At 35.3% G+C, this 72,089-nt stretch overlaps 1 protein-coding gene across 5 annotated transcripts; it reads left to right on the top strand.

The window, feature by feature from the left end:
- Window positions 1-35,980: 35,980 nt before the first annotated feature.
- On the top strand, window positions 35,981-69,681 carry AZIN1 (antizyme inhibitor 1). Of its 5 annotated transcripts, none has more exons than XM_012541734.3 (13): window positions 35,981-36,823; window positions 43,414-43,551; window positions 51,029-51,174; window positions 55,285-55,483; window positions 56,537-56,710; window positions 57,314-57,486; window positions 59,521-59,655; window positions 61,430-61,511; window positions 62,217-62,291; window positions 63,867-64,023; window positions 64,885-65,000; window positions 65,251-65,465; window positions 67,094-69,681. In XM_012541734.3, the coding sequence occupies exons 4-13, from the start codon at window positions 55,382-55,384 to the stop codon at window positions 67,206-67,208; spliced, it is 1,344 nt and encodes a 447-aa protein (XP_012397188.1). In that variant the 5' UTR covers window positions 35,981-36,823; window positions 43,414-43,551; window positions 51,029-51,174; window positions 55,285-55,381; the 3' UTR covers window positions 67,209-69,681. The 5 variants fall into 5 exon arrangements, with proteins under 5 accessions (XP_012397188.1, XP_023352180.1, XP_012397190.1 ...); XM_023496412.2 differs by having other exon boundaries at window positions 51,029-51,186; XM_012541736.3 differs by lacking the exon at window positions 51,029-51,174 and having other exon boundaries at window positions 64,888-65,000.
- The last annotated feature ends 2,408 nt before the right edge of the window (window positions 69,682-72,089 follow it).

Here is a 72,089-nt window from a genome sequence, read left to right as displayed (position 1 = left end):
TGGAAAATCCTCCGTGAACTCAAGCAAAGTGAAATGTACTACTACATACAAAGTAATAGCAATGTTCTGGGATGATCAATTGTAAAGGACTTTGCTATTCTTGGGAGTACAATGATCCAAACTACTCTGAAGGACTTATGATGAGCCCTAACCCTATCCATACCCAGAGAAGGAAGTGATTATATCTGAATACAAATTGAAGAATTCTCTCTCTTTCTCTCTCTCCCTTGCTCCTTCATACTTTTTTTTTGAGGATTTTTTTTTAAGGTAGGAGATTTATGTTTTCTTTCACAACATGACTTTTATGGAAATGTTTTACATAACTTCATATGTGGTTTCTTAATGGGGATTGGAGGCGAGGCTAAAAGAAAAAATCTAAAACTCAAAAGTTTTCTTTTTAAATGTAAAAAAAAACTTATAAATGTAACTGGGGGAAAATATTAAATAAAGAAAAAAAAAAGAGAATCACAAAGAGATCACCACTATCAGTCCCAATCCAACCAGTTAAGCATATAATAATCCCCTCTATGGCATTCCTTAAAAGGTCACTTTCCAATTTATTTGAAAATTTCTAGGGATAAAAAACTCACTATTTCACAAAACAGAGCCAGAGGGGATGAGGAAAGGATGCATAAGACAAACTACTATTCCACAATTTCTCCCATTCTGTTTTGACTTCTTTTAAATTCTTAGAATGTTCTTCTTTATGGTGGCTCAAAATCTGCCTGCTTTTAACTTCTATTCATTGGTCATGGTCCTGCCCTCTTAGGTCAAGAACAAAAAAATCTTCTTCCACGTATTTGGAAATGACTCTCTTGCCTCCTACTTTATCCCAGGTCCTTTCTTTACTCTGGTTACCGTCTGGACACACTTCTTTATCTTATCTTGTCTTTCCAACTTGACAGAGTTTTTGTGAGAATCAAAGTTGTAAGGCCTTCATTGAAAAATGCTTTGCAAGACATAGGATGAAAAGAGAGCATCAATATTAACTATTGTTATTATATCCCAGATTTCTGTGGAGAGAATAGTATTTTCCTCACCACAATCTTTTCAGAGAAAGAGTACAGGAAGTCCTGTGATATCCAGCTTAGAATGGTGGATAACTGGTTGGCCAGCTTTAGTATCACCAAAGACAAGTGGCACCAGTATCAATTCCTTTCACCCCTATTCTTCAGAGACTTCTCCTCAGTTCATTTTCTTTATAGGCATCTCTAGCTGTGTCTAGCAATAGTCACGATTCACATATTCTCTCTCTGTCTCTGTCTCTCTCTTTCATTGGCTCTGTACCTCCCCTCTAACTTGGCTTCCACTGGTGAGGAGTGGGTGTGTTAAAGTCTTCTGTCTCTTTAACAGAAAAAGCCTCTCTGTCACTTTCTTCCAGTCTTGTCTCTTGAAACAGATAATCAAATTGGCTAGTACTGATGACTACCAGTTTTTCTCTCAAATAACTGAGACAGAATAGAAATGAAAGAGTTATCAGGGAAATATATGTTGAATTGTTACATTTTAAATGTTATTTATTATTTTTATTGAAGCTTTTTATTTTCAAAACATATGCAAGGATAATTTTTCAATATTGACCTTTGAAAAACCTTATGTTCCAATTTCCCCCTTTTCCCTTCACCCCCTCCCCTAGATGGCAAGTAATATATGTTAAACATGGTAAAAATATATATTAAAGTGGCTACTTTTTTGACTAGCAGCCACAGGGGACAGAAGGATAGAAATAAATAGTGAGGCAGATAAATAAGAAAACAGGCATTTTCTGATTAAGTTGGGGCAATTGTTCTAATAAGTCTTACTCAATATGCCTTCTGTTTATCAATTTCTGGCAATGTGACTAACAACCCCTTCAATTTACAATCCTACTAGTCTATCCTAGTTGCCTACAAAGAGTCCCAATATAAGACATTGGGGTATACAGCCCTAAGCCTTGTCAATCCTGCTCTCTGTGGATAGACAAGAAGATAAATTCCAGAGCCTTGTATTTCTCTCAGTATATCTTCCCATGTCTAGTTCAGCATCATGGCTTCTTTGGGAAATCTGGAAAGGGAAGTGTATGTTTATTCAAAAATATATCTTTTCTACATCTGATGACCTCGAGGTAATACCACAAGAATTTAGAAGTGGAGAGTTGGAGTGGGGTAGATATAAAAAAGAGGGAACAGAAAGAATGGAATTAGATGAGCTCCCAGTCCCTTTTAGCTCTGCAATTCTACATCCTACATCCAAGTCTATGGAACATAACTAAGGTAAATAGTGATCCAATACTTAAGTTGTGGTCACAAAATGCCCATCAGTTTTAGAAGCTCCAGATCTGAAGTTGTCTTCAGGGACCTTTATCCAGTGATCCAGATAGAAATTTTAGAACTTTTGAGTATTAAAATAATTTTTATTAAAGCTTTTTATTTTCAAAACATAAGCATAGATAATTTTCAACATTTATCCTTGTAAAACCTGAGTATTAAAATAACTGATAGTTTTCAGTTTTCTAATTGGATTTAAAGACCTTTCTGCCATAACCAGAACACTCTGAGGATGTCTATAAATGATCTAATAAAATAGTTTTGGGGCTTTTTTTTTTTAAACAGAATCATAGAATTTTAGATCTGGGAAGTACCTTAGAAGTCATCACTTTGCATTTCATTTATTTAAAGTAAGAGAGGGAAAAATCCAGAGCTCTTCTCCTCTTAATCATACAGTTCCAAAACTTTTACCTAAAAAGAGATCTTAAGTATTTTCTTAAAATAGGATTGGCTGAATAAAGTAAATTTATCTTCTACTGTCTCTATTTTTCTTTAATTCTAATAAGATTTTATCCTGTATTTTAAGTTATTACAATTACATTTTAAAGTCTGACAGAACGTTAGATATTCTCTGTCTTTACATCTCTCCCTCAGGGTTGTAGGGATAGATTCCTGAGGAGTTGGGGTTCTTCAATTACTATTGGCTAAAGCCGCCATTCTGATGTGTTCTCCCCAGCATTAATCACCTTTACAATTAGTATATTTCCCTTATATTATAGATTGATTTAATGATTAACACCTCCATATCATTTTTACCAATTGACATCAGTGAGCATTTACAAAAGGAATGTTTTATTGGGAAAATATAACAAGAACAGAAGAATAAATACATTCTTCTAGACCAGGGGGATACATTGTCCCCCTATAGTACCTTAATCCCTGAGGGTAGATAGTACCTTAATCCCTAAGGGTAGAAGGCACAAACTTAAAGCAGTTGCTCCAAAGTTTTCACCCCGCTAAGTTAACTTCTGAATGTAAAGCTGATGGATGGAATCAATGTTACTTGCAGAAAATGGTGTCACATGTGCCTCTCTTCAACAATGAGATGATTCAAATCAGTTCCAAATGTTCTGTGATGAAGAGAGCTATCTACACCCAGAGAAAGGACTGTGGGAACTGAGTGTGGCTCACAACATAGCATTTTCACTTTTTTTGTTGTTGTTTGCTTGTGTTTTATTTTGCTTCACTTATTCTCTTGGGCGGCATTATAAATTGTATAAAAATTCATATATTGGATTTAACATATATTTCTACCATGTTTAATATATATTGGATTACTTGCCATCTAGGGGAGGGCATGGGAGAAAGGGGGGATTAGAACCCAGAGTTTTGCAAGAACTAATGCTAAAGAATTGTCCACGCATGTGTTTTGAGAAATAAAAGCTTTAATTAAAAAAAGAAAGAAAGAAAATGGTGTCACATCCCCTTACTCTTTTCCAAAGTTTCAATGGGTGTGCAACATTGCCCATAATGTTAGATTGGTTTGATGTGTTGATAGGTTTTGCTGATTTTTAGAACTTCCTTTTTTTCTTTTAAAAATTATTTTATTATAATGGAGTTATATCATTCACTAGAAAGGGAGAGGGAGGAGGGATACAAGGGAAATTTAAATAATATAAAAATGAAAGATATTTTTAAAATAATGAAATAAAAAGAAACTGATGTCTTGGCTGCCACTGCTAGACTGGATCGTACAGATCATGCCTCACTGGGCTTGGTTACTGGCAAACTCTGGACTTTAGCTCCTGGACCTTCTGAGATCTCAAAAGATTGCAGCCTAATTCAGTCCATCTCCAACATAAGTAAAAAAACAAATGTAAAGAAACAGGACAGCACACTTACATGCTAATTATACAGAGCAATTACTTATTGGCAGCTAGCATCAAGAGCCCACACCACTGCTATCTCTCCCTACCCATACTCTTAAGGCAATCCTTGTCTCCCACCACCAAGAAAGAGAGAGTAATCAGGCCAGTTGGTGCCTTTTCTACGTGTACTCAGTTCCAACTCAGCAGCCAACTAAAAAAGATAGCAAATAGTCATAAAATATCTGTACATGCTCTCAAGTGGAAAGTGGTTTCCCTCTATTCCTTGTCATCACATACTATTGGAATTAGGTTCATTGAACCTCCACTTTTGCATATGTCCTTGTTACATTTCAGTGAGGAAACCAAGAGGTTAACTTGTACAAGGTCACAGAGCAAGTTAGGGTTCACACAAAAACTAGGTTCTAAGTCACCTTACTCCTTAAACTTTAATCCTTCACCATATTGCCTCTTCGGTTATCTCACTTTGAGTAAAATATACCTGTGAGTAAAAGTCAGAAAACAGATACACCCAAATGGAGTATCACTCCTCTCAAAAAACAAAAACAAAACTGAAAGACAACCATTAGTCCTCTTAACGAAATTCCTCTCCTCCCCCCAAAAAAACTTTGTAGAGTAAAAAGGAGTAAAGTCACAAAGATCATTGTCTTCTTTACTTTCAAAATAATTAACTTCCCTATTTAATTGATCTGGAGCTGCAAATCTTGCAGATCTAAAGTATTTAACCCTTACCTAGTTTTATGGACTAAGATACAAAAGTTGGAAAATTTGGGGGAAAGTTTCTTCTCTGTATAACAGAAACCCACTAATAAGTTTTGCTTAAAATTTCCAAGTTTGGATAGGGACCAAGTATGGAAAATTTTGCCTCTAAAGAACTGCTGAAGACTTTTTAAAGTTACAGTTTGAAATCTACACTTTACCTTCATAAACAAAAATAAATGTGTAAAGGAAGTAAATGAATTTTGGTTGAGTCACTGGGGATAGAGGTGATACAGTGGCCAAAACACTGGATTTGGGGTTAGAATGATTAGATCATTTCAGCTCTACTATGTATTCCCTACGTGACCTTAAGAGAAGTCAGTCACTTAAAGCTTAGATGACATGATTTCTAATCATTTTTAGTTCCAAGTACTACAATCCTGTTTCTTTCTGGGTCTCAATTTCCCCATATGTAAAATTTTGAGATTAGGCTAAATCTCTAAGGTCTTTTCAAATTTTAAGTCTAATGAGATCATATCTATTTTTAATCTTATAAAGTACCTGAAGAGCTTTATTTAAAGTCAATGAATTTGTTCCATGATGATGTTTTATTTGTCTCCTTTCCCTGTATAGCACTATTTCAGATCTCTAATATGGTTAGCGTATAGACTATCTAGTTCTTAACCTAAGATCTATGAACTTTACAATATATACTGATAAATGAATTTCAGTATAGTTTCCTTTAATACTATGTAATTTTATGCATAAAAATTCTTCTGCGAAAAGATCCATAGGTTTCATCAGACCACCAAAGGAATGCATAGCATCCCAAAGATTAAGAAAGAGCCTTAGTATAGAAGGACAAAATAAATTTTTGGACAAAATAAATTAAATTGAAATTTGTTTTTCATTTTATAGATAAGAAGACTAGGGCTAGTTACCAAGGTCACAGAATTATAAATTAGCATAAAGGGACAACTGCTGGAAGTATAGAACCTGGGATATTTTTCTTCCTTGTTCTATATCCAAAGCAGTGTTCTGTACCTGATACATGATTAGATGCTTCTCATTAGGGAAATTAGGCTCCACAGTCTCCTATTCACAGGCTTATTAAACACTAACCCCAGCACTCTGTGGACAATGATAATTATAATTTGAGTTATGGTCCCTTTTGGGCTTCTTCCCCCAAATGAAGGAAGCAACAAAAGTATTTAAGATACAAACATAAGTCAAGTATGGCACAAATCTTTTTTTTCCTACACAAAGAAATGCTAAGCATAAGAGAACTTCAAGGTACATTAAGAGAATGATGCTACTTTAGCAGAATTTGGCAACTTAATTTATAACTATGGTTACAATAGATTAGAAGCTAAAATTTTAAAACTCATCAGAACATATAGCAGATATGCTAATTAGACATTACACATTTATTTCCCTTTGGCATTGGGCATCATCTAAACAACTAAGCTTGATTTTTTTTTGGGTAGACTTGCTCCCCAGTGCAGACCCTTCCCTTGTTGTCAGCCACTCTCATTCCAGGGCACACCGCTGCCTCCAATGGTTACCTCCAAACACCAACGGCACCCCTAAAATACACTCGTGTAGTTGAGTCCACATTCCATCTGGAAAGGGAAGGCAGAGGAGCTATGATAACATAGTAGAGGGTCGTCTTCTACCCATCACTGGAATGATATCTTGGTACCTGGAAACCAGCCACCAAGTGGCCCCAGAAAGAAACACTCTCCTTATTAACATGATCCTTGAGTCATCAGATTTTCCAGCTCAGCAGTCCCTCAGCAATGAGTCATAAATGGCCAGAAGCTGACCCCCAGAGTTCCCAAATAGTTTACAGGAAGTAGACATAGAATTTCTGAACATCCTCTGCAAAAACCCACATTATAATGGTATTACACAATATGATGTATGTTTATTAAGCACCTACTGTGTACATTGTATTTGGCCTTGGAGATGTACAAAGTTCAGCCAGAATATTATCCCACTGTCCTAAAATTGTAGGTTAGTAAAACCATAAGATGCAAACACTGATAACTATAAAACACAGTATTAACTAAGTATATTATTTGGAATGTTCTTGACAAAGAAACTGGAGTGGTTTGACATTTTATCCTCCAGTTCATTTTACAGATGAGGAAACCAAGGCAAGCAGGGTGAAGTGACTTGCCCAACTAGTAAGTCTTTGAGGCTGGATTTGAACTCATAAAGATGAGTCATCCTGATGCCAAGCCCAGTGCTCTATCCACTGTGCCATCAAACTGTCCTTAACCTACCATATACTTCCTAAAATGTGGTCCCTAACTCTAGGTACAATACATCCAATGTATTCTGACCAGGGCAGAGAACAGTGTCTCTATCACTTGAACAGTATGCTTTTCAACTCAACTCCAGATCATGATAGTGCTTTTGACTGCCATGTATTTTTATTTAAAAAAGAAACAGTGTAGGCTTATATCCCAAAGAGATCATAAAGAAGGGAAAGGGACCTGTATGTGCACGAATGTTTGTGGCAGCCCTTTTTGTAGTGGCCAGAAACTGGAAACTGAATGGATGTCCATCAGTTGGAGAATGGCTGAATAAATTGTGGTATATAAATGTTATGGAATATTACTGTTCTGTAAGAAATGACCAACAGGATGATTTCAGAAAGGCCTGGAGAGACTTACACGAACTGATGCTGAGTGAAATGAGCAGGACCAGGAGCTCATTATTTACTTCAACAACAATACTATATGATGACCAGTTCTGATGGACTTGGCCATCTTCAGCAATGAGCTGAACCCAAATCAGTTCTAATGGAGCAGTAATGAACTGAGCCAGCTACGCCCAGAAAAAGAACTCTGGGAGATGACTAAGAACCATTACATCAAATTCCCAATCCCTATATTTTTGCTTGCCTGCATTTTTTATTTCCTTCATAGGCTAACTGTACAATATTTCAGAGTCCGATTCTTTTTGTACAGCAAAATAATGGTTTGGACATGTATACTTATTTTGTATTTAACTTATACTCTAATATATTTAACATGTATTGGTCATCCTGCCATCTAGGGGAGGGGGTGGGGGGTAGGAGGGGAAAAATTGGAACAAAAGGTTTGGCAATTGTCAATGAAGTAAAATTACCCATGCATATAACTTGTAAATAAAAGGTTATTAATAATAATAATAATAAAAAGAAACAGTGTAATACAATTTATAGATTATTGGTGTCAGGAAACCCTGGGTTCAAATCTTGTCTCTGAGGCTGATTAACAGTGTGACCACAGACAAGCCCTTTAGCCTCTCTGAGTTTCAGTTTTCTATGTGTAAAATAAGGCTGGGTTAGATAATTTTATGTAGCTATAACTATACCTTGCTTATGACATATACTGAATGGGAGAAAGTCTAAGAATTACTTCAACTGTCTTTCACTATCCAGGATATTCCACAAATCTTTAAAAGTTCTTAATATGAGAAAGACATGAATAACTTGGACAGAGTTCAAGGGGAAATAATGTGAAAATGATTGAAGAGTTAGGAAATGGATAACATAAGAAAAATTAAAGATGTTAAATTAATTTAGTTGAAGAAGTTTTTTTAAAAATACCAGAAACATTAAATAGATGAGCTCTTATCTGCCATGTCACATTGAAAATTCATAGACCACTAAAACCCCCAGATGTTTTTCAGAAAAAATTTTTTTTTCTAATCATGACAGTTTTATTAAAAAAAAAAACAAACATTAATGACAACTTTTGGAGTCCAGCTATTAAACCAGAAACTCTTCTAGTCAAGAATTTTCAAGGTTGCCTTCTTGGATCCAGGAAAAAAATCTCATACCTCTTAGCTTAACATTGCAAGCCCCTGAAAGTCTAATTCTAGCCTGTCTTTCAGGATATAGTTCCTACTCCTCTTTAAGCACTGCTCTCTATTCCAGGCAAACAAACTACCCTTCTTTCCATTTCTGAATTCATGATTCTATCTCCTACTTCCAAGGCTGAAAATATATCATCACCTTCTTTTCAGGTATGGGCAACTACAGTATACAATGAATACAGTATTGGGCCTGGAGTAGGGAAAACCCGAGTTCAAATCCAGCCTCAGAAAATAGTGCAATTGAGGTCCCCACTTCTGTGGCCCAGTCTTACTCAGTCCCTCCCCCACCCCCACTTATGAGCTGTATGACCCTGAGCAAGTCACTTTCACAAACAGAGTAAAATGAGCTAGAAAAGGAAATGGCAAAACATTACTGTATCTTTTCCCAAGAAAATGCCATAGGGTCATAAAAACACACATCAACAGCACCAAGGATCATCTCAGACCCTACCTCCAATAGTTTTACCTTTTCCTCCTCTCCTCAAATCATATTGTATTTACTTATCTTCCCAATTATATTTCCATTCCTTCAACAGAATCGAAACTCTTGGGAGTTGTTTTCTTGTTTTCGTAACCTGAATATTTAGCACCCTGCCTTTCACAGATTTTCTTGGTTAATATTTGGCAATCAAATAATTTGAAAGATGCATATTAAAACATCTTGAGAATTCAAATCTGTAAGATCTGCAAAAATAATTAAAAACAACAAAACACTGTTTAGTGAAGTTGTAGAGAAGTAGCTACACTTGTGCATCATTGATCAAATTACACACCTATAGAATTTTTTTGGAGATCAATGTGGCAATATACAGTAAAGTAAGAAAAAATCCAAAGCTTTTGACCCAGTAATACTATTTTAGATAGCCATAAACCCTTATGTTATCAAAAAGCAATATAAAGGAGATATATATTCAGAAATTTTTACAGGAACATCATAAGTAATTGCATTAAAAAACTCAAAAAACTGGAAGCAATCTAAATGTCCAAAAGTAGGATATATAAATATTCAATGTCATTAATGGCAACAATTATAATAAATATTTTAAACACCTGAAAAGGTCTTTATGAATGATTTAAGGTAAAAACAGCAAAATCAAAATTGAATGAACACTAAATATGACTAGATAATTCAAAAAGTCAAAAAGATTTGGAAAAATATGATGGGGACTTGGAGAAGCTAAAATGCTATGAATAAAGAAATTCAAGTAATAAAATAAACAATTTAAATGGTTACTGAGCAAGTTTAGTTGGCCATATTGACATTTTTAATTAAACTAATATTAAAGCTATCCCTTGCCTAGTCACATTTTTGAGAAGTTAACACAGGTCTTTGGAATCCTTTCCCTTAGAGGTTTCATCCAATTTTATTGCAATGTGCCCCATTTCCTTTTGGAAGAGGTGAGGCAAGAAAATTGGCAGGAAAAAAGTTCAGGGTAATAAGCAAGTTCTTGAAGGAACAAGGCAAAAGATGACAAGGGGCGGAGAGAGTAATAAGGGAGGAACAGGGTCATTATTTTACCAGCTGTAGCAAGCTGCAGGTAATGTCAATAATGTCCAGCCTTGAAGCAGAAGGAGTGAAGGGAAGTTTCTAGACTGGACAGCTATGTTTGCCCCGGCTTCCACCTAGTGGACTTCTCCCTTCGAATTTGGAACTAGGGAATTTCAACTACTCATGCATAATGTTTGTATTCAGGTGGTTTAGGGACTTTAGGGCCCTACTATGTGGCAGGGTTAATCTGGTTAGGGCATCCAACAATTGCCGTTTAGGCTCAGGCCTCCCAAGACCTGCTCCTTTCAGATGTTTACACAAGCTTACCATCACCTGAATGTCTATTCTGCCTTGGGCCCAAGTTCCCTCAGCGCCCTCTGAGCAAAACTGGGCTGCAGAGGTGTGGCCCTCGACTGTACTACCACCGGATTGGGGTGAGACCTCCAATATGGCCACAACTTGGGAGCAGGCTCACAACTGAGGTAATGACACAAATCGAGATGGCTGTAGACTGTTAGCAGTCATCCTGAGCCTCTGGCCCTTCCTGACTGGTAGCTTGAGAGTTGCAGTTGCCTCATAGCTCTAATAGCCAAAAGAAATTCCTTATTAAGGCCCAAGGGGGAAGCTATTAATTATTGGTGGGGGCTGGGTCTCTTTCCCCTCATGCATAGCTTGCCTGCCCTTTGATTCAGAAGTTGGCAAAATAGGTAATGTATGAACAGAATGAAGAACAAGGAATTCTTATTTTATTCTAAGGCAAAAGAGAATAAAAAGAGCTTTTATTCTAAGAGCAAAAGAACCAGAAGGTTCTATGAGACTGAGAGTGATGGATGAAATCTATGATTAAATTAGGAAAATTAATTTAGTAGTGGTATCAAGGTTGAATGGGAAAGGAAGAAGATTGGAAGTTCTACAAGCCACAATAAGAAGAAATGATATCTCACCTAAGTTATTGGTTCATCTTTAATGTATTAACACCTAACTTGTCTAATTTTTTAAATGTTATGGTTGATATTGTAATATATGTACAAATAATTTTTTTAGTCACTTTTTTATTTAAAAAAAAAGTGTCTCAATCTAAAAGAGTGAGTTTATAATTAATTTGCAGATTTTTCTTATATATTTAACCTAATTATTTAAGGTTGATTTGAAATTTTTTTAGGGATGAAGAAATATTTCAATATATAGAAAGACATTATTCATCTTCATAAAGAATATCAAACCTTTCTCAATTGGTAAATGAACAAAGAATATGAACAGATAGAATATTTTCAGATAAAAAAATCAAAGTTGTCTATAATCAGATGAAAAAAAGTTCTATATAACTATTAGTTAGAGAAATAAAAATTAAAACAACTCTGATGTACCATCTCACACATATCAGGGGGTTGGCTAATATTATCAGAAAAAGAAAATACTAAATGTTGGAGGAAATGTGGAAAAATTGAGATACTAATGCATATTTGGTGGAGTTGTATACTAATCCAACCATTCTGGAAAGCATACCTTTTAACCCAGCAATACCACTACAAGATCTGGAAAAGGAAAAAGACCTATTTGTATATATATATCAGCTTGTTGTGGTAGCAAAGAATTGGAAATTGAGAGAATGTCCGTTAATAAGGAAATGGCTGAACAAATTGTGTTATATGATTATGACAGAATACTATTGTACTAATGGGCAGCTAGATGATAAAGTGGATAAAGTGCCAAAAATGCAGCTTTCTGACCTTAAGACACTAGCAACACTAATCTGAGCAAGTCATTTTATCCTATTTGCTTCAGTTTCCTCATCTGTAAAAATGAGCTGGAGAAGGAAATAACAAACCACTTCGGTATCTTTGCTAAGAAAACCCCAACTGTTATGGAAAATGACTGAATAACACTATCGTGCTATAAAAATGAAAAGCAGGATACTTTGGAGAAAAAACTGAAAAGACTAACGTGAACTGATAAGAAAGGAAATAAGCAGAAAGAATAACACTGTTCACAGTAACAGTAATATTGTACAATGATCAACTGGGAATTACTGATTTATTCTCAGCAATATAATAATCCAAGACAATTCCAAAAAAAACTCATGATGAAAAATACTATTCACCTCTAGGAAAAGAACTAATGGAATCTAAATGCAGATTAAGGCATACTATTTTTACTTGCTTGATCTTTTTCTTGTCCCCCCCCCCCTTTTGGTTTGCTTTGTTTTGTTTTTTTTTACAATATGATTAGTATGGAATTTTTCCGTATCAGCTTTACATGATTGCACATGTATAACCTATATTACTTACTAGTTGCATGATCCAGAACAAATCATTTAAATCCTGTTTACCTCAGTTTCCTCATCTGTAAAATGAACTGAAAAATGGAAATGGCCCCCCCAAAAAATCCCAACTAAATGGAGTCACAAAGTATAAAACATGACTGAAAATGATTGAACAACCTATATCAAATTGCTTGCTGTCTCAAGGAGGGTGAGGGGACAGAAGGAGGGAGAGAACTTAAATTTTTTAAAATTGCATGTTAAAAACTGTTTTTACATACAGTTGGGAAAAAATAATCCTAGAAGCATGGTAAACGTGAAGAAACAGGAGAATTATAGGATTTTTATCTTCAAATATATCTTTGTGAATCATAGTTGCAAGTAGAACAGATATTTTTACCATCTTTTAACTATTGAACAGCTGGCTATTGGAAGTGAACAGCTGGCTAAAAATTTTGATGATATTAAAGGAAAGGACTCACTTTTAGGATCATGATTTAAGATACTGTGGGCTCTTGGCCAAGGATAGAGTGAGTACATCTCACAAGAATTAACAAAAACAAGTTTTCCCTGAATTGCAGATCCAAAGGACTAGATGGAAATGGGAAAATCATAGGAACATGAGATCATGGATTTTAGAACTGGAAATGACTTTTAAAACCACCTTTAAAAAGTTTTTACATATGGGAAAGTTGGGTCTACCATGAATAAATGACTTGTTTAACATCACATACATTTGTAGATAGTAAAACCAGGATTTAAGCTGGGTCTCCTGACTACAAATCTGGTGTTCTTCCTATCATACTATGTTGAGAAAAAAATATCTAAATAAAATTATTAAATTAGACACTAGGGAATGTTAGTGGGTGTGGCAAAATATGGTAGTCTATAATTTACCAAGGAATAAAATCTATAGCTTCATATGTATCTATATTATAATATACAGAATATGGCTAATGAACAATGTAAGCTTGATATTTTAATGCAGAGAGATAACCCTGTCTTTATAGATATGACCAGAATTTCTTTTTTTTTCTTTTTTTTTTTTAATAGCCTTTTATTTACAGGTATATATATGCATGGGTAACTTTACGGAATTAATAATTGCCAAACCTCTTGTTCCAATTTTTCACCTCTTACCCCCCACCCCCTCCCCTAGATGGCAGGATGACCAGTAGATGTTAAATACATTAAAATATAAATTAGATACACAATAAGTATACATGACCAAACCGTTATTTTGCTGTACAAAAAGAATCAGACTCTGAAATATTGTACAATTAGCTTGTGAAGGAAATCAAAAATGCAGGTGGGCATAAATATAGGGATTGGGAATTATGACCAGAATTTAATAGGATAAGATACATAGCTAGAATTTGGAATATAAGGGTATAACTTGTTCAAAGGAAACATCTAATAGGAATCATGGTAGAGTAGCACTATTTGCCCAGAAAGATATTTAAATGGGTGTAAATCCGTAACTATAATGGTAGAAGTGTATTAAAGAGCATTTTGTTAAGTTTAAGTTGTCAGATAAATAGGAAAGATTTTAGTGTGGGAGTATAATATAGACAGTTGAACTGAATGAAAGGGGAAGAGAGACTGACATTTAGATATATGACTTTGTATGGCCATGGGCCATGGGTCACTTAATCTCTCTGAGTCTCACAGAATTTTTATAAGAAAAGTGGCTTATAATCATAAAGTAGACATATAAGTTATTAATATTATAGTTTTGTTTGTAATTTAAAAAGGGAAGTAATAATTACTAGGAGCTATATTAGGTAAATGAATTAAGGAATTTAAAAACATTTATAATGTCTTTATTATGTGCAAAGCACAGTGCTAAGAGCTAGAGATACAAATAGAAAAGTAAGAGTCTTTGCTCTTAAGGAACTCACACTCTTATAAAGGAGAACTCATAAAGAAAAGGTACAGCTACATGACAGATGGAAAAAACAAATTATATCAGATTAACCTTATTTCCTTTACTAGCAAAACAGTAAAAAAAGACTGGTAGACCAGAGAAATACTTTAGACATAATCCAGCAAAATCCAATTGAACATTTATCAGGCACCTATTTTTTTTTCCCCCTGTGGGCAATTGGGATTAAGTGACTTGCCTACAACTAGGAAGCATTGTATCTGAGGCCACATTTGAACTCAGGTCCTCTTGACTCTTGGGCTGGTACTCTATCCATTATACCACCTAGCTCCAGCACCTATTATTTCTGAATTTATTTAGATTTCAGCAAGGTATTTAACAGTCTTTCATCACATCCTTGCATGGACAAGATAAAGAAAATAAAATTGATTAATAGTCTGGCTAGGTGTATTCATAACTGATTGTACTATTAATTATTATTAGATCAATGACAACCTGGGAGAAGTCTCCAGTAACATATCATAAAACTCAAGCTTCAGCCTCTTTTTGTCAACATTTTTGTCAATAATGTTGATACAGACACTAAAGGCATGTTTATCAAGTTTTGTAGGTGACATAAAGCTGGAAGGACTATCCAAAAAGCCAAATAACAAAATCAGGATACAAATAAATCTTATCAAGGCTAAAAGACTGAAACTAATGACATGATATTTAATAAATGTGAAATCTTTCACCTTAAATTAAAAATGTTAAATGCATAAATACAGAATAGTAGTGTGCTGGTAAATTTTTAATAGCTAGTTCTCAAAAAAATGTTTAGGACACATTTTTAAATTTCATCTATATTGTGAACATTTTCTCTATCACTTTCCTAAGTCTAGGCAGTTAAGAAAACAATAAGTAAATCTTGATTTGAGTATTTGCCAATTTCCAAGGTACAATTTGCTCATACTGAAAATGTAATACGGGGCATACCATACCCATAGGATTCCTGATATAACAGCATATTGTATGAAAAAGAATGAAAGATTTTACCTATTAAAATATCAATATGAGTCAATAGGGGCTTATGATTGCCAAAATGTATATGTATATAATAATAATAAAGATTTACATTGTGTTTTTAGATTTGCAAAATGCTTTATATAAACATTTGCATAGAGATCTATCATCCCTCTATCCATCCATTTTTCTCTTCACCTATGTAGGTGTCTTGGCTGCCTGCTCAATTAAAGCAGTGTGTTTCTGAATTCCAATTCTTCCCTGGATTAAGCAGCTGTGGCTACCAACAGACTCTACTACTAACTGCATTGCTAGACTTCTAATGGTTAATCTGATCTTTTGAAGATCACAAGGTTATCCATTCCATCTCCACTTATTCATTCTTATGATCACAAAAGAAACAGAAGAGCCATGGGTTCATGAACACATGGTGGCCTGGTAGAGAGAGAAGGGAGAAGGCAGCTGCTGCCCCTGCCACTGCTCTTACACAACAGAAGCTCACAACCATTACTGCTCTGCTTGCTCTGAGGAAGGAATAGCTCAAAAACAGACCAAGAGAAGGGCATATCAATTATTCTGTATGAAAACACGGTTCTGTCTCTGTCATTAGGCTATTGGCTCTGAAACCAATTAGGCAACTCCCTGTCATCACACTGCACAAATGACTTAGCCATTCATGGCTGGAGCGAGCCTCATCAGGCCTCCCTGAATAAAACTGAAACCAGCAGTGAATTTGATGAATGCTCAGTTCCATCTACCAGGAAGAGTATATTAATGAATGCTCTAAGGACAAGGCCTCTTATCTGTCAGGTCCCTAGAATGCAGTCATAGAGATCTGATAAATGTCTAGGTAAATTTATTCCCAGATAGTTGATGCACTTTTTTTTTTTTTGTTATTTTGAGAGGTGCTTTTTAAAATTAATATTTCTTCCTGGTGTTAGCATTAGATAAAAAAAATTAATGAATTATGTAACTTTATTTACCCATGAAAGGAAGTACAGTGGTGGAAAGAAAGCTTGCCTTGGAGCCAGGAAGATCTGGGATCAATTGTGACCTCTGACACATATTGGCTATGTTACCCTAGGCAAGCACTTAACCTTTCAGTGTCCTAGGCAATTCCCTAAATCTTTTGCTGCAGAACAGGTACCTACCTACATTGGTGGAAGGTATCTTCTCATCTGGAAGTTCCATATGACAATGAACTCATCAGTCTAATTCCCAACCTTATTTTGTAATCTAGAAATGTGCTGTACTTTTCATAGCTGTAGTGGGTGAAGAAGTGTCTACCATAAAATTTAAAAGTAAAATCAATGAAGACAATTAGAAAAGGGGAAATATTTGTATCAAGTCTCACAGATAAAATATACAGAGAACTGACACAAACATACACCATGAGTCACTGATTACTAGCTAACTAATCAGAGGTTTTGTATAGTTTTCAAAAGAAGAATTGTAAATAAGTGACCACACACAAACCTGCTATGCAAAGTGGCCAAGATGACAAAAGATGAGACATAGTTGTTGGGGGAATCATGGGAAAACAGGCACACTATTGGTAACTCTTAAAAAAATGCCTCAATCATTCTGGAAGTCAATTTGGAATTAATCAAGAAAATGAATAAAATGGTCATACCCTTCGATGCAACAATTCCATTCCTAGGAAAATACCCCAAGGAGGGTAAAGATGGAACAAAAGGCACAATATATTCTAAAATATTGATATCATCATGGTTTGTGGTAGCAAAGAGCTAGAAACAAAATGGCTGCCCTTTGATTGAGGAAAAAATTATAGTATTTAAAGGTAATGGAATATTATTGGGCAATAAGAAATTACTTAGAGGCAAAATTTGAACCCAGTTCTTCCTGACTCCAGATATATCTCTCTAGCCACCATGGTCAGAATGCTTCTTTCTCAAAGAGTTGTTCTGAGAACCAAATTAGATAATGTTTATAAAATATCATTTTTGATCATCATACACAAAAAGCAGTGTAGGATAATGGATAGAGCTCTAGTCTTAAAAATTAAAAAAAAAAACAAAAACACCTGAGTTTGAGTATGGTCTCCTGACTCACATAGTCTGTATAATGTTAGACCAATCAATTCCCTTCTCAATACCCCCAGGCAACTCTTTAAAACTAGTTAACAGAACTAGAATTCTTAATACCAATAAAATCAAAAGTTCAGCCAAAGAAAAGAAGAAAATACTGAACTTTTTATTTTAAATAACTACTTATATTCATTTAAATAATTATTTTCTAGAAGGAACCTTAGAGTTCACTTAATCCAATTCCTCATTTTATAGGTTTGAAAACAGGAGAAATTTGTCCAAGGTCACTCAGTGACAGAAGTATGTCTTGAATCTAGGTGTCCTGGCTCTCAGACCAGTCCAGGGCTATTCCCACCACAGTGAAATATTATTATTTTTTCCCCTAGATGTGATGTTCCATTTACACCTCTCCACATAGGATATTTCAAGCATAACAGTGTAGGTCTACCTATTGTAACTTGCTTTTAACTATTTTTTATGTCGAGAATTTTTTTTTTCCTAATTTGGTCATAAGATTTCAAGTCTTTTAAGAGCACCTAATGTGGAAGCCTGCTCTACTAATAAAAATCAGCAACACTTGTGCAATTTATAGTTTTGATATTTTCCTTACCTAAAAATCTATGTTTATAAGCTTTTATGTCTAAGGAAGACATTTTAAATCAGGTGATATATAGATATTGTTTCTGACTTGTGATTTATATAATGGTTCTAAAAAAAAAAAGCACATTGGGAAAGAGTATAATGTAAATCTCCTTTAAATCTCCTTGAAATCTAGAATACTTTCAATTTTGCCTTTATCTCCAGCATCTAGAACAGGGCCCTACCAGGGGCCTCAAACTTTTTAAATAGGGGGTCAGTTCACTGTCCCTCAGATTGTTGGAGGGCCGGACTATAATAAAAACAAAAACTTTGTTTTGTGGGCCTTTAAATAAAGAAACTTCATAGCCCTGGGTGAGGGAGATAAACATCCTCAGCTGCTGCATCTGGCTCTCGGGCAGTAGTTTGAGGACCTCTGCAATGTGTAGAAAACCCTTAACACATAATTGTTCACTTGTTTTATTATTTAATGAACTAGAACATATAAGAGCTTCCATCAAACTCTGTGATTCTTTGTGATACTATATGAAACTATCTCATAGGAAAAGACTAGCTGATGAGTGAGTATAGACTCAACTGTATTTGTAATTTTGCCTAGTCAGGTTACTCATACTCAAATATACATACTGAATGCCAAAAAAAGGCAGTGTGTTTCAATAGAAGAGTACTGAGATAACATAATATTATGCTAATTAACTTTAGGTCACTTCTTTAAATCTTGAATCAAAACCTATGGGGAAATACTACCTGAGACCACCCTATCTCTTCATAACAATCTATCATCTGTCCTATCATGAGATCTTTCCTTTTTCATTCTCTTCTTTCTTTTTGACATTGATTATCAGCTGAGAGATAAACATTGTAGAAATATGACAAGATCTTTGTTCTCAAAGAATTAACCATTTCAATGTTGTGTAATTTAAAACATTTTTCACTGGTGTTGCTGAGTACTGCCATGTAGACAATGTGTTATTTATATCTGGAGACCTTATCATCTCCTTGTCATAAGATTCCTAACAAGCAGTTTAATAAATATAGGAGAAAGATTAATAAGGTGTATCCTAATTGCTCTAATAGAAATAAGGTACAGATGGAGCAGACAGGTAGCTCAGTGGGCAGAATGCTGACCTGCAATCAGGAGAAAAAGAAAAGAAAAGAAAAGAAAAGAAAAGAAAAGAAAAGAAAAGAAAAGAAAAGAAAAGAAAAGAAAAGAAAAGAAAGAAGGGAGAGAAAGAGAGAAAGAAAGGAAAGAGAGAAAGAAAGAGAGAGAAAGAAAGAGAGAGAGAAAGAGTGAAAGAGAGAGAGAAAGAGTGAAAGAGAGAGAGAAAGAGCGAAAGAGAGAGAGAAAGAGAAAGAGAGAGAAAGAGAGAAGGAGAGAGAGAGAGAAGGAGAGAGAGAGAGGAGAGAGAGAGAGAAGGAGAGAGAGAAAGAGAGAAAGAGAGAGAAAGAGAAAGAAAGAAAAAGAAAAGAAAGAGAAAGAAAAAGAGAGAGAAAGAAAAGAAAGAGAAGAAAGAAAGAAAGAGACTATTGAGAATATGAAACTGGTAGCTAAAAAAAAAATAGCATTAATATGTATTAAATTCCTGAAGAATGGGGTAGAGGACTGGCCTTGAAATCAGGTTCAATTCTGCCTCATATGTTGACTTTGTGACCCTGGGCAAGTCACTTTATTACTCAATGTCTCAGGGAAATAAATATACATATAATCATGTATATATTAAATATAAATTACAATGGTCAAGAGCAAGTTTCTATACTGGGTGCTCTTAAAAGACTTGAAATCATTTGACTGAATTAGGAGATAAAAAATCCTCAACATAAAAATAGTCAACAGCAAGCTCTTGTTTCTCTTTTTTTTTCTCTTCCATAAATGGTTTACCCAATCCCTCCATTTATTCATTACTTTGTTCTTATCTCATAGAAATTGAGTATATGAGCAAAAAAGGAATGACTATCTGACCAAGTTTTGTGGAGTATTTTTGTATGTATGTGTGTGTGTGTGTGTGTGTGGTTTTTTTTATTTTATTTGTTTGTTTTTTGGTGGAGGGAAGTAGTGTGGAATGGAGAGGGAGTTGTCTCTCTTTCCCAATTTTGGTGGATTATTCATTGGCATTTTAATTTTGGATTCTGTGAGATAAGATTGCAAGAGGAATGGGAGAGGAAACAAAGACCTAAACTGAAAAAGGAGAGAAATTGTAATGGTGATTTTGAAGGTTTTGAATTTGGGACAAATTCATTTGGGGCAAATTTGGTTTAAAAAGCGGCTTGAAATAAACTGAAAAAGAACAATTTAAATTTAAGAAGGAAATGAGCTCAATCTGACAGAAATTAAGGGTTAAAGAATAGAGACCTTGGGGCAGCTAGGTAGTACAATGGATAGAGAACTGGTTCTGGAGTCAGGAAGACTCATCTTTCTGAGTTTAAATCAAGCCTTAGCAGCCCTTTTTGTAGTGGCTAGAAACTGGAAACTGAATGGATGTCCATCAGTTGGAGAATGGCTGAATAAATTGTGGTATATGAATATTATGGAATATTATTGTTCTGTAAGAAATGACCAACAGGATGAGTTCAGAAAGGCCTGGAGAGACTTACACGAACTGATGCTGAGTGAAATGAGCAGGGCCAGGAGATCATTATATACTTCAACAACAATACTATAAGATGACCAGTTCTGATGGACCTGGCCATCCTCAGTAATGAGATCAACCAAATCATTTCCAATGGAGCAGTAATGAACTGAACCAGCTACGCCCAGAGAAAGAACTCTGGGAGATGACTAAAAACCATTACATTGAATTCCCAATCCCTATATCTATGCACACCTGCATTTTTGATTTCCTTCACAAGCTAATTGTACAATATTTCAAAGTCTGATTCTTTTTGTACAGCAAAATAACGTTTTGGTCAAGTATACTTACTGTGTATCTAATTTATATTTTAATGTATTTGACATCTACTGGTCATTCTGCCATCTAGGGGAGGGGGTGGAGGGGTAAGAGGTGAAAAATTGGAACAAGAGGTTTGGCAATTGTTAATGCTATAAAGTTACCCATGCATATAACCTGTAAATAAAAGGCTATTAAATAAAAATAAATAAATAAATAAAGCAAGCCTTAGACACTTACTAACTGTATGTGACTCTGAACAAATCACTTAATCCTAATTGACTCAAAAAAGAAAAGAATAGAGACCGTAAGCACTGAAAAACAAGGAAAAGATGCAGCTGGTTAGAGATGGTAAGTTAGAAAAGGTAAATGAATTAAATAGAAATTAATAAGGAAGAGAAATGGAAATAAAGAATAACTATAAAGTTCTTGATAAGACCAAGAAAAGTAAATTGGGTGTGGTTAAAACTTCACTAGGTGAAGAAAGGTGATGATGGGTCTTATGGGTGAGCTAAATATAAGTGTAAATTGTAAAAAAATATGTTGAGGATGACATAAGTGTAATTTGTAAAAAAAAAAAATTGATGTTGAGGGTTTTAATCAGTATGGAGATCAAAATAATTTTGCAAGGACTTGAATTATGTGCAATATTTATAATTCTTTCACAGCCAAATAACTTCTATTCATGTTTTAAATAGACTACTCTCCCTCTTAGGGGGAAGATGGAAGCCAAGAACACATGTCCACACCCAGTTTATCAAAATCAATAAGAGAAACTAAAACAAATACAAGCAAAAAATAAAAATAATAATAAAAAACCAATCGGACTAAAATGGGGGGGGGGGGGAATAAACTGAAATAGCAAAGAGGAAAGGTGATTCTTGTCAGGAAGTTAAGAGGGGAGAAATGTCTCTCAGAAAAGGAAGGTAAGGAAAATAATGACTGTATTTCTTGGAACTAAAACACACATGCATACAAACATACACATTTGAACATATTCCTAAAGAAGAGGGCTCTGAATGCTCTGGGGGGAAGCAGCTGCCTATCCTCTAAGAAATGATAAAGTAGAGCTTTATCAGGTGAAAGACCATTCAGTAAGGGTCATGAACAGGAAAGGTGATTGATTAGTAATACCGAGGTAGCTATTAGTAGACTTGATAATAACAACAAAGAGGTCTGCAATCTTCCGAGGGCATGTATCCAAAGAAAAACAAAAACCTCCCAAGATTAGTCAAAACAGATGATTACTAGTAACTTCTGGTTATTCACATGAGCACTAATGATACTACTATACTATATACTACTATAAGGTACCTTGCCAAAAAAAAAAAAAAAAAAAGAATCTTGGGCAAAAACCTGAAGGGAATTAAGAGATAAAATCATGCTTTCCCCACTGTGTCCTACTGAAAACAAGGGATATAGAAAAGCATAATTGGTTTGGAAAGTAAACAGCTGGCTGGATTTCAGGAAAAGTGATTTGTATAAAGTACTCCAGACTTTAAAATGTAAGCAATACAGACTCTTGGTAAAGGAAGAATACCCTACAAAGTCTAGGAAGAATATATCTGCCTGCCATCTAATCATAAAAGATTTAAAAGTAAAAGGATAGGCAAAGGGAAAATGTTCCTTATATATATTTACCAAAATAAAAACTAGAAAAGAGTAGTTTCAGTGTAGGGAAAATAGCATTGAGTTACTCAGAAGTTCACATGTATCAAATTCCAAGAAAGATGTTAATAGTAAAACTGATGACCTCAAATATCAACTCATATATGTCCCAAGTTTACATAAAAACCAAGAAGGCATATTTGTCTTTATAGATATGATTCAGACTTGGTAGGATAAAACTAAGGACTAGAATATGACACTGAAGGGTTAATTTTTTTAAAAATTTATTTATTTATTTTTGCTGAAGCAATTGGGATTAAGTGATTTGCCCAGGGTCCCACAGCTAGGAAGTGTTAAGTGTCTGAGGTCAAATTTGAACTCAGGTGGACCTGAGTTCAGTGTTGGTGCTCCATCCACTGAGCCACCTAGCTGCCCCTGAATGGTTAATTCTTATAAAAAAGAAAGTGACAGAAAACATTTGAGTAAAGATTTTAAAAAAAGAAAATTAAACAGTTCTGAAGAGAGGATACAGATGAGAATTTGGGAAAAAGATCCCAAATCTGACACAGAGACACGATAAAGTAGTGAATAGAAACTTCCATTATTCATATATCATGAGCTCTCTCTTCAAAAAAAACAGAATAAACCAATGAATTTCATCCTTCAAAAGGTAGAAGAACCAAGAACCAAGATATCTTACTCTGTATATAACTATCAATAAAGAGATACTGGCTTGTGGAATATAAATGATTAGAACCTTAGTGGGGTGTGATAGAGACTAAATGAACAAACATTTATTAACCCAAGTAAGGGTTACATAATCATGTACCAGATACGATGTTATATACTGGGGATACAGATGGGGGGAAAAAATATATTGTTCCTACCTTCAAGTAACATATATTTTTATAAGGAAAGATAACATATTAAAAGGAATAGTAACCAGGGAAGAAAGTCTTGGTGTGTAGGGTCAGATTAATGGTGAAGGGAGGCTTAGGGCAATTAATTGGCAGATTCTTTCTAAAAGTAATTGTACCATTGATTTGATTACTATGCTTAGAGGTAGAAAATTAGATGGGAAGGTGATAGATGACAGCATGAAAAAGGCAAAATGGCCTGAGTCAATGGATGTATAAGAGGTGAAGGTAAATCATTGTCTGGATCCAGATAGATATAGTGGGTTAAAATGGCTTATTTGGGAAAGAAAATCATGGTTAGAGTGCACTCTAGATTTGGGGAAAGTTGATTTCAAAGTATAATTGTCTACAAAAAGAATAGGTATGATACCATAATCCAAAATTCTTTAGGAGAAATCAACCCAGGAGGGATGGAAAACTTTAAAGAATAAAATTCCAAAGACAGAGAGGGAAACATAGTAGTTGTTAGAGACTCAATTGTTAAAATCACTCAATTGAGTCAAATCTTTAAAAGATATTTGTAATAGATAAAAGCAAGGACAAGTAATGAAGGACAAACACAAGAGCTGGCACAATCAGAATTCTAATTCCTTAGAATTCTAATTCTTAGAAAGACTTAGATAGGTAGCACAAGAAATGGAGCTCTACATCCAGATTCAGAAAGACTGAGTTCAAATCCAGCCTTAGACACTTGTCAGTTGTACTATCTCTGTTTCAGTTTTCTTAACCGTAAAGTGGGGATATATCTCTCTGGATTGTTGTGAACATAAAATGAGATATTTTCAAAGCACTTTGAAAATCTTAAATCATTATATAAATACTAGCTACTAATTCTTCAACTTCTGTTTTTATTACCAATATAAATGACCATTATATTGAAAACAACAGAACAAAATTGGCTAATAAGAATGAATATCCCAAATAAGAATACTTAGCTGTCTTTGATAAATTCAAATCACCTGATCTAGGTGATTAACTAAATTAACTATACCCTTGGGTTCTGTAAGAACTTGTAAGGATCATTGCTGTGCCTCTATCAGTGATATTTGAAAGATTCTGGACAACAGAAGAGATACTACAGGGCTAAAGAAGACCACGTTTTGTCCCAATTTTTTAAAAACATAGGATATAGTCAGTGAGCTTGACTTCAGTTAGTGAGAAAAATCCTAGAACAGGACATTAAAGGGAAGGTTGGCAAATATCTAGAAAAGGAAGCAGTAATCACTAAGAGCCCACAAGTCTTCATTAAGACCTGGTTATGCCAAATTAATTTTACTTCCTTTTTCAAAGAGTTACTAAATTGGTATGTGAAGGCAACATTATAAAAATACTTTGCCTAGGTTTTAACTAAACATTTGATGAAAAAAAAATCTTACATTATACTTGTAGAGAAGATGAAGAAATGCAAACTAAATAATACATTTAGTTTTTTTCATAATTCAATTTTATTTTCAATTCTGGGATATTTTCAGTATCCCTCCTTCCTCCCCTTCCATTCCCATGAGAACACAAGAAAAACCAGGACCCATTACTATTATGCGTAGTCAAGACAGGCAAATTTCTAAATCAATCATGTTAAAGGGAAGAAAAAGAAAAGAAAGGAGGAAAGAAAGAAGGAAAGGAAAAAGGAAAGAAAGAAAGAGAGGGAGGGAGGGAAAGAGGAAGGAAGGAAAGCGAAGAGAAGAAGGAAAGAAGGAAGAGAGGGAGGGAGGAAAGAGAAAGAGAGAGATGAAGGAAGGAAGGGAAGGAAGGAAAGGAGGGAGAGAAGAAGGAAATAAGGAAGAGAAGGAAGGAGGGAGGGAAGAAAGAATATGTTTCAGTCTGAATCTGAGTTCCTAAACTCTCCAGCTGGAGGTGAATAGCATGTTTTTTCATCTTTGGAACTGTGTTTAGTCTTATGTCAGATTCCTCAGGCTTTCATGGTTGTTTATCTTTATCATATTGCTGTTATTAAATAACTGCTCCCCTGGTTCTGCTCAGCTTTGTATCAGCTTTTATACGTCTTCTCAGGTTTCATTCTGAAACCATCCCCTTCATCATTTCCAACTGCACAGTAGTATTCCATCATATTCACATACCATTACTTGTTCAGCCATGCTCCAATTGAATCATATCTCCTTAGTTTCCAATTCTTTTCCACTATGAATATTTTTGTAGATATGAGTTTTTTTTCTGTTTTTTTTTTCCCTCTATTTAGGATATTAGTAGGGATAATAGTATCACAAGGCTCTTGGACATAGTTCAAAATTGCTTTCCAGGATGACTAGAAAAGTTCAGTGTATTACCAACAGTGAATTAAAGTACCTATTTTTCTATAGCTCCTCTAACATTCATCTTCTTTTTTTTTTTTTTAATCAATCTTGCCAACCTAATATTTGTGAAATGGTACTTTAGAGTTTTAATTTATATCTCTACCATTATTAGTAATTTAGAGCATTTTTTTTCTCATGACTATTGATAGCTTGAATTTCTTCCTCGGAAAACTGCCTATTCATATAAATTGGAGACTGCCTCTTATTCCTATAAATTTGATATAGTTCCCTATACACATCTGAGAAATGAGATCTTAGAGAAATTTGCTATGTTTTCCCTAATTTGCTCAGTTATCAATTGGGAATGGCTCTCATTCTTATAAATTTGATATAGTTCCAATATATCTTAGAAATGAAACTTTTATCAGAGAAATTTACTAAATATTTCCTCCAATTTCCTCTTCTAATTCTATCTGCACTGGTTTTGTTTGTGCAAAAACTTTTAAAATTTTATATACTCACATATATTGTATTTAACATATACTTTAACATATTTAACATGTATTGGTCTACCTGCCATCTGGACGAGGGGGTGGGGGGAAAGAGGGGAAAAATTGGAACAAAAGGTTTTGCAATTGTCAATGCTGAAAAATTACCCATGCATATATCTTGTAAATAAAAAGCTATAATAATAATAATAAAAAAGACTATGCTGGAACAAAAGAAAAAAGAATTTATATACCCAAGATTACCCTTTTTATCTCCTTTGAAATTTATCTTTTGTTTAGTCATGAACTCTTCCACTACTAATAGCTCTGAGAGGTAATTTTTTTACTGAAATTTTTTTATTTTCAAAACATGTAAGGATTTTTCAACCTTGACTCTTGAAAAACCTTGGGTTCAAATTTTCCTCCCTTTCCCCACACCCCCTCACTCAGATGGCACATAATCCAATCTATGTTAAAACTTGGTAAAATATGTTAAATCCAATATATGTGTACATATTTATAAAATTATCCTGCTGCACAAGAAAAATCAGATCTAAAAGGGAAAAGATGAGAAAAAGTAAAAACTCAAGCTAAATACAACAAAAAAAGTAAAAATGCTATGTTGTGATCCACCCTTAGTTTCCACAGTTCTTTCTCTGGGTGACTATAGCTTTCATCATCACAAGACCATTGGAACTAGCCTGAATCATCTCATTGTTGAAAAGAAACACATCATCAGAACTGATCATTGTATAATCTTGCTGTTGCCTTGTAAATGATCTCCTGGTTCTGTTCATTTCACTTAGCATCATTTCATATAAGTCTCTCCAGACCTCTCTGAAATCATCCTGCTGGTCATTTCTTATAGAATAATAATATTCCATAATATTCATATACCATTAACTTATTCAGCCATTCTTCAACTGATGAGCATCCACTCAGTTTCCGGTTTCTTGATAGGTAATTTCTTTTATTTTCCTCTAATTTGCTTATGATGTCACTCTTTATGTCTATATCATCTGATAGCATGGGGTATATGGGGTGTTTAGGGAAGACTAGTACTTCTGATGTGAGCCCTTTTCAGGGATGCTCATCTATTTTTGGTGTTCACCCAGCTCTTACCTATGGTTCCAAGAAGTTGTAGCATGCACAGCAGCCACACCCCAATAATCCTCTCAGCAGATGGCCCAATCCAGGTTGAGGGTAACCTACATGTCTCAAAGCTATCAGTGAGTTAGGGGAGTAACTACCCAACAAAGCATGTGAAGACTTTCCTTAGCAGAGTGGGTGGACAAGAACAATTTGTTCCAATGGTCATGAAGGTGCCTGAAGCAGGTATCAAAGATACCACAGTCATTCACTGCATGCTGGGTCCTTGCCAGTCATCTTGACTTTTGTCTTGCTACTGGACTTTGATGATTCAGGAAGAGAGAATAAAGCTGAGGACTTTGTGAAACTCTGACTCACTTCAATCCAATTCACTCAAGTCAAGACGTCACCCTGTGATGTCATTGGTCCTTTTCAAAATGAAGAATGAACACCACAATGTGTGATAATATAGTTTGATTGATTCAGAACTGATAAGCGAGACTCAAAATGGAAAATGTCTTGATGTCAACCTGGCAGATATCCAGCAAAGTGCCATCTATGCTTTATCCTGTATTGTTGAATGTTTTCATCAGTGAATTGGATAAAGGGATACATGACAGAATTAGAATCCAAAAAGATATTGATAGGTTAGAACATTGGGCTGAATCCAATATAATGAAATTCAATCAGAATAATTGGATTCAACCAATTTCACAAGTATGAGGTGGGGGAGGCATAGTTAAATAGCAATTTACATTTAAAAAGAGGGAGGATTCTAGCGGGCAAAATGAGTTAGGAGTATTATGAGGCCACCAAAACAAAACAAAACACTAATTTAATCTTATGGTACATTAAGAGAAAGCTTCCAGGAAGAAGGAAATGATCATCTCTCTCTATATACTCTGTTCTCATAAAATCACAAGGAGAGTATTGTATTCAGATCTGAGCTCTGTTGTTTAAGATTTTAAGAAGGCAGCCAGGATGGTGAATGGTTTTGAGCTCATGTCCTATGAAGATGGTTGAAAAAACAGAGTATTTATATTGGAAAAAGGAAGAAGGGAGATAATAACATCTGTCTTCAGTTTTTGAAGGGCTTTCACATGGAAAGAACGTCAGACTTAGATTGACCTGAGAGAGCAGATATTGGGAAGAAGTTACAAAAAGCAAAATTTAGACTTGATAAGAAAAATTTCCTATTCAGAGCTAATCAGAATGGGAAACTTAGAGATGATGTAGATTCTCCCTGACCCGGAAGCATATAGCAAGCAATAAGGCCTCTGGTGTACTATAAATCAGTGAGTATGTCAGTCAATAAACATTTATTAAGTGCCTATTAAGTGCTATCATCTCCCATATGCCTGATCTCCTGGACTTTACTATTATCTCTTGTAACTCATTTTCTAGCCAGATTGCATCAACTCTGAAACTCAAGCCTCCTTAGCACCCCTTGTCCCTGGGACTCCTCCAGCTCTCTGATTGGAATGGAAAGGGAATGGACATTGAAGAGCTTTCTGATCAGATCCTCCACTGAAGGAAACCAGTCCTGCCATCTCATCATCTCCCACTCAGCTGCTGGTCTTCATTTTGCCCTTTTCATCTTTTGGGGTGTTGTCTTACTTTATTGGTTGTGAGCTCCTTATGAGCAGGAACTGTTTTTTTTTTTTTTTCCTTTTTTTGTATCCTCAAATACACAGTAAATAGTAAGTGCTTAAAATATGTTTACTGACTGACTGCCAGGCACTATGCTAAGTGCTGGAGATACAAATAAGAGCAAAGTATAGTCTTTGTTTCCCTAAGAGCACAAAGAAACACAAAATGCAAGCAATTATGTACAAACAAGACTTATACAGAATAAAGAGGACATATGCAACCCAGGGAACTAGAAATGTATCTCTTTATCTACCTTTAATTTTAAAAAATGGAGAAAGTAGTTTCTAGAAGACATTTATATATTACTATTTCTGTATATATTACTATATTCATTACCCAATCCCTAAATTTAAGTCATGTACCTTCTAAAAAAAATTTGTGGAATTTTTTCTTTTTACATGTTTACTATAGAGTGTAAATAGAAATTTCTTGGACCATAAAGAATTCTAACCAGTAAAAAGCATTTTGCCTACTTGGACTTCTATAAATTGGAATGCTTATATGTGAATAAATTCTCTTTATCTCTTACTTTCCCTAAAAGACAAGACAGTTTTTCTTTCACACTCACTGGAGGTCTTCATGTAAAAGGGTAGATAATCACTTGTTATCTTGAGGATTCTTTTTCAGGTATAGTCAGTACTAGGTTGCTGCCAAGTTCCCTTTCTAGTTCGGAGACTGTGCTAAGCACTAGGAATACAAATACCAATAAAATAAATAAATAAATAACTGAAAAATAAAAAGCCTCTGCCCTCAAGAAGGGAGCTGAGAGGAAGGATTAGAGTGGGGAAGATCAGAAGAGGAGCAAATGAGTAAATATGGCTGGCTTAGACACTTCCTCTAAATAAAAATGGAGGAGGAGGACACCACGGGGATTGAAAATTTAGAATGAGAAAACTGCAGGGAGGTAGGCATTTTCTAAGATATGAAGACTGCTGGGTGTGACTAATATTTAAAGGAGTTAATAAATGATTTGAGGATGGAATAGGTCATCTTGGAGCTTAAAAAAAAGGAAGGAGGAAAGAAGGGAAGGAACGAGGGAGGGAGAAAAATAAGGAAGGAAAAGCAAGGAAAGGAAAAAGGAAAGAAGGAAAAGAAAGAAAGAGGAAGTTATATAATAAACTTTAAGAGTTTGGGAGTCTGAAAGAGTTTGACTCACATGTTTGGAAGTTCATGAGTAGGTGTGGAGTAGAAAGGGTGAGTCTGTGTATTGGAGAACAAGGAGGAGGGAGGGAATTGAGACAGTGAATACTAAGACTAAGGGCTAGAATCTGAATCCCCTACATAATATATATAAAATTAGCAATATATACAATCAGCTTTGGTCACATACCATGTATTTAAATTGAATACTTTCTCCTCTGCCTACAAACATAATCATATTTCTTTTATTTAAGATAATGCAAGGTAAAAATTGAAAACATGTTGTACTTTACTCATAATAATTCATTTAAATGTAAATCATTATGTAACTATGATTATGTTTAATTTTGTTTCTATTAAAAGCATTTAATTAAAAATGACCTCCTGATCTTTTTTCTTTCTAGTCTTACAAATCTTTTAGCCTCTCTCAAAAAATACTGATCATCACCTCTTTTATACTGTTTCTTTTCATAATGCTGTACTTTCCTGGTTTTCCTCTCAACTTTTCTGACTTAGCTCCTCCTCTTTTCTCTTCTCAAGATATTACCCCAAACCCTCCTCAGTCCTCTTATTTTCTCTCTTGTTGAGCAATGTCATCCATCTTCTCTGCTTCAAGTGTCAATTCTATTCTGATGAATTGAATTTCTTTCTCAAAACCTCATGGGGTCTTTCCAGAACTCCAACAGACTTAAGGGCATGCAATATCCATTCATATGTCTGCCCCAGTCTTACTGCTTGGAATTGGGAAGGAGATTTACACCAGGAAACAGTGATATGAGGGGGGATGCAGTTGCTATAAGAGGCAAAGTCAAAACTGGAGAAAGAGGGACACAAAGACGATTACAATATTGGTGGAAGGTTTCTTTTTGGCAAGACTCCCTCTTCAATCTAGCTACTAAATGCCAAGATAGCTGCAGCCAGAAGAAACTGGAAGGCCATGCTAGCAACAAAATAGCCGGGCCTGAGTTCCATACCCAGAGCTGAGATGACTATGCTGAATCCATCTGGATCTTAAATTCATCTCACAGGCTGCTGCTCATAGATTAAGAGTTTCTACCACAGATTCTCATGACTTCTTTAATGGAAGCATGTACTAGACATCACATGACACTTCTTTGATTGTTCTTAGGGAAGCAGAAATGGGGAACAAAAATTTAAATTGCATTTCTTAGAACTCCTAGGTTAGGTTAATTCTCTGATTAGGAACTTCTAGAGTCTAAGAGAGCACAGGCTTGTAAGCACTTAGTAAAATGCTTGATTTTGATGAAATTTTGTTACTGTACATTGCTCATTGTTTTGAAACAAGGATACTTACACCAAGGTGTTAACTCAATGAAATTGATGAAATGATGGTTCTTTAGTACTTAGCATGATGATGTAATGGTTCTCTAGTTCACGCATAATCAGTATATTGTAATGATGTAATTGTAATAGGGTATTTAAGGGCTGAGAGGACTGGAAATGAGACATTCCATTTTTGACCATCCTCCTGGTGGCTCTCTTGCCTCCTGCACTCTTGCACTAAGATCAAGGCTGGTCTTGAGGTCCTCCAGAAAGTTAGCCCAAACATTACATTTTGGCACCCAAATATGGACATAAGGATCTACACTCAGCAGCTCTACTGATGGGATCTTAAATTTGGTGGAGAAGTCCCTGTGACCAGGAAATAAGGTGAGTAGTCACTTTTGTTTTTCAACTAAAATGGGGCAAATTCTAAGAAAAGAGCCTTTCCCACCCCAAGGGAAGTGTGTATACCTCTTAATAATAAGGTAATGCTACCCTACAGAGAAAGTCCATGTGAGGGACAAAAGGATTTGACTTGAAAAGCATTTAGAATTTGATACTTCAGTATTCAACACATTTATCCTGAGAAGTCAGGATAAGCATGGAACTCATTAAGCTCTAGATTCTCAGATTGGGCAAAATCAGGTGAGTGGGATTAATGTCACCTAATGGTTAAAATCATCTATATCTGGATGTTCACTTAGTACTTCAAATTTATTTATTCAGAATTTAATATTCCTTCCCCTAAAATGTTTTCTTTCTTATGACTTCTCTATTTCTGCTAAAATCATCACCATTGACCTACCCATACCAGATTTCAAACTATGTTATAAAGTGATAATCATCAAAACTATCTGATTGGTATTGGCTAAAAAAATTGAGTGGTAGATCAGAAGAACAGACTAGAGATATGAGACATAGTGGTAAATGAACATAGTAATCTAATGTTTGATTAATCCAAAGATCCCAGAAGCTGGGATAAGAACTCATTATTTGGCAAAAACTGCTGGGAAAACTGAAAAACAGGATGGCAAAAACTAGGTAAAGACATACCAAGAAAAGATAAAAATGTTTTATGACTTAAACATAAAAGGTGAAACCATAGGCAATTTAGAAGAGCAAGGAATAGTTTAATCTGTCAGATCTATGGAAAAGAATTTCTGACCAAATGAGAGCTAGTGAAAATAATGCGATATAAAATAGATAATTTTGATTACATTAAATTAAAAAGGTGTATGCAAACAAAACCAATGCAACCAAGATTACAAAGAAAGCTGGGAAACAAAATACACAGTAAGTTACAATAAGTAACTCTGATAAAGGCCTCATTTCTCAAATATATAGAGAATTGTGTCAAATGTATAAGAACACAAGTCATTCCTCAACTGATAAATGGTTAAAGGATGTGAACAGGCAGTTGGCAGTTAAGAAATCAAAACTATCTACAGTTATGTGGGGAAAAAAAAAGTTCTATATTAATATTGATTAGAGAATTGCAAATTAAAACAATTCAGAGGTATTATCTCATACCTAATATAACAGAAAAGGAAAATGATAAATTTTGGAGATGTGGGAAAATGGAAACATGAAGGCACTATTGGTGGAACTGTGAACTGATCTAATTCTTCTGGAGAGCAATTTAAAACTATGTCCAAAAGTCACTCAAACTGTTCATACCCTTTGATCCAACAATACCACCACTAAGTCTGTTTCCCAAAGAAATACCCTAAAATGGTAAAGGACCTATTTGTACAAAAATATTATAGTAGCTCTTTCTGTGGTGGCAAAAAATGAGAAACTGAGGGAATGGTCATTTATTAGAGAAAAGATGAATAAATTCCTGTATAGGAATATAATGGAACACTATTATACTATAAAAAAAAAAAATGACGTGCATCTGAAATTTGGAAAAACTTAACTGAACTGATACAAAATGAAGTGAGCAGAACCAGGAGAACATTGTACACAATGACAGTAACATTGTATAATGATCAACTATGATTGACTTGGCTTTTCTTAGCAAGGCAATGATTTAAGACAATCCCAAAGGACTCATGATAGAAAATGCTATCCCCATTTAGAGAAAGAAATAATATCTGAATGCAGATTGAATACTATTTTCATTTTAATTTGTGTTTCTTTTTCCTTTTATTTTGCTTCTTTCACAACATGACTAATAGGGAAACATTTTACATGTTCACAAATACACCCTATCTTACCATTTTAGGGAGAAGGGAGGGAAATTTAGAAGTCAAATTTTTTTTTAACTCATTACAGGTATTTGGGAAAAAAATACTGTGCAAAGTTTAAAAATAGATTAATAAAATCATCACTATTCTTTTACAAAAGCTAAGGATTCAGAATCATCTTTGATCTTCTTGCTTTGTCAGTATCAATTTGGTAACAAAGTCCTAATGGGTCTAACCAATCTCATCTTGGTAAATGTTTAACAAGTGGATCTCTGGAGAAAAAAGTATGCAAATACATTTTTAAATTTTATCTGCATTGTTAACATTTTCTCCATCATTTTTTCAAGTTTAGGCAATGAACAAAACACTAGACCAAGTGCTGATTTACATACAGCATATGCATATTTCCCAGGTGTAAATGCTTACACTGAAAATTTAACAATTGTTTTCCACCAGGTTTTACTTCAGAAATCTGTTTTGATAATCTCTTCCTTTTATCTGCATAAATATCAATTTAGGTCAGATTTTATTACTATTGTCATAATTTCTTGATTAACCTCTCTGAATTCCTGCAAACCATCTCACTCTCCATTGCTGCCAAATTAATTTTTTTAACCAAAAGTGGAAGTTTGATTAATATTGTTCTACCATCATCATGAAAGACATAATTTGAGTTACACATCTGAACTGATTGAAGTTACAGAATCATAGCTCCTTTTTTTTGCATTTAACAATATATAATTTTTTTGCATTTAACAATATAATATAAAATAAAAATTTACACAAATGTACTAAATTATTCTTTCTAATGGACAGAAAGCTAGCCCGGACTAAGGATCAGGTTCAAGTCTTACCTCTTACAAAGAGTGACTCTGCTCCTGGGCATTTTCATTTAACCTTTCAGTTCAGAGCAGGATTATTGATCAGTATTGGTAGAGGAAATTGCCTCACTGGGAAATGCCCATTACCAATGAAATCATAGGTTCAGACAAAAATAATGCTTATCTCTAAACATGTTCTTTATGTTCTTGCTTCACTTCAGTGGTTCCCAATCACTTCTCTTGTATAGAATTTTTTTTCTGTCATTTAAGTACCTTTAAAGTATGGCCTCTAAATTACCTTTCCAATTGTATCACTTATTATTCTCCATCTTGTACCTTATGCCCTAATTGGTCTGGAATACATCCACTACTCAGTAGACTACACAATGTTTGAGCTGAAAGTGGCCTTGGAGTTTATCCTAACATCCTGGTTTCACAGAGAATTAACTTCTGCTTTATTTTGTCCAGAACCAGGCCTACAAGGCATTTTCTAGCAGTTGTCAAACTGCACCTCTGACTTTATACCCTTCCCCTCTTCTGAGTCCCCTTTAAGTGTGGTCTTCTTCCCTTAGAATGGAAACTCTTCGAGAGCAGGAATTGTTTTACTTGTATATTAGCACTATGGCACAGAGCACGCCTGAATAAAAGATGTATCTTCGTTCATTCATTCAAACTGGAACCAAGAAAAAGGAAGCGAGTAGTCACGTGGCCAGTTACAAAGCAGGGCAAACCCTTGTCATTTCCAGCTCGCCTCACTTTCTCCATCCCCCACATTTTGCCACTTTTCCGTTGGCCTTCCTTCTCCCTTACGCCGGTGTAGGGTATCTGAATTTGGAACCAAACGTCTGGGGATTTCAATCGCCCATTCTATGAGAGTGAGATTGAGGCAGCCACAGCCTGTTTAACTTCAGTTGCTTCATCTCTAAAAGGAGGGAATGTGCTAATTAGCCTTTAAGGACTCTTCCAGATTTAACTCTATCCTCCTTCTTACTGCTGACATCTTTCTCATCCCTCAAAAAAAAAGTTTCGATGAAGACTCTTTATGACCGAACTCCCCACTTTCACGTCCCAAGCTAGCAAAAACTTCTTTCTCTTCTGAATGCTTCAACCATGACTACATTTCATTCTGTACGATAGCCATCTGTGTACGTCCTATCGTCCCTACTGCCCTAAGTTTCTTGAGGTCAAGAACCTTATCTTACTGTCACCATTATTTGCACCGCAGCTCGTCGGCACAATAAATGGCAAAGTTATCCAAATGAGTAAGAGTTAAGTATATAAATGCGCGCTGTTATTACTTAGACAGGAACGTTGTAATCCACACTGAGTCCCGCAAACCCATGCGGCCTTTACATCCAGCACTGGAGCTTTATTGCAAGCGGCAGAACTCTGGGAGGATACCTTAGCCAGGAGAAGATCCGAGTTAGTTAAGGAGTGGCGAGAAGCAGGAAAGACTCAACCCAGGGGAGGCGTAGCCTCGTAGCTTCTCCACAAAAGAAACCGTGGCACCGCACAAGCCATTTGCGACGGTCCCAGTTTTACAGCGCTTCCTCGACACGACGCACACGTCAGAGCGCCGGGGTTCCCGCCCCGTGGCGAGGTCCGGGAAAAATTAGAGGGAGACCTCACAAACGCTACGTCGGCCGCCGGGAGACCCAGGCGCCCATCTCACAATGCGGCCGCGGCCCCTCCGACGGGCGCCTGCGCGCGCAGGGCCGGCCCTTTCTATCTGTTCCTCCTCCTCGGCCCCCTCCCCTCTTTCCTCCTCCACCACCGCCTGCCTCCCTCCCTCCCATGTCCTCACTGCAGTCCCTTCGCCAGCGGGGGAGCTGATCCCTGGCTTCCTGGTGGTGGGGAGGGGGAGGGAGGCTGGCAGGCGGCTAGCCCGCCGGAGGCTGCGAGACCATAGACACCTGCACCGCCTGGTCACGTCGCCCCCCTCCCCTTTCCCAGCCCTTTCCCTCACCCCACGCCTTCTCCCCTCGCTCCTACTCCGGTACCCCTCCCCTTTCCTTTTCCCCAGTGACTTCTCCCCGCCCCACTCGAACAGTGGCCCGGCCGGCTGTGACGTTGCTAAGCCCCGCCTCCTCCCGCCCCCCCGTATAAATACGGGCTCTTCGGGCGCTGCCTTCCCACACTCGCTTGCTCTTCGTCCCGGCTAGCATCCCCCATCTTTTTGCGTCGTCGCCTTTTTCTTCTTCCTTTTCTTATTCTCTCCTTTTCTCGCTCTGTTGCTCTTCTCTTTAAGGAACCTGCCTATCATCCTAAATCCCTACCCGCCCCCACCTCGTTTTGGGAGTTTTTTAAATTAGCGTTTATTTATTTTTTTTCTCCTCGGCCGCCGTCGCCACTGCTGCATAGCTGGTGTCGGTGCCGCGCTTTTCCCCCCCACGTCCTCCCCGCAGCCTATGGCCCAGGCCGCCTCGGGTATTTCTGCTTTAGGTAACCACATCCCTCTTTAAAAATTCCGCCTAAAAAGAGAAGACGCTTTACCCGACTCTTTGGGCCGTTATCTCACGTGAGTACCGACCCCTGAGGGGGCGCGTGGCGGCGGCGCAGCGCGGCATGCGGGGCGGCGCGAGGTGGCTAGCGGGGGCGGCGGGCGGTGCCGGAGAATTGAGGGCGGGGGGAATGGGAGGCCGGCGGCGGGTCGCTCGGCCCCGGGTATTTGAGCGGGGGGGGGGGGGGGGGGGGGGGGGGGGGGGGGGGGGGGGGGGGGGGGGGGGGGGGGGGGGGAGCAGGAAGGGAGCGCGCTCTCCTCACTCCCGGCGGCCTGCCCTGCTGTCCCCGGAGCACCCCGCCGGGCTCGTCGCCTCTAACATGGCGGCCGCGGGTGTGCGGTGGCGGGTGTCTGGGCCACCCGGCAGCCCTGAGCTGGCCGCGAGCAGTGAGGAGCGTACGCGGGCGAGGTCGGAGCTCGAATTTCTGCCTCGGACCTCCTTCAGGAACCGGCGCGGCGTCCTTCCTCCACCCTTTCCCATACCGTGCCGGGTTCGGCTCTGCCCACCAGTCGCTGAGAGCAGGGGGGGAGCGAGGGTTGTCTCGCCGCCGGGGGTCGTCGTGTCTACTCTGCCGTCTCCCTCCCGTCCCTCTCCCGTGGTGCATTGCTATTTCCGGGGAGGGGGCCTCCTGGTTGCTGCTGCTGAAGAGGGTCTTCAGACCCGTCTTCTCCGGCGCTGGGCGACGGAGGAGACGGCCCACATCCGGGGGAGGAAGGAGAAATGGACTGCCCTGCCGGCTCAGACCTCTGGGGATTAGATCGGCTCTCGGAGCCCAATAGAGTGGAGATGGCCCTCCGCGTCGGTTCGCGTGGCTGCCTCCGCCGGGGGTTTCGGTTATGAATGGAGCGGGGGCGGATCCTCACGCAGGGCCTCTGGTGACAGCTTCCCAGGGTTGCCGGCAGATCCCAGCTGCGGAGTAGATGTGTCCTTTAGTTGAGAGAAGGTTGACTGAATTTGGGCCAACCGCGGGCCCGGGCCCCGGGGAAGCCCCAGTGTCAGGTACCTTTTCTGGAAGACTCCAGGGTTGTGCCCCGCCCCCTGCGGCGCTCAGATTGGGCGGAGGCGCTGTCACTCACCGAGTCACCTCTTGGAAAGTAAGGCTTAGTCACTTCTCTACCCTGGTCTTTTTCGTCCTTTTTGGTGGAGGGAGGGAAATAGATAGGAAGAGTGTAAAAAATGAAGGATGAATGCTCTTCACTTTCCGGAAAGTAGCATTCTTTCTGCAAGTAGCTCTTGCTTCAAAAATAGTAGATGCAAAGCTTGTGGGTCAGAGAAGCTGGTGATGTCCGTTGCACGCTGGTCGTGATCTAATGACAGTTGGATTGAACCGAATCTGCTGCTGCGGGTGGAGTCAGAATTCCTTCTGGTGAATGCTTCGAGCTAAATAGGGAAATTGAGGACTTGTAAGGAAAGGTGGGGGAAATAGTGGCAGGAACACAAGGTTTGGTGGTGTGGCGCTTTGATGACTGGGCCACCAGCGGCTGTCTGTCATCCACCTCCTCCCCAAGCAAGTGGCTCTGAAAGTGAACTCCTTCTCAGGGGAAATGCCTAGTTTTTATTTGAAGGAGGCAGCAATGTCTGTTGGGAGAGTTAAGATGCTTTCAACCATACTTAAATAAGCAACTCGATGCTGCTTTTCTGCAGACTGTATTTATGTGCAACAGTTAAAATTGCGGTGCTCCTTATCTTTATCTGCTTGCGCCACTTCTCTCCCCAGCCCCGGGGGGAAAGGGAGGGTAGTGAACAGAATTTGCTTTTTCCACCCGACTTCTTAGGGAAAGAACCCGAGAGGAATTTCCTCAGCGTGTAGCATTGCTGCAGCATTTTAGCGGGTTTTTTTGTTCGAATCGACTGTGGGTGGTAATGGGGGAAGGAGGAGGGGTTTGTTCCGGTCTGGACCGCTCCAATCTAGTTCTCTTCTTCCTGTCACTATGTGAACAATGCTGCTGTCTTGTAGCACTTGGTGCTGCCTGTGTTGTGGTGGCCCCTATTCTATCCCTTTACAATATAACCCCGAAATCTTAAAAGTGATTTCCCTGACAAACTGAACTTCACTCCTAAATAGGCATAAGCAAGGGGAGACTTAAGCTTGTAACTGATTCTGTTCCTTATTTAAAGGAAATAAAAATGCTGGTAAATGTTGCCTGTGGCATTCTTTTTTCATTTAAGAAAAATATTAATTCTTATAAAAACTTGGTATGAAAAGCCTAGCTTTTTGGAAAACCTGTTTTTGGGCGATGGAGGAGCAAATACCTCCCGTTAATGGAAACAAAGCTCAAGATGTTGTTGACAGCAGCATTGTTGCTGGTATGGAGAACAGTGCTTGAATATATTAGGCAGTTCTTTTCTCAGAGGTAGTAAAATCTAACTGCTTATGTAGCAAAAGCTTTGTATTTAGGGATGCTGACAGGGCAAGCATTCTGGAGGTGGATGTTTGCACAAAGTAAAGAAGTAGTGACCTGGGATTTTTATGGGGATGTAGTTAATTTGTTCTTAAAGATCAAAGCACCTCGGAGTCTCTGATAGGCTTTATGTGCGGTAATTGATTGGTTTATTTTCATTCATATGCAATAAAATGAATTAGCCGGGCCTCCCTGCCATGGATAAGTCCCGGGACGTGGGATAATTTAAATCATCAGTTTTGAAATTATTCCTGCTGAAATAGTGCTTTTGAAGTGTTTGGCATCTTGCTCTCAACAAATAAGTATCGTTAAAACTTTAAAAATGTGTTTCTTTAAACTAAGCCTGTTCTGATACAGGAAAAAATGTAGGTTCAAGGTACAAATATTTAATTATTGATTTGAATGTTTGTACTATGCGCATGCCCTATTAAAATATTCTCTATGAACTTCTCAAAAGAAGTAAATTAAAATGGAAGCAGGTAGAAACTGTACTTTTGAATTGAATTCTAAGAGTTTACAGTTGTGTAACTGAAAAGTATCATTCTGATTATTTTCCCAGTTTTGATATGCTGTAATGCAGTATATTTTATTTCTTAAATTGCCAAAGCAACTTAAAAAGTAGATACTCCAAGAACTTAAAATTATTACATTACAATTGTTTACTTCAGAATTTCTTTAGATAAAATAAAAAAGTGTTCAGTTTCATTATTAAACAGCTACTATTTTGTAAAAGAATTCTATTGTATAATATTGAGCAGGACTACTCTTATAGCAACATGTGCAGTTTTGAGATGTTGAGGTTTTGTTTGTTTTTTTTAACTGATAGGTCTTCTCAAGGAGGAGGAAAGGAATATTGTAAGGAATTGGGATAAAATTAAGGAAATTCTCAAAAATGATATCATAAAGATAGGTTAAAAGAGAATAATTTACACATCTGAGTAAGCTAGTAATTTCCAAAATTCCTTGTGATTACTTAATATTGTTACTATTAATTAAGAAAAATAGAATGGAATGTAGTGTCAATAAAGAATTTGAGGTACTGAGAGATAAAGAAATGAGTCTTTTTAAATCCATCTTTAATGAATCTCAGGAGTGCCATTTGTTGCTACATTTCCACAACCCATTCTTGTATTTCTTGGCATGTCACTCTAATTTTAAAGTAGTTAGAATATTATTTTAGCCAAATCTCAATAGCTGGAGAACCCAGATCTACTAATCATCACATCACTGCTGCCTCTTCTAGGACCTTTTTCATTTTCTTGCCCTTCCGGATATTCTTTGATCTTGAACCATACTTAGGAGGTAGATGTGACTTGGAGAGATCTGTGAGAGTTTAAATTGGAATGGTGTTGATAGTTCTTTCTTTCCCACCCCCATCTTAGAGTAGCAGTGTCAAACTCAAATAGAAAGTTTGGTCACTAATCTGACTATAAGTGTTGTGATGGACTGCATGTTGACTTAATTTTAGAATGAGATTACCTGTATTATTTATCTTGTTAAACACTTCTCAATTACATTTTAATCTCGTTTGGGTTACATTCAGAAGTATTTTGGAGCTGGGCACAGATTTTAGAGGACTGCTGCTTAATTCCATTGTGACCTATGCTTTCTGGTTGTATTATTCCAGGTTTTTCAGTTGTCTTGGATTTGATTTACAAATAACTAATAACAAATATTCTTTGTTATTCATACCTTTATTTCTGACTCCCTCCTATATACTTAGAAATCCTATTTAAGGCTGGGATTGTAAAATGGGAGGTTGTCATTCTTTTCTAACTAAATTGGAGTCACTGATCTCTAGGTTATTCAGAGATTAGGATGAAGCAGTACTAATAAATTTAAACTATTTTAGATTAGTGGTTATTTACGCAATAGACCTAAAAGTTTCTCTTGGCTTTATTCAGGTGCTTTTATAACTATATAAAGCTGTTGATCATAAGCTATGCCATACCTTTTCACTATTATAATTTAACATCAGGCTTTTTGAACAAATATGCACGTTGTTCAGGTGAAATAATAACTACTAATTTATATCAGTGGTTTGTTAGGCTTCAGTAACAAAAGAAACTGGCTTAAGCGTCTTATCAAAACTTTGTAACCAGAGTCAAGCTTAAATTTATTTTAAAAATAGGGACAATACTAACTTTTACTGACTAATTTGTGCTACATTACAAGTCATGGCTTTAGCTTACTCTGCACTATGTAGAACAAGTTCATCCTTGATTATTGAACCTTATCAAAGGGTTGGGCTGCTAGGTGATGGAAGTGTGGATAGAGTTCTGGGATTGAATCGGGAAGGTTCCTCTTCTGACCTCAGACGTCACTGTTTGACCTTGGGCAAGTCACTTCACCCCGTTTGCCTCAGTTTCTTCATCTGTAAAATGAGCTGGAGAAGGAAATGGCAAGCCCAGTGTTTTTGTCAAGAAAAACCCCAAATGGAGTATGAAGAGTCAGATGACTGGAAAAACGATTGAACAGTAAAATCATGGGATTTTTGTGAAGATCAAATGAAAGATTTAAAATGGATGTGAGCATAATATTAAAATATAGGGGTCTAAATTGAGCGTTTATTAGCATCTAATGTGTACTAGGCCTTAAAGGGTTTTCCCTGTACTTAACTTGTATAAAAACAAATTTCTTAAGTTCACTAAGGGCAGAAACTTTTTCCAAGAAAAGAAATTTTTTTATACCTAGCCCTACCATACTATATCTGACACTTGGTAATGGTGTTGTATTAAATAGCAATTATATTCCAGAAAGATGCCTCAATCTGTAGCCTTGGTAAAATTTTGACCTTTAAAGGAAGCCTATAGAGTTAAATAAGTCAGTAAACAACTGCCCGTTATGTGTGCCAGGCACTGGATACGCAAAGAAAGATAAAACTTGTTCTCAAAAAGCTTAAAATAAAATGAAAACATCATGTAGTTATGTATGAATAAACACTGTAGAATTAGGGTGAATAGTAGAAGCTTGGAATTTTAACTTGGGACTTAAAGGAAGTCAGGGAAGCTGAGATGAGAAGGGGAGAGTATTCTAGGCATGAGGGAAAGTCAGTGAAAATGCACCTGAGAGATGGCATATCTTGTTACAGGAACACCAAGGAGACCAGCATCATTGAATCAGAGTACATGGGGAAGGGAGTTTAATTAAAGTAAGGTGTGACAAGACTGGAAAGGTGGGAGGTAGGTGATAAGGGCTTTATTCTGGAGTTGGTGGGGAACCACCAGAGTTGGAATATAGATAATTTGATCAGACTTGTGCTTTAAGGAAATTTGTTTTGACATCTGAGAAGAGAATGGACTGGAATGGTGGAGAGAGACATATAAGGCAGACAGACCAAGTAACAGATGAGATGTAAGATATGAGAATTGCATGTGGGAGGTAACAGTGGCAGAGGAGAGAAAAAGGTCTAGGTAAGAGATATTTTGAAGATAAAATTAACAGACCTTTGAAATATTTGGAGAGGGCAAGAGTCAAAGATCTTACTTTGCAAACCAAGGGGATTGGGGAAATGATGATACCTCAGTAGTAACAGGGAAGTTAGGAAAAAGAAGGGTTTTGTGGGGAGGGGGAGATGAAAACGTTTGGAGCATTTTGAGTTTAGGATGTCTACAGGTCTTAGTTGAGATATACTGTAGCAGTGCGCTGGAGTTCCCCAGAGAGGTTAGAGCTAAATAAATAGATTTGAGAATCATCAGCGTAAAGATAATTGAATCCTTGGGAGTTGATGAAATCACCAAGTGAAATAGCTTAAAGGGAGAAGAGAACCAGACACATCTAGAAAGATTAGCCAAGGAGGCTAAGGGAGTAGTCAGAAGTAGAAGACCACAAGGGGTCAGTATGGTGTCCTGGAAACCAATTTAGGAGGATTGTATTACCAGTTGTAGACTAATTGGCGCTCTCTCTCTCATTCTCTCTCTTTTTTTTGGAGGAGGTGGTAGGGAGTAGGACAGCAGGTGGATATCTTTTTATTTGAAAAAAGGAAACATGTTAACAAGGGGAGTTTGGAATGCTTATTGTATTGTGTAATTTTATAGTAATATGTTGAAGTTTTCCTGAATATAAAGGTTAGGTTTTTCTTTTTTGAACTAGTTGATTACCCTAAGTCCCTACCAATTCTGAATTTTTTTTTGTCATTTTTGTTTTGTTTCAGAATGACTTAACAATTCCTACGGTTGGGTCACTTTTTTTATTCTTTTTTTTAGGGCGAACTTTCTGACCAGGTATACAACTATCCAGAGGGCCTAGGAGAAGTGCTTTATAGAGAGCAGTTCGACTTCAACGCTGAGCCACCTTGGGAACCTAGCTGATGATAGGAGGGTTCCATCTCCTAACTTGTCCATGTAAGTGTTCTAAATTTCACTATTTCTTTGGTGGTTTTTTGATGGGTAGAATTGCCATGTTACTAATAATTTGTCTATAGTTGTCTTGGTTTGCTTAAAGATCTGAACTCTATAGAAATATTCTACTCGTGATATTCTACATTTCAAAATACATGATAAAAATAATGTTCATTTTTTTTGTAATCCATAGGTTGTTTTCATATGGTACTATCATTGAAAATGTCTTGGGCACATTAGCTTTAAAAAGTTCATTGGCTTATCTGTCTCTGCTATTTGACAGTTATCAGTTCCCATCCATAATCTACATAAAAATCTTAATGCATCACTGAACTAAAGTTATATTCTCTTTTCAGACAGATAATTTGGGAAGATTTAGAAGTTTGTCTATACAAAATCTTAATTTGTGTACAGTTAATATATTATTGTAGTTCATTATAAGTTATTCTGAAGTTACAGATTTTATGTATAACATGTTTGGATATGTGAGAAATTAATTTTTTTAATATTGTAATTTAGGCAAGAGGACTTGATCCCCTTTTATTCATGAATTTTAAAAAGGTTTTGCTTGGGTTTTTCAAATTGGTGTATTTTGGCTTTGAAGATTTTAACAGAATACCCCTGGGTCTCTTGTGTTGGCATTGGATTTTTTAGACATTCTGGTTTTTTCTTTGATAATATCTGTTTAATTTACTTTGTTATCCTAAGTATCAAATTCAGTTAGCTTGATTTTGATGTTAACCCTTAAAAGGAATTTTTAAACTTGGGGTCAATAGAAGGAAAAGTGATATTGAACAGTTTTGTTGTGATTTGGAAATAGTATAGATTGTCACTTTTCCTTTGTATGTGATACAGTAGAAAGAAAAAATATCAGAATGGCTTTATGAACTTAAATCATTTGATTTTTAAGAGCCTTGACTTTTTTTTTTAAGAAAATGAGTGACTTTGTACTAGATTCTTTCTCCTAGGTCCCTTAACAACTCTAAATCAGTGGCCTTTACATCTTCAAACAAATTGGGCAAGTTTGAAGGGAGTTTTAAGTTTTTATTAATATGTTTCTAAATCTTATTTTTATCACAGTATCATTTTAAGTAGTCATTCATCATTTAAGCATTTTATCAATATTTTCCCTTGTAAATACAGTGTGGAATGTAGATATTTTACTCTAATCTCTCTCCTCCCCCCCAAAAAAACAAAAAACAAAAACCCAACATAATTCCCTTCTAAGCAGGATATTGGAAGGTGGGAATGTCTTCAAATGGCTTGTGTGTGTGTGTGAACAATTTGCCTTTTTTGAAACCCCACTGTCAAAAGAATATTAATATTAAAATGTTTACATTGCTAGGAAAGGTCTCCTGATATGTTACCGCTCTGAAACTTGAGTTTCTATGCTAATTTTTCCATTAACTGAATAACTATCTTAAAATAAGAGTTGGATTAAATTTTTAAGAGTGATCTTCCCCTCTAAAATTTTATGATTTTCTATTATGCTTTCTCTTTATGTAACAAGCAAGTGAGTTTACAGTGACTTCAGGTAGGAAATAAGAAATTATGCCTTGTGTTCCAGGGAGTATCTGTATCAAATCTTAGCATTTTTATTTTTTAAATTTACTTTGCAATTGTCTATAGAGACACTCTACTTCCTCCCTTCATATTAGAGTATAGTAAGTGCTATTAATTCCTTGCCTAATGGTCTATAAGAGTTTACACAAAAACAATTATCTCCCCTTTTTTAATGTCACAAAAGAGAGTGATATGTTGCAGGACCTATAAAAACAAACCAATCTAATGTATGCCCTCTTTTGAATAAAATAATCCTGAGGAATAAATCCTAACAAATACTAAATTATTGACCTGTGTGCATCATTTTCATCTATATCATATGTGGGTATAATGTGTTGATTTTTTTAAAAAAGCAAATTAAGCTTTATTCTTCTTTTGCTAGATAACTATGAGAAGTAGACTTGGTAACAGCATACTAAGAAACTTGATTGATGTATAATTCACTGTTTTTGTAAGCTATCACACCAAATAGAAGTACAAATTACAGAAATGTGTTACCACTGCATAGTGGTATCAATGTAATTTTAATGAGATAGTTTATTGGGCTATTATCCTGAAAATAATTTTTTTATTTAGACTTTGAATCTGAACTTGCTTACCATAACATCTATCTTCAATTACAGAGGGTGTAGTAAATGGCATGTAACATTTCAATAACAGTTATTGGGCCTCATAAAGCATTGTGTTCCCATGAAAAGATTGTTTACCTCGGTCAGAAAACCTGGATTCAAATTCTCTTATCTGTTCTATTCCATATTTAACTAAATAAGTAATGTAACTTTTATTGATCTCCTTTCGAATATAAAGAGTTCTGGAGTAGGTGCCTTTCTGAGATACTTTTCTGAGTTCTAAATTTATGATCTATGAGATTTGCACTTCAGATACTGTCCCCATTTACAGATAGGACACTAAAGTTCAGTGATGTTTCACTGACTTGTTCAATGACCTTGAGGCTTTAAATGTCAGGCCAAATTTGAAGCTAATGTGTGCAGCCTTCAGATTTAACACTCTTCATTGTGTCAGTTTGTCTCTTAAAATAATAACCTAGAGCAATTGTGATATTTGTAAATAGTTTGAGGAATACATTGCTTTCTCCTCGAGAAATTGGCGGGGGGGGGGGGGGGGGGTGGTAGCAATAGTGGCCAATAGTGGCTATAGTGGCAGCGGAGCTATCTTTTCAGCTGTCAACATAAAAGTTTGGAATTGTTTACATAATAACATTTTTCTCATAATGTTTCCTTCTGAACACAAGTTTTTGAGCTATTACTTGCTACATAGGAAATACAAATATGTTAGGATACTATAAGAATCCTGAAAATGGGGGAAAGTCATCATAACTAATTTTCTCATTTAAACCTTTTGATAGTTTCCAAATGGACATGTTTATATATAATGTTGAGTGGTAATACACATTCTAAGACCTGATCTTTTTTTTCAGTACCTTTCAATAAGTATTTGAATTTCAGATGTTAAATATTTTAGTTTTTGCATCCTTTGTAAATTGTGAAATGGTATTTTCATGTGATATCAATAACGAAGGCTATAGGTTCTTAGTAATTCTCATTAGAAAAGTCTAAACAGTTCTGATGGCATATACATGATTTCTCCAACCTTATATTTTGAAAAAATAAAAAGATTTTAGTTGTCAACACATACAAACTATTGGTTTTTCTGAATATCTCTTTAAAAAATAAAGGACCATTTAAAATATAAGATGATAAGTATGTTGGTTTGTTTGATTAGATTACCTTTTTTATGTGGAATAAATTAGTTTTGGAATGGAGAAAAACAGTGGAAAAAAACTAATGTATATATTTTTATATTTTTCTAAGAAGGTCGAAGGGCATACATTTCCAAAGTGTGAAGCTGTCTTATACTTTTAAAAAGGCAGTGTGAGCTAGTTATAGAATACTGATAGAGCTGCCAATTTGAGTTTATTTCTAGCTGTGTTCCTTAAGGATCATAGATTTAGAGCTGGAAAGAACCTCCCCACCGACCGGAGAAGTTAAGTGGCAGAGTCTGATAGGAAATATTTGTTCTAAGGTGTAATTTGTCTCTATATCATGGATTCCAAAGTCCAGAATTCTTTCTCCCATCTACCAAAAGCCAAACAACCTCTCCTAGTTTCAGATTTCTTAGTCTTGTAGCATTCAAGGCCTTTGTAGGAACAGAAATGGTGCAATGTTAAATTTCTTTATCTTGGCACATTTTTTTACTATCTTTAACAAGATGATGATACTTTTTGATAGGCTGAGGTCAGGAATCATGTCTTCCTGGTTTTCTTACTTTTTAGTAAGCATTACATCTCTGGGCCTTAAGATGTCAAATGTTTGAAAAAATCTTTATGGAGTTTTCATGTGACATTAAACTTGTTCACAGTAAAAAGAATACTTTTTGGAATGGTTAGAAGTGCAAAATTTTCCTGGCTTCATAATTGTTAAGAGGACTGCTGTTTTGGAACTAAAACTCTACAAGGGTTAACTTCCGATTGAATACAGTCAGGCCAATCTGAGAGCATACTTTCCAGTGATACCTGTCCCCTCTATTTCCACCACTGTCTCAGAGACTGATTTTTGGGGTCCCAGACACTTTAATCTTCAAACCTTGAGGCATCAATCTATACATATAGAAGCCAGTTGTCACAATATAAAGTCAAAGAGCAGAGATTTGCCTATTTTTGTTTCTTGCTGACTCCACATTTTCTTTTTCTTTTTTCTTCCATTATCTTAACCCACTATCTTGTCTTTCATCAAGATATAGTTTAGATTATTTGATTTGCATTCTTGAACTTTTATTTGGTTTCCTTACCTGTAAAATGAGGTGTAGAGTCAAAATTAGAACTAGTTCTTCCAAATCCAAAATTCTTTGAGACCATCCTATGAATTATTCTTCCCATTTGTGAATATGAATAACATTAATTCATATGTTTGAGAATATAAATGCCTACCCTAATAGAAGCTGAATTGAACTTAAAAGAAGTAGTTCATTATTTCAGTACAAGCAGCATCATGTAGAAAGCCCGACCTTAGAGTTAGGAAGACTGAAATCTAATCCCATATTTGCTACATAGTGGCTGCATGACCCTGGTCAAGTTATTTAACTTTAGATACCTCTGGAAATTGTCTGACAGAATAATTGTTGCAGTGTTAGAGGAAGTAGGTTTTTTTTTTGTTTTTTTTTTTAAGCTTACAGTGGAAGAAACAGCATTAAAGCAAGAAGATATGGATGGATTCAATATAACTTTAGACAAATCCCTTAATTCTTTGATTCTTGTTTCCTCAACAGTAAGATTGAGAAAGGGAGCAATTGACCCAAGCTTACAGTTAAAGGTGTCTTCCAGTTTCGTAGCATTGAAGTCACAGGCCCAGTTAAAAAAAATAACTTCTCTATCTCTTGGAGGATTTATTATGTTTTTGTACATATTAGTAAATCTTAACTCTTTATCTGGCTTCTTCCTTTCATACATCTTATTCTTGGTATGCCTTCCCTATTGTTGCTGTGTGTATATCCAGAGAATGCAAAACTAGTGTTTAATGTTTAATAAAACTGACTGTGAAATTAGTTTTAAATGCCAAATGAAATATAACCATTTACATAAACAAAGGAGAGAGCTGGTACTTGAAGCTGCTGGTCTCTGATGTACAGTGTTTCGTGAAGTCAATTAATGAACATTGTACTAGGTACTCTATTGGGTGTTGAGTATACAAAGACAAAAAGGGAAATGACCCTATTCTTGCAACTCACATTTCTTTGGAAAACACAGCAAGAATACACACACAGTAGATATGAAATCTGTTAGGTCTTGGGAATTCGGGCTTTTAACTCTATAGCTCCTAGAATTTGTATCTTTGATTGTCTCCTTTTTTTACTTGCACAAATTATCCTGTGTGGGTGCATAAGGAGAAGAGATGTTAATTTGGCCTTTGTACTCTTAAGTAATTATTGTCTAGAAATAGATTAACATACCTTTATCTCCCCTTTTGAGCTTAACTCTTTTCCCCAGAGTCTTAAATTTATTGCCACATTCTCCTTTCTTTCTCTGTTATCCCTGATGCCATTCCAACAGTTAGAAAAATGAGTTGACAAATAAATATATATTCAAAAGCCAAATGGTTTATATATTTATCTGTGAGATTGTTCCCTTTCTTAGGAATGGGGTGAGTGCAAAGAAGTAATTGTTTCCACATTTTGAATTGGAATTTCTTGTTTAGTCTATCCCATCTTGTAATTATGACCCTTTCATACTTAATGTGCTCTATAGTCAAGATTTGAATTGGAGTATTCCAGTCAATTTTGCTTGTGTTTAAAAAAAAATTAGTCGAGGCTATCCAAGAGTTTGTTGTGCTTAGATATTTGTCCTACAAAAGAGGTGTGAACCATCATCAATTCTTTGCCCTTAAATTCAGATGCTTCTCTTTTTTAAAAAAAAGTTAACAAGGATGTATATTTATGAACTATAGTTTTCACCGATCCCAAAAGTTGTTCAGCTTCGATTTGAAATCCCATGATAATACACATAATAAGTACTTGCTTTCCTCTTGGTATACGCTCCATATAATAGGCTTAATGCCAAAAAACAAATAGCAGCATTTTTTTTTTTTTCAGATTTATGGAACTCATACTATTTCAAAATGAAATATTTAACAAAAAAAGATTTTTCTGATTAAAGGAGAACTACTCTTAACAATCATGGCTTGGTGGAAGGGAAGAGATTTTTACAATTCCATATAACTATAGTTAGGCCATTATTTCAGATTTTCTTGGAGTCTTATAACATGGTTTAAAATGTTTACCACATTTTTACATAATTATAACTTCAAATAGTACAAATCTAAACACATGTGACCACTTTAGGTAATTCTAATTTGAACTAATGGAACTATTTGAACTAATCTGATATAATTTATTATTAAACTTTTAAGATAATGTGTTTATTTGCTTAAAAACTTAGATGTAGCATGGAAGGATAATTAGTAATTTTTTTCAACATTAGTACATATCTTTATCAGTTAGCTCAAAGGACTTGAATTTCTGCATTCCAATTGTTAAGTAGGTATCAAATAATTTAACAAGACGTGCCAACGAGGACCTAACTTTACCTTCTTCTATTTATTGTGCTTACACCAGCTACTCCAGTTTCATCTATTCCTTTTTACATTTTCCTTGGCCTACATTTATATTGTGCTGGTGGCCTTCCTTCAGCTTCATAGAGAGATCCACAGCTCTAATTTTTGCTCCCTAGTCCAGAATTGAATAAATTGGGAAATACCACTTACTTTAGCATTATACCCTCCTCCTCCTCTTGCCTTCCTTCCCCCCAAAGAAAATTTTTAGGGAGGTTGCTGTCACAACTTTTGCTTCGTGTCAGTCATCATCACTTCATGCTGCTCCTCTCCCCCTCCCCCCCTCCCAATTCTAAAAATGTTACAGGATAAGAAGGTCCTTGATATTGAATAGAGAAGCCTTATATGGTATAGGCATGGGGGGGATTCAGTTTTCTGCTGTCACCTTCTACATTACTTGTATTTACCATTTGTATTGATGCAATTTTATAGAAATTTAACTTTACCCACCCCATTTATGTGGAATTGTGCAGTAGTTTTCTTAGTTTTGAAGATAATCTGAATGGTAAGTAATGTTCTCCATTTTATAAGTGAGGAAGTAATGATATAGGCGTGATTTTCACAGGATGGTGTCAGAGAGGAAATGTTTCTGATTGAAATTTAGTGAACTCTGGATAGAGTGGTAAGTTATAAAATGTATATTAAAAGAAATCAAACCTGTCATGGGTAGTAACATGCCCTTAGACCATTAACAAGATAACACTGTGGTTGATCATGTTAAGGTTCGGTTTCCTGCTTAGGTTATCTCTGGAACAGTACTCCCAACCTTTCAGCTCTCCCTGTTCTACTTCCAGGGAGGTCTCCACTTCAGAAATCCAAGACCCATATTCATCCAGCTTGGTGTCAAGTGGGCTGTTGCTGCCAGAATTATCTTGTGATTATTTGAGAGATGTATCAGTTTCTTCTGAAGTACAATCAACTGTAGAAGCCTTTGTAGCAGGTGTGTAACAAGGCAAGTGCTCAGCTGCTGCAGTCACTACTCTTGGAGCTGCCTTCTTGATTACATGAGGATTCAGCCTCATGAACGGTTCCACGGAGCAGTGCTTGGTTCTTTGGAGCCATATGTTTCTTCGGCAGCTACTGATGGAAATCCTACTCAGTAAAACCTGATATCCACAATCACCAATATGAAGGCACCAGGAAGTACTGAGGAAGGAAAGTTATATAAACTGTTCTTCCCAGCTGTGAAGCCCAAGTGGAAGTTACTTTTAAAAAATATTACAGCTGTTAATTACTGCACATAACTCTGGTACAAGCAAGCTGAATGTTCATATTGCTAAGCAAACTTTTCCCCACATTTATTTGTTGCATACATTTGGATCGTAGAGTGATAAAATGATTTGGTCTTTGTTCAAAATTGACTTATGTTGTAAAGTGTTTTAGTAAAGGAAATCTAAATGAAAGATCCACTCTTCAATGAGGCACAATTGCTTGTCACATTCTGATGTAAGCTAGTGCCAGAATGTACTAGCATGCAGCCAGTTGTGGATACTGGAGAACCTATAGAACATTATGGTCCATAGCAGGTCTTATTATGGTGCCTGGAGAGGTGTTCCTGGCCCTTCCTCATTCTAAAACTGTTGCTTGATGCTTGCCATGGATAAGTTCTAGAGCTCTGGATAGAAATAAAGAAAAAGAAAATTAAAATATCTGAAACTAATTCCTAAAGGATCTCTTAAAATATTTTTGGATTGCATTAGGCTAGCTCCTTAGCCCAGTGTTTCTAAGTCTCTGGATCATCCTATAAATCTATTAAAACTGGCTCTTTTGTTTAGTCTTTCTTTATGAAGTACTTTAAAATATGATGATAAAATTTAGTTTGAACAAAGACTTGTTAAAGGTAAAAGAGAAAATTGATCTGTGATTTCAACATAATGTTTTTAGTTTTTAAAATTAAAATTTCAGGTCCTTTTTTGTGAGGGTGTGTGATATAACAGGGAGGAGTTAGGAAGTACTGTTTTGCCAGCATACTGAGTGGGTTTAGGAGTTGGAAAGGTGATGGTTTGTTTTTTGTTTGTTATTGATAACAGATTTATATATTGCAAACAGGCCTAACATCATTTGCTTTAATAAGAAATCTAGAGATTAGCAAATTTTCAAAGTTAAATGGCTTTGCCTAGTGGTTAGCAACAAAATAACAAGATAGGCTTTTATAGACTTTTAAATTAAATTTGAAAATAGTAAAATCAAGAAATTGACCCTAAGAAAATACTTGATTAATATCTGGAGGTGCTGTAGGCCATAATTATGGTCATTCTAGGAAATCTGAATTTGAAGAACAAGTGTCAACTCAGATGGAAAAAATTCTTTTGTAGGATTTCAATTAAGTAAGCCTGTGACAAGAGTGCATTTTTCTTTTTTAGATTCCTTTCCCTTAGTACCTTCTGTTGAAGTTATAGAAATCATTTATTGTATGTCATTTGGAGCTTCCTTACCACAGGTACACTTGTATTTATTTGTAATTTTAAAACAATTTCCTAAGATACCTATAATTTCTACTAGAGATGGTTTTAAAAAGTTAGATAACTTAGTATTGTTTGAGGTGGCATGGTATTAGTTAAATACATTAAATAAAGTTTTGGATTGAACAGTTTAATTCTAATCCACTGTCACCATACTTAGCCTGAAAAAGTTTTCTGAAGAATACAGGAATTGAAGGCTATATATATTGAATAGTCCTGGTAGTTTTTACTCTCAAAAGTACCATGTTAGGGAAAAATACTTCTCTTGCAATGTAAATTTATATATGATACTCAATCCTACTTTTACCTTCAGAAAGACAGGCCTGCTCTCTATAGAAAAGTTACTTTAGTGGGTTCAAATTAACAATCTTAATTGAAATGAAAAGAAGACTGGTATGCAGTTTGGTCTCTTAAGTAAACACTGCTTAGCATTTACTTTGCATATTTAAAATCAAAATAAAACAAGATAGCTTTGCTTCCAATATTCCACTGTATTAACTGAATGTTACAATGAAGAATTTAAGTGCTTTTCTGCTAATCTTGAATCAGGAGATTTAGGTTTCCTGCATAAGTATCCCAGCTTCTGAGTATTGTTGTGGCTTGATTATAATTGGAGATCTTGTTTACCCTTGCCCTTTGGTTAATGGCATTTCTACCAGGGATTATTTCAAAATCACAAATCAACCTTTTAGTTAAGGTCTTTGTCTAAAGTACTTTGTCTAAATGTAGCTGGAAGCATTTTAAAAATGTGTAGTTTATGGGCTCTGTTTTTTTTTAAAGGGCTAATTATGATTTAAAAACAACTTGTATTGTCAGTGTCTTCGAATTCATGTGTTTACAAATTTGGAAATAATTAGTATATTTCTATTTTTTACAAAATTGATGAACTTAAAAGATTTATAGGTTATGATTTGAATTTTTATGGAGATTTAAGGTCTTAAAATATGCTTCTGAATGAGACTTAGGAGGTAGTAATATATAATGTAAAGCCTCTTTTCCTGGAACCTATTACCTAAATGTTGCAGATTTCCAATTAAACCCCTCATAATAGGGTAAAGAGGAAGTTTGGAAGAGGGCAGGGTTAGGCAACATAACCTGTTAGGACCCTGGGTTGAATCAAAATCTGCTCCTTAATTATCAAAGGCAAGCAAATTAATTTGTCTGGTCCATTTTAGCTTTCAATCTTGTGTCCCAAATAAAGTTGAGATTATGATTTTTTTTTTTTGATCTGTCAAAATGGCAAAAACTCATGAACAAAAAGGATTATAGTTCTACCTTCCCCTCAGATTGGTTATCAAAAGAGAAGAGGTGAAAACAGGTCGACTAAAGTAACTGCACCCCTAATCTCTACATAGTGGTAAAGTTCACTAATTATAGTGTTACTGGATTTTTTTCATAACACGTTATCTCTTGGCAGTCTTATAGGAAAAAAAATGTTCTTATTCTATATCTATATAGCCTTGCTAATGAAAAAAAGCACATAACTTATAATGAAGTATTGTTAATGATTACTTGAGCACTAATGTCCCAATCAATAATAATGTATAGTACTTCAACTTTGGACTTTATTTTTCTTATATATAAAATAAGGGATTCAGACTTAATTTCTAAGATCCTTTCCAATGCAAATACTATCTATCTGGGTAAAACTATAGTCTTTGTGACAAAGAAAAGACAAGCTACTAAAGTACTATTTGTTCTGTGTTATAACATTAATATTTGTCAATTGTTATAGCTTGAACCATTAAATTTTAATAAAGAAGGAAAAAAAGCTGTATTAAGGGAGAAAATGGGTCTTCCCAGGAATACAACTTAAGTCAAAAGTAAACTTAAATTATTGAGATCTAAGTGGTAAACACAGGCTGCTGATAGCCCAGGCATGATACACTGTTCTGGCTCTTGGAAGCTTTTTCCTCATGCCTTTGTCTTGAACTTCTCCTTAGTTCTGACTATGACTTTATTTTTTCTAAATTTTATGCTCTTTTCTTTTTCTTTTAAATTTTGCTTAGCAAGATTGTACCAAAGGTCTTGTGGAGATCAGTATTGTGACTTAATGCTAGGTTGCCAGGTTCATTTAAGGGCTGTTGCTTTTTTTTTTTTTTTTTTTTTTTTAGTTGGGAACACAATCTCTATATAGAAAAAAATGAAGGTTTTAAATAGTTGAAAGCTATAAATTGAATGTCTGTATTACCACCATAGTTTCAAAAGGCACATATGCACTTTCACTCCCATCTTTTAATACCCTCATAGTATCAAAAAACTTTATTGTACAGAATAGTGTGGTCAGAGATAAGGCATTGTCTGCTGACTAGGAATTAAGACAAATGAAGTAAACTACTAAAAGGTGTGTGTCTAGTGGAGGGGTGGTAGAGGAGGAACATGGATAATTCATCCTGGGTAAGTTCTCTGAATTATAGGATTGCCTGAATAATTATGTGTAGTGTGTATATAAAACTGTCAAATGAAGCATTTAGCATGGATTGTTATGTCAAAGTTTTATTATGTATACACTTAACTGTGAATTAATGTAATCTTTCAAAAATGATTGTAATTATTAACAGAGTACATGTGATCTTTTATTTTGACAGTTTGTTGCATATTCTAAGGACCCAAACGTAAGGCTTGGTGGCCCATCTCCTTGTTTTTCCTGGTTTATGACTTTCGGCTTTGTGGAATACGGCTGAGATGAAAGGATTTATTGAAGATGCAAACTACTCTGTTGGCTTGTTGGATGAAGGAACACATCTTGAAAATGTTATTGATAACTATGTCTATGAACATACCCTAGTAAGTAAATGTCTTGGTGTCTGCTTGGGTTCCTTCCTTCCTCTTTCCCTCCTTCCCGCTGACTTTGCATGATCATTTGTTTACAAACCATTCTTTTAATTGCAATCTATAGAAAACATTTCCAGAAATTTTAGTCAGATTTCTAGCATTCTCTTATTTAACAAAGCTTAATTTCTGTCCTCTCTCCTTGTCCTCCACCCCCATTTTGTGGTATTTTTGTTTGTTTTTTAAGAGATTATTCAGAGACAGAATCAGAAATCTACAAATATTTGATCCAGCAGCCTGAAAATTTGATAAAATTGGTGAATTTGAACAAAGTTGTAGGCAGTTTTTTTTTTTAACTCTTCTTTCATAATCATCAATATATTTCTTCTATTCTACTCAGCCCAAGTATTAATCCTATATCCTTGAATTTTTTTGTCTCTCTACACAACTTATAAAGGAAAAATCCTAGCTTTTCTTGTTATAAATACTAGGGACTAGATTTCATTTCAGCCTGAACTTTTCATTCATTCATGGTACTTTTTGTATTTACCTTCAATAAACTGCCTTTTCATGCTTCTGTTTTTAAACAAAAAAAATCAAGTGAGGTAGTCTACTTTGCATTTTTTTAAATTGCTTTCACTTCTTCATTTACAATTTTTGTTTGACACTGGAATTTGATCATTCAGAATATCTTTGTTTTTTTCTGAATTCTGAAATTTCTTCTCCCAAAGTCTTAAAATATATTCAGACAATGTCAGACATTCCCCTTTGGTAAATGTAATTATTTCTATTCCTGACTTTATTGCTAGAGGCTCTTTAGGAGGAGCTATAGTAGGCTTGTGTAAAATGTGCCATACAAAGGCCTGGAGCTGTTTCTTTCTACAGCTTTAAGGATATTGAAACTTGTTTATTTATTTTTTTTTTTTTAAAAGAATTTCTTGGAACATACAGGGATAAATGAGGAGGGGTTTGTTTTTTAAAGTGATGGTCTAGAAATAAAGGAATTGAGGGGTTTGTACACAATTTTTTTGTAGTGAATAACTTTCCAATTTATCTTTAATTTCTTAGACAGGAAAAAATGCATTTTTTGTTGGAGATCTTGGAACAATTGTGAAGAAACACAGTCAGTGGCAGAATGTTGTGGCTCAAATAAAGCCATTCTACACAGTAAAATGCAATTCGGCTCCAGCTGTTTTAGAGATTTTAGCAGCTCTTGGAACTGGATTTGCATGTTCCAGCAAAGTAAGTTGATTTTTAGTGTTACTTTTTTCCCTTTTCATTAGAGCAAAACAATCCTGTGAGGTATTGTAAGTTGGAGATAATTGAAAATTTCAAGATCTATTATGAAACTAATACAGTTTTTTAATCAGTCTTTGGGCAAGATTTGGAAAGTGGCTTTTAAAAAAAACTATAGCTTTTAGAAATTTTTTAACATTAAATTTTTAATGAGTTGATGTCATTCTGGAATTTATAATTGCTTCAAAAGAAATAGTAAGGCTTCCCTATAAAAATCTGATGCTGGTATTAGGATGACTTTTCAATTCCCTGCCGAGTTGAGTTGTAGATTGCTTCCTATACTTTTCTGTTACTTTGTTCTTGGCTAGATATTTTATCTTTATTTCTTTGAAGCCAGTCAGTTAAATTGATTTCTGAAAACTAAAGAAAAATAAAACTTATAATATGTTGTGCATATTGTTTTAGTGCTTTTGACAAAATATCTTATGTGCTGAACTATATACTCTTAAGTAGAATAATTTTTAAAATATAAAATTTAGGATTATGACATTGGACACTGTTTTTCCATTGGGTTTTTTTTTGTTGTTGTTTTTGTTTTTTTTCCCTCAGAATGAAATGGCATTGGTGCAAGAATTGGGTGTTTCTCCTGAAAACATCATTGATATAAGTCCGTGTAAGCAATCTTCTCAGATAAAGTATGCAGCAAAAACTGGGGTTAACATCATGTCATGTGACAATGAAATTGAATTGAAGAAAATTGCACGCAATCATCCAAATGCGAAGTGAGTGTAAAATTATACATTATTGGGTTTTTTCTAATTATTGTAGGCTTCTTTTATTTTTAGCTGAGTGGCCTACTAGCTTGGAAGAAGAAAAATAAAATAGGACACCAAGACTTGTTAAAATTCATTTAAAATTCCATTAATAGTGCTAATCAGCATTTTCATTATATTTTCCTCTATTAGATTCATTTGCAGTTTCTGTGGTAATGTGCACTTCATTTGAGGAAGAATTGGTTAATTTTCAAGAGTTTTGTATAGTGACTTTTTAAACACTTCACCTTTGGCCAAAATTAGTAGAACCATTTATTTTGTGAATTATAGAATCAGTTGTTTACTGGTTTTGGAGTCCAAAAAGTTAGATCCTGTTCAGACTAGAAATGTGAAATTTTCAGATAAAAATGAATAAAAGACTCTACTTTTACAACCTCAAGGAAATAATTTTTAGCTTCTGTATTAGCTTGGTAGTAGTATTTTGTTTGCTTTTTTCCTCTCAAGCCTTTTGTATTAAATGGAGTAGATTTGTGCTAACAGAATGAAATCACAAGCTAAATTGGTTACAAAGTTCAATTGAAACAATTTACTTTTGTCTGAAGGCTGATTGGATAGTTTTTTAGGAACACAGTAGGGTGTGGAGGAATACTACCTAATTCAAAATAAATCATTGCAGGAATAAAAACTATAACTTTGGCATTTTCAGCCTGAAAATAAAATTTATACATTAAGATTTCATTTTTAAGATTGATTTTTTTTTAAGATCTTGATTTTAACTTACTTTTTAAAAATATGTATAGTACAGATATACCTTATTTTGCATAATGCTATTATGCCCCCCCCCCCAAAAAAAAAAAAAAAAAGTTGTATGGTTGGATTGGGGCCAGGGAATGACAAGTAGATTTTTTTTTTTAAGTGCACTAATAAAGAGGTATCTTATATCTAATCTTTATTAAGTCAGATCAATTAAAACAATTCAGTGAATCAGGGCAGACTATATTATAGCTCGCAATAATATAATGATGCTGCACTCTTGAGTTGAGCCACAGGGTAAGGGACTTTACATACCTGTCTTCTCTCAGGTGATGAGCCTGATGGAATATAGGTAAGTTGTTTCTCCTTGTTGCAAATTAAAAGAGCTGTTTTTTTCCACATTTTCTTTCTGTTTACTTTGACAACCCCCTATTATGTCCATTTTCTTATATTCTCAGGCCCAAACTAAATGGTGATGCTTTTTTAAGATAGCTTGGGGGGAAGGAGGGGGGTTTGTTTTAATGCAGTTGCGAATGATTGGCTTCTTTTATCCTATTTGCTTTCTGAGCACCTAGTATTAATCTGAACTTTCTCATCTAGGAAAGAAAGCTTCTTTCCCTTCTTCTCCTTCCTCCCCTCACCTCCCCCCCAAAAAAAAATCTGGCAATAACAAATTAGTCATTTATTAACTTTAGTAACTTGTCATTTATTTTTTAGTAAATTAAAGTTCTCATTAACTTACTGAAATTGCAATCAAGTATACAAAAAATACTATACTTGTATTAGATGTTTACAATTTTAAGTAATAATTTAAAGATTAAGCCTATATCAAAATACTAAGATAAAAGGTCCCCAAATATATGTGTATTTTTTCCTGCTTGAAGGGAGGCTTTTTTGAAGGCCTGACGTTTTTATTGAAAAAAAAAAAACTGTTCTATTCATTACCTAGTCTTTTTAAATTAGGCAGGTGAATTTATGGACTGACGCACTTCATTTGAAAGTAACGTCGTCTTTCATTACAGAGCCCAACTGACTCTTGGTGCTACAACAGAGTCTTAAACTTGCTGAATTTCCATATTCCCATCCTTGTTAGCTCCATGTTTTAGGCCCTAATTGCTAGTTTTTTCTCTATACAGGATTGTTTTTCATTAGGTTCACTTGACTCACCGACGATGGATTGGGAGAGAGCACTGGAAACATAATCAACACACTTCTGACAATCTTCAGGCTTCACATGTGCTGATGATGATGTAAACCAACTGTGCCCCAATCATCTTCCCCTTCTCTTAGGCTCTTACTACACATCGCAACAGAAGATATTAGTGGAGATGAAGAGAGTAACATGAAGTTTGGCACCACACTGAAGAATTGTAGGCACCTCTTGGAATGTGCTAAGGAACTTGACGTCCAAATTGTTGGTGTTAAGTAAGTCTTCTAAAAATTATGCTGTTATTAATCAGTATAACTTGGCTGATTCCCGGAAGTTTCCAAATTATAATTAGTATAAAATGTATTTTTAGCTCGCTCTTTGAGATTTTGTACATAACCATTATAGTTTTTTGTGAATGGAGTTTTTGGAATAAGTCTGTTGTTGAGGTTTCTGGCTTGAACTCTCCTTTCTATCTCCCTTATTTCACTAGTAGGGTTGAAAACAACCTTTTAAACTAAACAAAGATTTGTATATACATAAAAAGAATAAATGCATAAACAAATGTGCTTTTGATTTTTCTGGGCTATAAAATATCCCCATTTGAGAAACACTACATAGTGAATAATTAAGAACTATGTTTAAAATGTATTTTGTCACTAGGTTATGTAGAAAAGTACAGAGCTGATCTGGTGGGTATCAAAAAGTTTCTCAAGGATCTTTTTTAATTGATAATTTTATTAAATATATTTTTGAAGACATTCTTAAAACTATTTCTTGGTTGTGCTGGGAAATTATTTCATCATAGTTATATAACTGTAGTTGAGAAAGCATAATATTGATTATCTTATCAATTTCTAAGAAAAATAGAAATTTCATGGTTTTTCTTATCTGATGAATAAGCTTTAAGAAAGTAACTTAATGTAGTATTTACACTTAAACGTAATTCTTATGAAGACTAATGAAAGAAGTTGTTGTTAGATTAAATACTATATCATCCAGATCTTTATGAAAAAGGTTTTTTTGTTTTTTTAGTATAATTTTTTTCATTAGCCATCCACTTTTTCCCCCTTTGTTCTAGTCCATGCCTTCTGTAAGGAAACATAATACAACTGATGTATATAATAGCCCATGATATATTCTGTCAGATAGGAAGCTATGGCCCAGAAAAATTAAGAGCTGTGTTAAATGACCCACACAGCTAAATATTGACAGGGGTTTAAAGCAGAGACTTGATTTTGCACTTTTAATCAGTATTTTATAGGCAAGGCAACGTGATAATTCAGGAAAAGGAAACTGGAATTGAGTTCAGATTCACAGTCAACCAGGCATATCCAGATGTAGGTTCATAATTCAGCTCTACTACATTGTTACCTGTGTGACCTTGGACCCAGGTCACAAGCTTTCTTGAGTATGTGTTTTTTAAAATCTGATTTTTAAGGTCTTCCAATTTTAGATCCATTATCTTATAACTGCTTAACTTTTACTTCAAAAGGACAGTCCAAAAATAGTTGTTTTTTTTTAATTACCTTTTAAAAATTTAGACTTGGGGGGGTACTTAATTAGCACAACATAGAAGTATGACATGACATTGTCTTGAACATTTCTTAATATAGCCTCTGAAATCTCAGAGCTAACATTTGAGGCCTAACATCTTTAATGCCAAAGTTCATCTCTTTATTCTTTCTAACCATATTGGATCAGGTTTACTTTTTTTCTCCTATGGAATTAACTGCCCCATATAACTTGTTTTGTCTAATATGTTTCTCATTGAATTATTTGTATTTGGCTGAATATATGTACTCATGTTAAGATTCTTACTAAAGCCTACAAAGAAACAATTGTATGTGTCTTGTTAAATTTTAAATACTTGACTGTTGCTTATAACAATTGTTTTTAATACCTTTGATTATAATTTTTTGTGTGTCAAATTGCATACACATGTATTGTGGGATAGATTGTACTTTTGTGTAGTGAAGTGAATTTAGGGATATTAGAAACCTTTTAATGGTAATTTTAAAAAAATATTTTATCCTGTTTTAATCTTTTCAGGTTTCATGTTTCAAGCTCTTGCAAAGAACCTCAAGTGTATATCCATGCTTTATCTGATGCTCGATGTGTGTTTGACATGGCTGTAAGTTCTTATAGTTTTACTATATTTGTGGCTTTCTTAAAAGTGTTATATGTGGACTGAAATTCAAAATACTACTCTCCTTGTATTCTTATTTAGTTCCTTAAATAACACAAATTTTAAATTTTCCATAAGTAATCTGTGTCTTTGGGTTTTTTAGAAGAAAGTGTTATAAGAATCAGCTCATTATTAATAGGGGAGCAGTGTGTTATCTGCTTTCAGAGATTGGTTTTTTGCTATAGGGTTACGGAGATAGCAAGCATACCATTGTACTTGTTTATGTATGCAGTGAAAGACGGTGTCCAGGATGATAGGCATGTAACAACTGGATTTAAAACTTTTCTTGTTGTTTTAGCTTTCTCCATTAGTGTAATTAAGGAACTGATGGTATTCTAAAAACAAAAGGATAATTACTATTAAAGATTATAATTCATGGGATTTAGAATCAAATGGGATCTTAGGGTCCCTAGTCTCGTTTTGCAGATGGAGGAACTAAATCCTACAGAGATTAAAAGTAAAAAGTTACATAGGTAAGTGGCAGATAGGGTATGAATCAGGTCTTTAGATTTCAAATATAGTGTTCTTTCCATGGAATTAAGTTGCTTTTTTTAATATTTAGGCTGAATTTCAAATTGGAATTTAATTATTCTAAGATGGATTTAAGTCTGCATTCTGTAAAGCTTTCTAAATACACTCATTGTTCTTTAGGGAGAATTTGGCTTTAAGATGACCATATTGGACATTGGCGGAGGCTTCACGGGTAGTGAATTTCAGTTACAAGAGGTAAAGTTTTAAGTGATTCATAATTTTCATTTAATCTGTTTAATCATTATTTGCCCCTCTCAAAAGTTTTTAAATGAACATGAGCAGAGCAGATTTTTATATAGGTTTCTGGTTATATTTATTTCAGTTTGACATTTAACATAGCATCTTCAGTATAGTTACCTTTAGAAAGAATTTTAGGAATTGAGCAGTCCTCAACAAATCATGTCTAGTAAATCAGTTTAGGCTTATGAAGGAAAAAAGTTCAAAAGAATCTAGTTTCTTAGGTCTGTCCCTTGTCCTTTTGTACTCGCAATTTATGTTGTCTTGAGCCCGTTATTGTTTACAAAATGGAGGGGTGGGGATTCCAAAGTTATAAAAGATTTAATAGCACTTTAACATATTAACAACTTCTTGTTCTTATATTAAATGTCTAAACTCCATTTTAGACATTAAATGTCTAAACTCCATTTTAGACACAATTTGGCCAAATTACCCATCATTTTCAATTCCTTGTTCTCTCTCAAATCATATATCCATCAGTTGTCCAATTTGTCTACAGCCATGGCATCTTTTATTTATCCCCCCCTTCCTCTTTTCACAAAGCAGTGACCCCTGTTGGGAACGCTTGTTTGCCTCTATTTTTGATTATTGCAGTATTCCTTGATTAATCTCCAAGGCTTATGCAGCTAAATTTGGACTCAAAAGATGGAATATTTTTGACTAAAGAAGGCCTGGAACTATCCATTATGCTACCTTGTCCCTTTTTTTTAGTTTTATTATACATCGTTTCCATTACATTCTGCAGTCCAGTTAGACTGACCATCTTTCTAGTCCCTGGGCTCAAAATCTAATCTTTCCTGGACCTTTCCTACTTTTTTTTTTTTTTTTTTCCTGTACATTCCCTTTTCACCTCTGATTTCTTAATTTCTAGTTTTTTTGTTTTTTCTCCAAAACTTGCCTCTATGAAGCCTTTCCTGATCCTTCCCTCAACCCCCAATTACTTTGTATGTGTTGGGTATGTACTTAATATTTACGTAGTAAATTAATATTAGCTCCTTGAGGGCAAAGACGAAGCTATATTTTCTCTATTACTTAGCAGTATCTTTTGGTACATGGTTGGTCCCCGATTTAATCTTACTGATATATGAAATGCCTTATTAATCATAAGGTACAGAATAGATAAGTTCTTCCAGGCTATCACTGGATCAGATCATAGTAAATTTTGTTTTTGAACAGATTGTCTATTTCCGTTTTTAAAAATTTGATTGCTGTTTTGTGTCAGAGGAGGAATAACCGCAGTTGAAACTATAGATTGTAATTCTTAAACTTTGAGAGAGATCATGGTTAATGGTGTCTTTTTTCAATGATAGTGCATGCAGATTATAATCCCTATAAATTTATTATTGTCTATTCTGTTCTTTTTATAACTTGAAAATGTAGCTAGGTTCCTGTAGGGGTGCGGAGTTGTGATTGGTTAAACAATACATATTGCTTTGAGAACCAAAAAATCGGTTTTTGACTTTGACTAAGTTAAGTCCTAAATGAATTGTTTGTTTATCATATTTAATTGTCTAGAACTTTATAATTCCATAGGTTAATCATGTCATCAGCCCATTGTTGGATGTCTACTTTCCTGAAGGATCTGGCATTAAGGTCATTTCAGAACCTGGAAGCTACTATGTATCTTCTGCATTCACTTTAGCAGTTAATATCATTGCAAAGAAAGCTGTTGAAAATGTTTCCTCTGGAGGTAATAATTTTGAATATTTTGAAGTAAAATAAAATTTTCTTTCGGGGAACTAATCTTGGTTCATTGCCTAGGATTAACTTCTCCCTGTACATACTGATTCAGTATTATATCAAAGATTAAAAATCTGCTAACAAATATTAGCATAGATGTCTGCCTGTACTTCTTTTTTCTTATGTGTTAAGGGACAGTTGTGAGTCTCCTGAGGTTTATATGTCTAAAATAATAATAGTGTCCTAATATTAAACCTTCAAAACATCAAAATCTTGTCTGGTATGTAAAGGTTACTTGTCACTTTTACAGATTTAAAATAAAAAAATTAGGGGCAGCTAGATGGTGCAGTGGATAGCATACCAGCCCTGAAGTCAGGAGGACCCTAGTTCAAATGTGGCCTCAGACACTTAGCACTCACTAGCTGTGTGACCTTGGGCGAGTCACTTAAACCCAATTGCCTCACACCCCAAAATCAAATCTAAAATTAAAAATATATATATATATTTTTATTTCCTTAACATAAAATATTTGTTCCATAGATAAGGTTCTTTGTCTCCTAATTACAGTCCAAAGAGAGAGCCACTTAAGAGAATGTTCTGCTGCGTGTACTATGCATATCTCATTTCTTAAAATTGCATTATATGATTACCAAAGGCTATTTTGGTGTAGGTAGTTTGTGATGTGGTAGGTAGTTCGATTCTGTGAACAATTTTGATAAGCATTATTGTGAGTTGTTAGCTTTTTTTTTCTTTCGGCACATCATTTTGATAAAGTGAGAAATAATTTTTTGATTCCACTACTTGTGTTCTATATAACTTAGACTTTTAGTCATTGTCCTAAGATTCAAATTACTGTAACCTTTTCTTTCAGTAGGAAAAACCGGGAGTAATGAACCAGCCTTTATGTATTACATGAATGATGGTGTTTATGGTTCTTTTGCAAGTAAATTGTCTGAGAACTTGAATACCATCCCAGAGGTTCACAAGGTAAGAACATTCAGCCTTTTATCAAATACTTATTAGATACACGTAAAAAAAAAAAAAAAAATTTAGATGATGTTTTACATTAAAGGAGTAAAGGAAGGGGGAGGATACCAAGAATAAAGGAATATGTCTGCTCTTCAAAACTTTGTTTTAGTATGTTTGGGGAATTGGAGGGAGGAAAAGAATAGTGGGAGACAGGCAGAAATTTTAGGATTTTTTGAAGAGGTACTTAAAACTTTTTTTTTACTTATAGAAATACAAGAAAGATGCGCCTCTGTTTACAAGCAGCCTTTGGGGTCCATCCTGTGATGAGCTTGATCAAATTGTGGAAAACTGTCTTCTTCCTGAGCTGAATGTGGGAGATTGGCTGATCTTTGATAATATGGGAGCAGATACTCTCCATGAGCCGTCTGCTTTTAATGATTTTCAGAGGCCAACTATTTATTACATGATGTCATTCAGTGATTGGTAAGATGTGATTTTTGTTGGTTTGTTTTTTAAGCTGGGTAGCAGATTTGGAGTTTGATTTGGTGACCATCTAAATTATGTGTTTGTCTTTTTATATCTCTTCTGCCTTTTCTGGCTAAATTCTCCATTTCCTTCTCTCGTTTTTAATTCTTTATTGTCTGGCTTTCAATGTCATCATTTGTCCAAAATTGCCATCTCCAAAGTTACTAACAATTTCTTTGTCTTTATTGGCCCCTGTGCCACTTTTGACAAGGTCAGCCACCCACTCTCCTTGGATTTCTATGGCACTCCTCCTGGATCTCTTTATGTATCTGTTCCTCACTTGCTGGCAAGTCTTGGTTATCTCATCAGCTCCCATGGATTTAATTAATGATATGCTCTAGTCTCACATAGGCAGCTGCCTTTTTCAGACATCTTAAATCAAATGTCCAGTAGTAGATACCTTAAATTCAGCATGTCTAAAACTGAATTTACTGTCTTTTTTCCTAGACCCCTTTCCCTTTCAAACTTCCTTATTACTAAGAATACCACTGTTGTCCCAGACTTTGCAACCTAAGTGCTGTGACTCTTCATTCAATCTCTTGTCAATACCTATCAATTTTATCTTCATATTAATCTCTTTTTTACGTGTTCCTTTGACTCCTAATGCTGGCAAAGACCTCTTATCGCATGCTTGGACTATCTTATTGATTTTTTTTTTTTTTTTTTTTTTTTTTTTTTTTTTTTTTTTTTTTTTTTTTTTTTTTTTTTGCTGTGTCTCCTAGTCCATCCACCAAAGTGCTTTTCCTATAGCATAGTGTTCTCTCCCTCTTTCTCGACTCTCTCCCCCTCTCACATCCATTCATCCATCCATCCTAATGGCTTTCTGGCACTTCCTATCCAGGATCAAATGTAAAATGCTGTGCTTGGTTTTCATTCTTCTTATCCCATCTTCTCTCCCTCCCTTTCTTTTCCACATCTTATTCAGTCTATTGACATGAATGATAGATTTCCTTTCTGTTCCTCACACAAGATATTTCATCTCTCAGCTCTGGACCTTTTCAGTAGCTATTCAACATACCTGGAGTCCCTCCACTACCCAGCTAAAATACTATCTTCTACGGAAAGCTTTTCCCAGGCCTTCTTAATTCTAGTACCTTCCTGCTATTTAACTTGTAAGTAATTATTCATATATAATTGTTTGCTTCTCATCTTCTCCATTATTAGATTGTGACCTTTTGGGGAGCAAATGTTGTCTTTAAACTTTTTATCTTTTTGTTTAGTGCTTAGTACAGTGCCTGGTACTTAAATAATTTTTGACTGACTATTACTTTATAACGTGAACAATGAAAAGTTTTGGTTTTTTTCACACCCCTACTTGGGGGTAAGATAGTGTAAGAGGAAGCATCAGTCAGGAATTACCGAGTTTAAGTTACCTGCTGGATAAGTGGGACCTTGGAATAAGCCATTTTATATCTTTCCATATATAGTAATTTTTTAGTTGTTGCTTTTTTCCCCACAATTTAACAAATTTAACAAATATCTATTAAACACTGATATAACAACTGTATTATTGTCTTCAAATGATTTGTGCCAGCTGATGATTTCAGCAAAAGGTAATTTTGGCTATTTTCTTTTCAATGATATAGGTATGAAATGCAAGATGCTGGAATTACTTCAGACACAATGATGAAGAACTTCTTCTTTGTGCCTTCTTGCATTCAGCTGAGCCAAGACGACAGCACCTTTTCCACTGAAGCTTAAAACAGGCATTAACGCTTCCTTTTAGACCTGAAGTTGCAAGTTAAGCTTGTCTGGTCAACATTCCAGTGTGGAAGAAAAATTGAACAATCTTAACTATTCACTCTCCAAAACTTGAAAGAAATTAGTAATAATAGCTAATTGGGACCAGGCAAAACCAGCTTACAACTACAATTCTTTGGGGTGAGGTGGGAATTAGATAATGTGTCCAGATTTAAACTTACCAGTTGTCCAACCCCTAAGCGTTTAAAATAAAATATGCAACAAAATGGATGACTTAGTGGAGATGGAAGCCCATCACTTGGGTTCCCCATTATAAACCGTTTACATACAAGTACACAGTTTTTATACTAAGGATTCCTGTTAGAAAGTCTTGTAAAGTTATTGTCTTTCGCCCAGATATATCAAATGTCAGTGGAAGACCAGTGTGACTTCATTTAGATATGTTTAGTGTATTTAGAATGTGTAAATTTGTGCTTTGAACTGTAGTTTAATAAATGTAAAATTGCATCATAGTATTTGTTGTATTTGACCTGACGTAACCCTTGTATGATTGCAATAAAATTTTGTGTAGATTTTACTGTTTTTTCAGGCTAAAACTTTGGGAAAGGGGCTAGTTAGCAAAGGTAGTTTTGAAATAGATGTGTATATGACTGTTTTGAAAGTTATTTTTCTTTAGCCCATTATTTCAAGTTTAGTTTGGCAGTACTTTAATTTTTTTTCAATTATTTAAGTTTTCAATAATTTAAGTAAAATAAGTTTGATAAATCATTGTGAATTTCAGATTCTTTACTGGAAAGTTGACATGTAGTTTGCAATGTTTATTAAACATAGTATGTTTTCTTTAACAATTCTAACACCAAAAATGTTTAAAAAAAAAAAAAAAAACCTGCAAGCCCAACAGTAATAAATAGACATCTGTATATAGATACAATGCATGTAGTATTTTAGACATAAAATTACAAGTTTATTGGCCAAAATGGTAATTTATGCTAAATAACAGAATAGATGGGGGGGATAAATTGCAAATAGTTACGCATATCAGTAAAAAGAAGGGCTATATCCATCTTCAAAAACCTTGATGCTCTTTTGCACTGGATATTTAAATTTTTTAATTGCAGGAAAGCACACTATTAAGTTTTTCAACCGTGGTAATTAGAAAAAGAAATTTTAAGCTGTTCTCTTAATTCTTTGTTACTTTGAGTTCAGTTCGCATTATTCTTTTAATTCTTGTACTAATTTGGTTGGGGTTTTTGTTTGTTCTTAGCCTGACAATGTTTAGTCAGGATTTGTAATGTTCATTGCTAATGTTATTAATAATTTTAGCTTTCAGAATTGAAATAGTAATGAAATAAGGATCATTGTTCCTAACTTAGCTTTTGCTCAGGTGTGGAATTTCTGCCTCCCAAGTGGAAATATAACTTCACATTGGTGCCAATTGACAGAAAATCTTAACCTGTATTTTTGAGTTAGGAATATTTAATACAGAGCTGGTTTTTACATGTGTGCTGAATTCAAAGCAGAAAGAAATTGATCATGTTTCTCTCAAAATTTCAACCTTTGAAACCAATAGGGTGCACTCATTGCTTGATATTTTGTGATTTAATGAATGCCTATTTGAACTTAATATTGGGGCTACTAAAATTTAGGATCCTAGCATGCTGGTATGTCATCTTAATTGTATTTGTGGGGCTAGCCAAGGCTAAATGTAGGGTTTTATGCAAAATTCTAAATTCTAAACTTACCATGCAATATCCTTGGAACTCTGAGAGATGCAGGAATTGCTTCCCTACCTCCTTTACATGTCATGCTTGTTTGTGGCCCCAAAATGCCAAACTTGTGCAACTTTGAGCTTATTGATCACTTATGATAGCTTCTAAATTTCACAGCCTATCAATTTTGCTGTGAAGTCTGTAGAAGATTGTTTTATGTGAAAATGAAAAACAGCTCAGAGCTGTATCACCTTTGTAAATGATATGGTAGTAACTTCAGGAGATGTCTGTATTGTATTTGAAGACTGTTTGCCATAAAAATTGAAGTTTTGAACCTATGTATTTCAATTTGATATGCTAAAAAGTACTGAATTAATGTTACTATCCTTTCTGTTTACAATATTGTGTAATCAATCCAAAATTTAACTGAATATAAAAACATGATTTCTATATAGTAAATTGAACTGTAAAGGTAACCTGTGTGTGATTCTAAATACACACTCTAAAGTTTTTTTTTTTTCAGTCACCTTTAAATCCTAATGCTTTTTAATGTGAAGTTGAAGTTTTAAACTATCAGTCTTGGTATGTTTAATTGCAATTAGCATTCTCATTCATTTGTTATTTAAAGAGATATGACTAGTTTAAGCTGACAAAGTACTTTAAGATCGGAAGAAAAAAATGAATGTTTTGAAAATAATCAAATAAAATCCTGCGTGCAATAATTTAGAGATTTCCTAGGGCCACATAAATTGTCACCACATGCATATTGAAAAGTATTTTTTTGATTCCCAACACTTGCTCTATGTGGGTGTTGCAATGTAGGGTTAATAGTAGGTTTCTAAAGTGCTTAAATACTATACAATTGCAAATCAGACTAACAACTGACACTTGTTGAGAGTACATGTGTGTTAAAAGACGAAATCCTATTCTTCTTTGCAAAATTTAATGTGATTTTCCCCTTAAACTTAGAAGCAAAAAGTCTATAAGCAAAAAAGTATTTTAAGACTTCAAAATTTAATTGTTGCTGCAAATTGATTGGAAAAATTTGCATGGTTTGGGCGAATTTTTTTTTTTTTTGTCTGTACCTTCAAACTGAGGCCTTTTACTATCTTCAGATAAGCATTTGGGATACTCATTTAAAGCATGCTTAATAGTTTGGTCAGTGAGGACACTGCAGGTCCTTTCCAGTTCAACCCTTCTACAACACTGCTAAGTTGCTCAGCTTGATTACTTTTTTCAGTCTTAAATTCTTTTACTACTTATTAGTGTTCTCATTCTTTTCTTGACGCCAGAGTTCTTTATCCTACTTCTGGCTTTGTTCTTCTTTTGATCCCTAAACATAGTATGTATTTTTAAAGATCTTGTCTCTTGTCACTCTTTTATACTCATGAATTCAACTTTAACTGATTCCAAATTTGTATATTCAGCCCTTTATTTGATCTTCAACCCTAAATTTCCAATTCTCTCCTGACCATTTTCACTTAGAATATGCTTCTAATACCTCAAATGATATAACCAAAATTATTTTGCCCCTGTTCCCCAGAACTGGTTTGCTTATGATATCACATCTTTCCAGAAATTTGGGGGTTTTTTGGCGGGGGGGATGGGGGGAGCGCGAATAACTCCATGGCAAATCCCTTCTCAAAAGCATTGTTAATTGCTTCTGGAGTGAAATGCAAAACTGCCTATTCTAGCTTTTAAGGGCTGCCACAATAAATCTCTAACCTTAAGGAATATTACAAGGAAATTTCTCTTAATTCCTGAAATATGTGCTCTCTTCATCTCAGCCTTCCAAAATTACTATCTTCTTTCAAATGCTTTTCATTCACACTTTTTTTGATTTATCTGTGCCCCTACCTTCCAAGATAATTCCTCAAATATTCCTTGGGCTCTTAGATTTTTTTTTATTTTATTTTATTTTATTTTTGTTCTATTGGTCCTTAACATATCTGTGTCTTATTTTCCATCTTGGTAGTATATTCCTTGAAGTCAAGAAAAATAGGACTTTTTTTTTTTAATGGTCTGCTTGGTAAATTTTTTGGGTGAAGTCTTAAGTAACTTGGGGAGTGAAATCAGCTATGCAAACTTGGTAGTTTTGATCTGCATGATGTTAAAAATGTCTTAGAATAGATTTCTATAATTTGCTGACTGGACATAGGACGTATTTGTCAGTCTTTTGAGGACTTAGCTATGATATTGGGGTCTTTTTGTTTTCATTTTTTCTTAAGCTAGCACAGCCCAACTGAGTTTCTAACTGGTTTGAAAGAGTCACCTTTTTGGATACATTACAATCCTTTATAGCACTTTGGCTGCGTAGTGTAAGAAGTTGCTATATTTTAGATCCTGTTTATTTCCCATTTGAATCTTGTTCCTTAAAAAAAAAAAAAAAATGGGAATCTTTCTTTTATTTGCTAGTATTTTGGTTTAGAAGAGACAGAAATGTTGAAAAGATGTGATTTTAGAATTTGCTGTAAAGTGTTTAAAGTGGAGGTCATCCACCATAGTGGGTATGTCGAGATTTAGGTTCCACTTAATGCTATGTGCCAACTGGTAACCAAGGACAACTAGTACCCCAGCTAATCTAATTTGGGGAGGCAATTTCTTCCTCCAAGGCTGAAGATAATGGAATAAATGAGACTCTAGGGGGGAAAGTGATGTTTTTAATGGGAAAAAGTTGAACCAAGATAATTGGTGCAATAGAAAGGTCACTGAACTTGGAAATTGTCAGGAGCCCAGCCCAGTTTGAATCCTGGTTATTCCCATTGATGCTGTCTCTCACCATGGTCAAGTCACTTAAGTGGACCGCAATTTCCTTATTTGAAGTATAAGGCATCCATTTTAGCTCTAGCTTTGAGATTCTGCAAGTAGTCACCTAAAATTGAGTGAGCCTCTTAAGTTTCATTCATAGGGCACCTATGCCAAAAAAGAGCTATGTGAAAATGCAGTATCCCTTTAAAATTAGTCTGTACAAAGGCCTTTTAGTATACTGATGCCAAATAAGGCATTTTCCAGAGCAAGAAATAAAAATTTTTACTAAATGAAGAAAAAAAAAATTCATTCTATATTCCCATTTGGAAGAGGAGTCTCCTCAAAGATAGTTTTGTCTGAATTTATACCTGAAAAACTCAAAAGATAAGGTTTTTCAGCACTGGAGGTCTTTTGAGATAACCCA

The sequence above is a fragment of the Sarcophilus harrisii genome, chromosome 1 (assembly GCF_902635505.1).
Source record: "Sarcophilus harrisii chromosome 1, mSarHar1.11, whole genome shotgun sequence".
Classification (NCBI taxonomy): domain Eukaryota; kingdom Metazoa; phylum Chordata; class Mammalia; order Dasyuromorphia; family Dasyuridae; genus Sarcophilus; species Sarcophilus harrisii.
The sequence above is the reverse complement of the archived record's forward strand: the minus strand, read 5'-3'. Positions and strand labels throughout refer to the sequence as shown.

Excerpts from the sequence above, each read along its gene's own strand:
- AZIN1 (XM_012541734.3), top strand. The coding sequence starts at position 55,382 with ATGAAAGGATTTATTGAAGATGCAAACTACTCTGTTGGCTTGTTGGAT. Across the intron at positions 57,487-59,520 it reads CGCAATCATCCAAATGCGAA|GCTCTTACTACACATCGCAA; the intron begins GTGAGTGTAAAA and ends CCCTTCTCTTAG. Across the intron at positions 65,466-67,093 it reads ATGATGTCATTCAGTGATTG|GTATGAAATGCAAGATGCTG; the intron begins GTAAGATGTGAT and ends TCAATGATATAG.